At 47.1% G+C, this 71,047-nt stretch overlaps 6 protein-coding genes and 2 non-coding genes across 8 annotated transcripts; 3 read left to right on the forward strand and 5 right to left on the reverse strand.

Moving 5' to 3' along the window:
• The first annotated feature begins 11,820 nt into the window (after positions 1-11,820).
• On the forward strand, positions 11,821-13,665 carry LOC4330775 (7-deoxyloganetin glucosyltransferase). The gene is made up of 2 exons (XM_015767316.3): positions 11,821-12,415; positions 12,582-13,665. Exons 1-2 carry the CDS (start codon positions 11,899-11,901, stop codon positions 13,520-13,522), a joined length of 1,458 nt encoding a protein of 485 aa, XP_015622802.1. The 5' UTR covers positions 11,821-11,898; the 3' UTR covers positions 13,523-13,665.
• A 5,191-nt stretch (positions 13,666-18,856) lies between these two features.
• LOC112938073 (U1 spliceosomal RNA) lies at positions 18,857-19,017 on the reverse strand. The gene has a single exon (XR_003241123.2). It is a non-coding gene; the product is annotated as a U1 spliceosomal RNA (small nuclear RNA).
• Positions 19,018-20,187: 1,170 nt separating this feature from the next.
• Positions 20,188-21,458, reverse strand: LOC4330776 (EPIDERMAL PATTERNING FACTOR-like protein 1). Its single transcript, XM_015768751.3, has 2 exons — positions 20,895-21,458; positions 20,188-20,793 (listed from the first exon to the last, which is right to left on the reverse strand). The coding sequence occupies exons 1-2, from the start codon at positions 21,000-21,002 to the stop codon at positions 20,569-20,571; spliced, it is 333 nt and encodes a 110-aa protein (XP_015624237.1). The 5' UTR covers positions 21,003-21,458; the 3' UTR covers positions 20,188-20,568.
• Positions 21,459-29,975: 8,517 nt separating this feature from the next.
• LOC4330777 (protein EXORDIUM) lies at positions 29,976-31,108 on the reverse strand. The gene has a single exon (XM_015768452.3). It carries the CDS (start codon positions 30,997-30,999, stop codon positions 30,073-30,075), a length of 927 nt encoding a protein of 308 aa, XP_015623938.1. The 5' UTR covers positions 31,000-31,108; the 3' UTR covers positions 29,976-30,072.
• A 9,881-nt stretch (positions 31,109-40,989) lies between these two features.
• Positions 40,990-42,197, reverse strand: LOC4330779 (protein PHOSPHATE-INDUCED 1). The gene has a single exon (XM_015768605.3). The coding sequence runs from the start codon at positions 42,076-42,078 to the stop codon at positions 41,137-41,139; it is 942 nt and encodes a 313-aa protein (XP_015624091.1). The 5' UTR covers positions 42,079-42,197; the 3' UTR covers positions 40,990-41,136.
• A 4,182-nt stretch (positions 42,198-46,379) lies between these two features.
• Positions 46,380-47,612, reverse strand: LOC4330780 (protein PHOSPHATE-INDUCED 1). The gene has a single exon (XM_015767887.3). It carries the CDS (start codon positions 47,536-47,538, stop codon positions 46,552-46,554), a length of 987 nt encoding a protein of 328 aa, XP_015623373.1. The 5' UTR covers positions 47,539-47,612; the 3' UTR covers positions 46,380-46,551.
• Positions 47,613-57,305: 9,693 nt separating this feature from the next.
• Positions 57,306-58,435, forward strand: LOC4330781 (protein PHOSPHATE-INDUCED 1 homolog). Its single transcript, XM_015768455.3, has one exon. The coding sequence runs from the start codon at positions 57,369-57,371 to the stop codon at positions 58,302-58,304; it is 936 nt and encodes a 311-aa protein (XP_015623941.1). The 5' UTR covers positions 57,306-57,368; the 3' UTR covers positions 58,305-58,435.
• Positions 58,436-58,864: 429 nt separating this feature from the next.
• TRNAY-GUA (transfer RNA tyrosine (anticodon GUA)) lies at positions 58,865-58,950 on the forward strand. Its single transcript is given in 2 exon segments — positions 58,865-58,901; positions 58,915-58,950. It is a non-coding gene; the product is annotated as a tRNA-Tyr (tRNA).
• The last annotated feature ends 12,097 nt before the right edge of the window (positions 58,951-71,047 follow it).

Here is a 71,047-nt window from a genome sequence, read left to right on the forward strand (position 1 = left end):
GTCTAAAAAATCAAATCGAAACAAGCAAGACCACGAATGAGTTGTGTGATGAATAAAATCACGTATCGTTGCCGCTGGAAGGAGCTGCCGTTCAACATGAGAACAAGCCGATCTCGGCTGGTAGGGCCGGCAAGAAGGCCTTTTACCATTGCTGGCCGTGGACCATGGTCATGCCCTCTCAAACCTCGCTTCCATCGCCATGGCATGAGCCCGTGCATACCACTGCTAGATACTAGCTGGATTCAAGAGGTGCTTACCAGATCTAAGTGAGGAACCAACCTCGAGCACGGTGGCCACAAGCGTCGCCGACCGCGGTGAACCATCGGCAACCTAGCTCCATACAGTTGATGACGGCGACCCCAGCTCGACAACATCAATCACCATCGGACGAGCTCCCCGGCGGCCGGCGGGTGAGTCGTGGACTCATGGTTGCAAACTTGCGACGCTGCATCAACCGACTCATCTCGCAGCTCGTGTATGCTACCTGCTGGGCCCACAATTTCTTGGAGCGCGCGTGCCGCTTGGCGACTAATTAGTCGCCCGCTAACGCACTCTCTCTCCTCCAACGCATCATCAAACCTACGTGGAATCGCTATCGCCAGCAATCGGACGCCTATTGTACCTGCTCTTATGCCGGCGTAGTGGTGGCGACTGGCGTGGAGAAGGTTGACGGCCGGCGTCTTGGAATTGGGCTTATTTACGAGTAAAGTAAGCGTAAAGGCTAAAGAGCAGCACAAGAGTGATTTGCTCACTTTGATAAGCCGGCTAAACCAGATTGTAGAGAGTACCCACCGCATGTCAGGCCGTCATCTAGGAGACCAGGACAGGTGACGCCAAAGCGACGACCGGAGAGAGGACGGGGATGCAGGCCGCCACGGCCACGTATGGGATGATCACAGCAGTCCCGTTGATCTTTGAAGGCAAGGATAACCTGAGGCCCAGAAGCCTGAACTTCCAACATGATTTTGCGTGAATTCTGAAGGGAATAAGTTCACTTTGTGACCTAAAAGTGATCGAAATCTAATCCATGGCTCTAGATCACAAAACCAGATATCTCAACCCCCGAACTCTTAAAACCGGTGTAATTTGACTCCTTAAGCGGTTTTGGAGGGCGGTTTTGCTGACGTGGCGACTACGTGGCGGTATTGACTGGGTCTCCTTTACACGTGGCGTTGACGTGGCATTTAGGTGGCATTTATAACTTAAAAAATATGTGTGGGACTCATTTGTCATCGACACATAAAAGAAATTGTGGGACCCACATACATGTGGAGCCCACAATCATCCTCTCCCCTTCTTCCTCCTCCCTCTCTCTCTTCCTTCTCTCGCCGCGGTCGGGTTCATCCGGGGGCGGCGGCGGGCGGGAGGGCGTTGGAATTACCTTCTGCTCGTGGTTCTTCGCAAACACCTCCGGGTCGGTGGAGGGTTCGGCGGTATCTCAGCCGTAGTAGCCGGGGAACTCACCGGAGAGCAGGCGGAGGTAGATGACGCGGTCGGGACTGTACCACGGGTTGCCGGGGAACTCCATGACGGCATTGACTCCAACCGCGTAAGGGTCACCCTTGAGACCGGCGGCCGCATCAGTGCCGCGACGATGGCCATGAGCAGGAGGGTGAGGCGGAGATGGGGTCCTTACTGCTCGCTGCTCGACGTGGGTCCTCCCTCTCATCCATTTCTTTTTCATGGTGGTGGCGGCGGGGGAGTTGTGGTGCTTCTTGATATGTGCATATGCACATATGCGTGCCAATTTGTTTGCTTGTTGCTGAATTGAGCAGCTTGAGATCGTGATGGTTCTGTTCGACAGGGATGGAAAGTGACGAGGAGATATTGTATGTGCCGAAGATGGGTGTGCGCAGCGGGTTGGCATCGTCCGGGACACGAGGCTACCGCCCACCTCCGCCCCCGCTCCCGCCCGCCGCCGCTGCCGCTACCGCTCGAGCTACGCGGATTGAACCTTTGCGGCGACGAGGTGCGACTGCGTGCCCTGAGTACGATTCCGGCGACCATCGAGGGAGATGGGGCTATCCCGTCGCGTGGGGGCGCTACTAGACACCACGGCCAACGGCGGTGCGCGGCTTTTCGTCGTGACCCAGCTCCCTTGCTGCCGTCGCCTGTTGCCGCCCACAGCCGTCGCCGCTTCAGTGCCTGCCGCCGCTACTCCCGCATCTCCGCCGCTCGTAGGCCGCCGCACCACACCCGCGCCTTCGCCGCTCGCCGCGTGTGGGACGCCGTCAGCGAGGAGCAGGGTTGGAAATATTTCAGAAATTTCGGTCGGTCCCCTCCGAAACGATATTAATTCGGCCGAAATTTTTGAATTTTTGAATTTTTTTAATGAATTTGGGTAATATTTGTTCAAATTCAACTAAATTTTGTTCAAAATTTTGGACCGAAATTTCCGAAATTTTGGGATTTAAGTGACCCCCCATCAAAACCACTAAACCGATATAGTGAACCCTGGCGAGGAGACCGTGGAGCTCAGCCCGGCGCCGCCGCCGCCGCCGCTCCAGTGCATGCCGCCGTCACTCCTAAGTCTTCGCCGCTCGCCGCGGGAGAGAGAGAGGGAGCGGTGAGGAGGGAGAAGGAACTGGAGGGAGGGGAGAGAGAGAAGGGACACGTGGGTCCCACAATTTCTTTTGTGTCAATAACAAATAGGTCCCACGCATATTTTTTTTAAGTTCTAAATGCCACCTAAACGCCACGTGTAAAGGAGACCCGGTCAATACCGCCACGTAGGCGCCACGTCAGCAAAACCGCTCTCCAAAACCGCATAGGGAGTCAAATTGCACCGGTTTTAAGAGTTTGGGGGTCGAGATATCCGGTTTTGTGGTATAGGGTCACGGATTAGATTTCGATAACTTTTGAGGGTCACAAAGTGAACTTGTTCCATTCTGAAGACAGCCTCACAGCCCAGCCCAAACTACCTTCCAGTTACTTTCGCATGATCGCAGATCGCACCGCAAATCGTAGCGGACGAACCTGACGTGTGCAGTGAGCAGTTGAGTACAACCTCGCACAAGGGTGCACCGCTATTTGCGTTTTCCTACTCTCCTATTGGCATGGTGGCATGGGGTCGTTGGCTTTGACTTCACACATGCTTTCGCCAGTCAAAGGGCTGGCCACCCGCCGGCACCCTCTGCCCATGTTCGAGCTTCGATCGACCGACGAAATCCAAGGAACGACGTCATTGGCTTCCTCAGTTTGACAGTTTCTTTCTTCTCCACAAACTTGCCTCATCGACTAATATACTAATAGCACATGTATTTATTTTTTTTCATAACTTCGTCTTAATACTATAGCACTACGTACTCCTCCGTACGTATAGACGTATAGTGTTGACAAAACTATAAAACTAGTATTTCCGAAGGTTCTCTGACAATATATTTTATATCCTAAGAACTTTACATTTTTTATTACTCTCACTACTACAAAAGTGATTTTTCTATACGAGGCTCCTTGATTTTTGCAAACGGACCATAACTAGTGGCGTCTGCAAAAATCGAGGGTCATTTTTGCATGTGGCCCCTTAAGTGGCCTGTATGGAAAAATCGATTTTTCCATACGGGCCACTTAAGGAGGCGTATGCAAAAATAAAATTTGAAAAATTTGAAACTAGTGTATCTCACTCATATGCACTCCAAATTAGATGATTCTTTTTTCTAAATGTTTCTAAAATCATCCTCTATCATGTTATTGTGTTCTTACTGCTATTATTTTGGCCATTTTTTCTTGTGACTTTATTTTATCAATTAAAACTTTGAATTTCAAAACTTCAAATAATATTTTGAAGCAGTAATTGATTTCAGCTGAAAAAGTCATCAACAACAAAGTTGTATAACACATCAAGATATATAACTTCTATTTTGGTCATTTCTTCATCCGACAAAGATTTTTATAAGATTGATCACAAAATGTACATATCTCTTATAGTTTTATAAACTATATAAGATATATGTACATTTTGTGAACAATCTTACAAATAACTTTGTCGAATGAAAAAATGACCAAAATAAAAGTTATAGATCTTGATGATTTATACAACTTTGTTATTGATGACTTTTTCAGTTGAAATCAATTAGTATTTTAAAATGCTGTTTGAAGTTGTTATAATTTTAAATTCAAATTCAAATTATTCAAACAAAGTCATATAGAAAAATGACCAAAACAAAAGTTATAGATCTTGATAAGTTATACAACTTTGTTGTTCACAACTTTTCCATTTGAAATCATTTATTGATTCAAAATATTATTTGAATTTCTTATATTTTAAAATTCAAATTTTATATAGCTCAATCAAACTTGGATGGAGAAATGACCAAAAGAAAATTGGTAGATCTCAATGATCTCTACAACTTTGTTTTTGAGAACCTTTTCACATTAGTTCATTTAATACCACAAAATTAGATTTAATGTTCATTTTTATCTAGAAGTCTGATTTGCCTCCTCTCCCTCTCCACCACTTCAAAATTTCAGCAACCTTATCTCCAACCTTATCTTCTCTTATCTCCTCTCCACCATTACTTCTCCTCAACTCCCTCCCCCCCTCTCTCTCTCTCCCCCTCACACACAGCAAGACGGGCGGGCGTCGGCGACACCGAGGAGGCACGCGGTGGCGGCGGCCGAGGGCGGCGCGGCGCGAGGCGGCGGCGGCAAGGAGGCACGCGGGGGCGGCAGCCGAGGGCAGCACGGCGCGAGGCGGCGGCACGCGGCGGCGGCCGAGGGCGGCACGCAGTGGCACGCGGCGGCGGTCGGCGGGAGCGAGTGATGGGGAGACGGATCTAGTGCCGGCGACGATGGCGGGCGGCGTGAGTGATGGATCCGGTGCCGGCGACGACGGCGGGCGGCGTGGCGACGGATCCGACGCCGGCGGGCGGCGGGGGCGATGAATCCGGCACCGTGCGGCGGCGGGCTAGGGTTTGGGATATTTTGGATTTTTATTTTTTTTTGTTTGCTGAATTTATTTTCGCATGCGGCTGGTATAAGCAACCGCATGCATGCGGTTGGGCCGGCCGCATGCGAAAAGGGTGATTTTTGCAGACCTTCTCTCTCATGCGGAAGATGCCTTTTGCCCGTATGGAAAAAGCCTTTTTTACTAGTGTCTGTCCGTTTTAAAACACTAAATAAATGCTTATAGTCAAATTGGAATAAAAAGTGAATTGCATTTTGGGCCATCTTTTATTACTAAGTATCTTTTTAATTGTTATCTATCTTTTTTTTACTTTGAAATAATTATTTTTGCCAATTTTAGACTACTTTGGCGTTTTTGTCTAGCCATTATCCAAACCTCTACTCTGACAAAGATATGAGCTACACGTAAATAGGGAAAATCGTAGGCATAAGAATGCCAATGTGCTTGAGGTTATCAATGCGCTCGCAAAGAGGGTTTAAGTGGTTCAAAGTGTAAAAATATCAAAATAAGTAATTCAAAGCGGAAAGATTGGATATAGTGTGGTCTAAATTAAAACTTCGGTAATATAATGTGGCCCATAATGTAATTCACTCAACTTTTAAATTAGTAATAGATCCTTGACGTAATTTAGTAAGGGTATGTTTGTTAGAGCTCCAATTTCTAAATTTAGCTTCAGTAGTTGGGTCTGAAGTGGAGTTGTGCAGCTGCTTAAACCCAAGTCCACCTCCGTAGTTCATTTTGTGAAAGAGCTCCACCCAACTCGGCTCCCATTTTAGGTGGAGTAATTGGCTGAGCTCCAACTCCAAGAGAGGTGGAGCTGGAGCTAGAGCTGTACCAAACAGACCCTGAGTTCCAAAGCTTCCATTATCTAAAACCAATTAGTAATAGATTAAAATAATTGTATTTACATGTGAAAAATGGTATTAATTGATTTTTCATAAAAAAACATTTTCATGTAGCAATAATTTTAATCATATTCAATAATATATAGTTAGAAATATTAATGATAGAACATATGCATTAGGGATGTAATGCTGGAAGTGTTGAGTAAAAAGGAACATCGGTTGTATGGAAGAACTATGCCAAATGAATATAACAATATGATGTTTAACATACAGAGAAATAAAAAATATAATTTATTAAAGTTTTCAGTTAATAAGGGTTTGTTTGGTCGATGATTTATTTTATACTACGCTTGTTTTACTGAAAGTGTGCTAAGTTCCACAAAGTATAACCGTAAGAATGTTTGACTAAAAAATAAATGTACGATTTATGAGCCACTCGTGTTAGTAGAGGATGTCCAGTAAACAATCAAATATATGGTACTTTAACGAGCTGTGGCACAACTAATTAAGGCTTGGCATAGCCATTTTTAGCTGCGGACAAGAATACAAACAAAATTAGGTCCTACCTGTCACGTTCACAAAGGCGTTCCACCCTCCACCGTGTAGTACTGTAATTCCTTGATGTTGCATTGTTGCGTGCTCGATAACCATTAACCGAGGACGCGGGTAATGCCTGTGGCCTGACAGCGCTTCATCCCTTATCCGCGAGCTATATGCTTCTAGGGTGTCCGCCTAAGAACATCTTTAATCGCCTCTTCAAATCTTCATTTGACCAGTTTATATAGTAGATAGTTAAATTTATTTTTTTGCTCTACTAACACCTTCATTACACTCTCTAATCTGATAATGGGTCCTATATATCAACCTCTCCGTTACCTAATTCTTTTTCCCTTCTTCCTCACCCTTATCCCTCGTCATCTTCTCCTTTCTCTTCTCTATTCTAGCCGAATCCATGCAAAAGTAGAGATGGTGGAGGCCAGGGTACTCCTTCTATGTGCACCCTTTGCCATGGCCTCTGCCTTCCTTCACCATTGCACCACCATGGCCATGGTGGGTGACGAAGCCTAGGCCATCCACAGCGAGACGCGCTTTATTCTAGGGCTCCCACACGACAACGAGCAACGATGCTGGGGACGACAACAGATCAGACTCGTCGGCGGTATTGTAGAAGGGAGCGAGCGACTCGAGATTTGAATATTGCCGCATGTCCCGTTGATTCGGCTCGATGCGGTGGCAGGGAGCAATGTTGGGACTGCAGTGGCGGTGCCCGTGCTGCGGGTCCGACGCCTTTATTGGATGCGATGTCATCGCCCTTCCCCTACAGCGCCCGCAATAGGTCACTGAGCCAGCGGATGGTGGCGGCGGCGATAGTGGCGAGGTAGAGAAGGAGATGCGCGAGCGCGCGAGAGAGAGAGAGGGAGGTAGAAATAGTGTGAGGGGGCTCACCATTGGCAAGCGAGTGTGACTGACCAGATTTGTCGAGTGAGGGGAGAGATTCGGACAACCAGATAGCTTGGCCATACAGTTAGAGAGACAATTGGAACATGATTTTTGGTTAGAATTGTCAAATTTTGGCTTGAAAAGCTATTTGAAGAGGCTGAAGCTATCTCCGTATTTATCTATTCCTCTTTTAGAAAATAATAAAAATAATAAAAAATGATGTACCAGTCGTTCGGTGTCTCTCTTTTGTGGTTTATAATACCCGTCCATAAGATGAGAACTGTGATGCAGAAGTTGACATGGATCGAGAACGATCTGTACCGGTCATGCTACATGTACACGCTGTATTGTAGTCTATTTATTGGCAGGGAATGCGAGCTGCACAGTAGACTGTAGGCCATCTAGTTACGGTACTCGCAAGTTGCAGAAGGGCCAAATTTTAGCTGGAGTGTTTTTTCTTTAAAAAAGAAAATCTTTAGCTGGAGGACATACGTGCACCTTATGGAATCGTGGATGGCTGTAGATGGAGTGCGGGGAATCTGGATTCACCAGTTAAGCCCGGTTGATAATTATAGGGTTGGAGCATGACCGATGAGATTTGTGCCTGGCTGGCCAATGGATTGCAACTATTGCAGCAGCAGCAGCGATATTACTACTCGTCTTATTTAAAAAATTTATGTAAATATAAAAAACAAAAAGATGTGCTTAAAGTACTTTGGATATTAGATAATAAAGTAAGTCAAAAAAATAATAATAATAATTTTAAATTTTTTTAATAAGACGAGCGATCAAATAATACAAGTAAAAACTCAAAATCCTTATATTATAGGACGGAGGGAGTGTGTCACCCCCCCCCCCCCCCCCCCACACCACACACACACACATGATCCTGCCCAAAGGAGGGGAAATGGTCACCCGATGACTTCAATGGGTAGATGGCCCCTCTGTGAACAAATTGACAGTAAAAATAAACAGCTATTATTGTCGTAGCATCCGTAGTAGTCATCCATCTGGTCAATTGACCGGATGATCGACTTTCTGTACATCTAGTCCGGTGAATATCTTTTTCATGAAACTCAGATAACTTTACAATAGTATATAGGAGTATTTTGCAACTACTACCACGGTCCCAGAATATAATAATAAATATAATAATTTTTAAATGAATGTGATATATTCTAATATTACGAATTTAGATATATGCATGTCCAAATTTATAGGTGTGTCACATTTACTAAAAAATTATTATATTTTAAGATGGATGAAGTATCTTTCTTCATATGAATACATTGAGTGCGCGAAGAAAGTTTTCAAAACTGTGGAGTGTAGTCCTTGAATGCACAGTACGTATGAGGCCACCCTCTTGAATTGGGGTTCTGCCTGATCATTTGATGAGGACATCCTCCACTATTACCCGCTGGCAAAGACGTAAAAGTCGGACTACGACCGTGTGAGCCTCTGAATAATTCCACCTTGCTTAGATTGGGAGGAGGAAGCCACCTTAAAAGGGAGAGCCACCCTTCCCCTATTGAATTAGTCTTTTAGGGAGATTGGGCCTTTCCCTGAGTGGGTGTGCCAAAGAACTGTTGGGATCCAGGCAACCTAAAGTTATTGGGCCTCGGCCAACCCCACCTAGGCCGGATTATTATCATTTGGTATCAGAGCTGGGCCCTTGTTAAGGGGGTGCGAATGATGAGGACATCCTCCACTATTACTCGCAGGCAAAGACGCAAAAGTCGGGCGGCGACCGTGTGAGCCTCTGAATAATTCCACATTACTTAGCTTGGGAGGAGGAAGCCACCTTAAAAGAGAGAACCACCCTTCCCCTATTGGATTAGTCTTTTAGGGAGATTGGGCATTTTCCTTAGTGGGTGTGCCAAAGAACTGTTGGGGTCCAGGCAACCTTAAGTTATTGGGCCTCGGCCAACCCCATCTGGATCGGATTGTTATCATCATTGGACCCTGGCACCCTGTTCAACATTGAATTTTATTATTTTTAAACCTTTTTATTATAATTATTTTAAAAATATATCTATAGATTTTTTTTTTCATAACTGATCTATTAGCAACATAAAAAATAGTGAATATTGTACTTATACTCTACCACATTGCTCAATTGTCACCTAAGTAGAGTGAATATAAAAAACATCGACTCACCTGTCACCTATCTCTCCCATTCCTCTCGCATAACTTAGTGATCCTCCTGCTCAGCGTAGAGGTGATGGTAGGTCCAACATTTTAGCCTACAGAACTTAAGGACCGGGTCTGAGATGGGTTAGGATGAAAATTTATACATTCTGACTAAACAATATAAGATCTAAGAGTTGTAAAAGAACACATGGGACTTAACCCATTACCACCCTGCCTCAATGATGAGGTGTGACCAGCAACTGCCTTAACGTGCTTACTTTCATCGTCGGTCACCGCTTTTCTCTCCAAATCCTATCGCAAAGACGTGTAGATGCCACAAAATTTGGAATGAGATCGAGAGACTACGCATATTAGGACACTCTATGGATGACAAGCTTGAGGGAGGACAGCAACTTTGGATGAATGAAGAACTTGATGGAGACCTTTTCCACCATGCCATTGCTTTTCTCTTTCCCTCACCATCACAGACGCAGTCTTGCTAGCCACTTGCATCCCTTCTTTAGCCTTTGGACTGCCAGATCCGGTGGCAATGAGCTCGTCCAATCCAGTTTTTGTGACCGTGAGCGTTTCAAGACCAACATCGATGATGTTTGTGGGCACCACACATCTTCTTCTTGGACTCTCCGGGTGAAAAACTTATTTCGGATGCCTGGAACAATGATGATGATATTCAAGATATCGCAGAAGGCGTCGCATTAAAGTTTTTCTGTTGGTGCAATATCCTAGAGACGGTAACTCTATTAGATTGGGTTCGTTTGGCGATTTTAAGATCTGGACTAATGACTGATTTACAACTCAGTTTATCTACGACGCTTTCTTCCGATTTGGTTCGACGTCAGTTCACCTGTGGTGATAGACGTGAATTTCAATTGAGAAAGGATCAACACAGCTGGTTTCAGATATTCTAATTTGCATGGTTTTAGAAAAACAAAGACTACGTACAACATGTAAGCCATCGGTAGAAATAACATTTATACATACTCTCACCAACCATTGAAGGAGACCAATGTTTTTAGGATGGTTTCCTTACTAGTTTTGTTGTTATTAATCAAGATGTAATATTGTAATTCACGGTTATTTGTCGTAGAAGCTCTGTAATTGATGTAACTTCTCTGAAGTAAACAACGGAATGAATTCTATTGTCTTGTTCTAAAAAAAATCTATTGTCTTAAAGAAAATCAAACCATGAAACTAGTCAAATGGACAATGAGCAACGCATGACACAGTTGCTTGTCAATGTGCTGTGGCCGTCCTTTATGACTTTTGTTGTACTCCAATTTCGCGGATAAGTCCATTCGGTTACGTGTGATAGAGAAGTCTTTCTTTCTTTCTCTGTTCCTGTATCTCTGGAGTCTGCGACTTCGGGCTATAACCCTTGAGTTAATCGTCTTTAACGATTCAACCTGCACTGTCCAGGTCGGTATGGAAACTTTGACGGCAAACCACCATATGCATTTACCATGCTGCAGTGTACGTACAGATGTACAGATCTGCAACCAGTTTGGAAACACGTGCGTAACGACCTGAATGTATAGATTCAGATAACCGTGAATCACAAACAACATCACGATCAACTCTGTAGAGTGTACCATCAAAATTTTGCACCTAGATTAGTTTGGATTACGTCTCTTCGAGGTAATCTGAAAGGCCTCCGTCCCAACACTTAAGGGCACCCATAATGGTTATCTATAGACTCTCTATAAGAGATCCATGTCAGTATATTTTTCTAGTTGGAAGAGATTAAATGAAGAGAGAGAGCAAAGCTATTTACTAACCTGGAGATAGTCTATAGAGAAAAACGAGGCAATGTATTAGAGAGCTATAGATACCCATGTAGACATACTATTGAGATGGTTTACTATTAATCTAATCTATTGCTGAGATGTACATGTTTTAGATAGCACCTTACTTTACCATTGCGGATGCTCTTATGTAGCCGAGTGCCGACAGATCACGAAAGGATAGCAAAAGGCACCGGCAGGGCTGCAGCATGAATGCACCTAACTTCGCAGAGCCCATTCGGCATTTCTCCATTCTACACGAACGTGGTGCGCACGCAGAGCACATGCCCCGGCGCGGCGCGGCGCGCATCGGCGCATGCGCTGATGTGCCGCTCGCTGCGGCTGCGCAAGCGCAGGCGCAGGCGCAGGCGCAGGCGTACCTACACCACGCTGGCGCGTAAAATATCCTGCACGCTGCACGGCTGATTCCAGATTTCCAGTAGGTGGGCCATAGGCTGCTACGGTGCTACCGCCACAACGGATCGGCATCAAGTAATGCTAATAAACAAATTCAATACCTCCATCCAAGCCAAATCCCAAGACGTTAACCACTTAATTTGTTCATACCACCCATCTTTTTTTTTTGAAAGTGAGGGAAAGATGTTGACTTTTTCATACCACAAACACAAATATTGTTTGCTTTGCGGCATTTCCTGCAGCTGCACTATAAATACGAGTTGTCCAGCGCCCATATCACGTACAAACTCACCAATTCGACCACAGTCACCACAGATCTTCTTCCTTCCCGAGACGCCAGGAAACGCCGGGAGAAAGCATGGGTTCTCTGGGAGCAGCAGGTAAGCCGCACGCCGTGTGCATGCCGTACCCGGCGCAGGGGCACATCACCCCGATGCTGAACGTGGCGAAGCTGCTCCACGCCCGCGGCTTCGACGTCACGTTCGTGAACACCGAGTACAACCACGCCCGCCTCGTCCGCACCCGCGGCGAGGCCGCGGTGGCGGGCGCGCCGGGCTTCCGGTTCGCCACCATCCCCGACGGCCTGCCGCCGTCGGACGACGACGACGTCACGCAGGACATCCCGTCGCTGTGCCGCTCCACCAAGGAGACCTGCCTTGCCCCCTTCCGCCGCCTCCTCGCCCAGCTGAATGACCCCGCCACGGGCCACCCGCCCGTCACCTGCGTCGTCTCCGACGTCGTCATGGGTTTCTCCATGGCTGCCGCCAAGGAGCTCGGCCTCCCCTACGTCCAGCTCTGGACAGCCAGCTCCATCAGCTATCTCGGATACCGTCACTACCGCCTCCTCATGGAACGTGGCCTTGCCCCACTCAAAGGTGAGTACGAATTTCTCTGCGTACGTTAATGCGCACGTCAACCATTTCTGCTCGGTCATATCGGCACCTGTCACGTCTGCATGCATGCATCCACCTTCGCCGTTGAGTGCGTCACACAGTAACAAAAACAGCTTACACATCTTGTTGTTTGTCTCGGCATGAACAGATGTCGATCAGCTGACGAATGGATACCTTGACACGCCGGTGGAAGACGTGCCGGGGCTGAGGAACATGAGGATCAAGGACTTCCCGAGCTTCATACACACGACGAACCCGGAGGAGTACATGGTAGGCTACGTCATCGAGGAGACGGAGCGCTGCAAGGATGCCTCGGCCATCATCGTCAACTCCTTCGGCGACCTCGAGGGTGAGGCGGTGGCGGCCATGGAGGCGCTCGGCTTGCCCAAGGTGTACACGCTCGGGCCGCTGCCGCTGGTGGCGCGCAAGGACCCGCCCTCGCCGCGGCGCTCGTCCATCAGGCTCAGCCTGTGGAAGGAGCAGGAGGAGTGCCTTCAGTGGCTCGACGGCAAGGAGGCTGGCTCCGTCGTGTACGTCAACTTCGGCAGCATCACCGTCATGACCAACGAGCAGCTGGTGGAGTTCGCGTGGGGGCTGGCCAACAGCGGCAGGGAGTTCCTGTGGATCGTCCGGCGCGACCTCGTCAAGGGCGACACGGCCGTGCTGCCGCCGGAGTTCCTGGCCGAGACGGCGGAGCGCGGCCTCATGGCGTCCTGGTGCCCGCAGCAGGACGTGCTGAACCACCCCGCCGTGGGCGCGTTCCTGACGCACAGCGGCTGGAACTCGACGCTGGAGAGCTTGGCCGCCGGCGTGCCCGTCATCAGCTGGCCATTCTTCGCCGACCAGCAGACGAACTGCCGGTACCAGTGCAACGAGTGGGGCGTCGGCATGGAGATCGACAGCAACGTCAAGCGCGGCGCCGTCGCGTGCCTCATCGCTGAGCTCATGGAAGGTCAGAAGGGGAAGGAGATGAGGAGGAAGGCGGAGGAGTGGAGGGAGAAGGCGATCAGGGCGGCTAAGCCCGGCGGCTCGTCTCACCGCAACTTCGAAGAGCTGGTCCGCCACGTGCTCCTGGCCAAAGAGTCGTAGCTCCTCGCGTATGATTTCCTTTGCGCTAGTGTCGTTGTCATGAGTGATAAGCCATGAGGTGATCAGTGTTGTATTGTGTATTTGTGGCTACTGGCCTACTGCCTATATATACTGGATGGTGCAATATCACCCTGTTTGATTTACATTGTTCAGCCTATTATTGTAATGGATTATCTACTCATTATTTTGATAAATTTAGATATTTAGAAAATAGCTTCGTCAAACTAGTTGTTTAGAGAAACGTCCAGGGGTCTTCCGGCTAGCTACACAAGATGGTGGCTAGACGACCTAGGTTCGAAGCCTCACCCCTTCAAATTATTTGATATTAGGTCATTATCTAATATTCGCGTCTTTTTTCAAACAAGTTGTTTAAGTAATGAAATAGAAACAATACAGTAGAAGAACATTTTTTTTAGAAAATACGTTCTCCTGAAGCGTAGAGCAAATTATTTATTTCAATAATTTGCTGAAAAATCTAAATGAACCGGAAATGCATAGGAGTGGTCGATCGGCAGGAACCTAAAAATGTTGATTTTAAAATTTTGTGGACCATGATTTGCTCACAGTGGACCAGGATTTTTATCATGGGTATGCCCCAAAAATCTCAAAGCCATATAAAGAGTCTATTATGCACACAAATACAACAAAAATGACTTGAATTTATCAAGAGCATGGTATAAATAGCATCTCCATATATAGTTATCTTGCTAAAGAAAGGAAGAAAAGAAGTGCACACGTGCTTTCTGCTTCATATGTGATTGTTTCAGTTAATCTAGGTCGCAAAAACATGCCATCTTTGCGTTCGCGAAAAAAAAAAAGCCATCTTTGAACTTCTTGGTTTCAAATTTCAGTTCTCTATCTTATTTGCGGGGAAAGCAGGTAGGCAGGGGCTCACCTCTTACAGCTGCGTGCTGCACTAGACTCCGTTTCACCGGCTGCTGCAGCGCGCCGTCGTGCTCGTGGATTCACTGATCCCGCCGTTGTGCTCGCGGATTCGGTGATCCCATCGCCATGACACAAACAAAAACGACGAGACAAGAGAGATAAACTAACTCTACTCGTTATCTGTGCGTTTAGACTTCCTGCCTTCCTGGGCTTGTACTTTTGCTGCGACGAGGCATCATCAAATCATCTTTTTTTTTTTGAACGAATGGCATCATCAAATCATCGATCGATCATTTACGCTCATCGCTCACACCACTCGTTTAAAAAAAATGCGATTTTTTAGGTATGCCTGTGCCCACGCGGAACCCCCTTGTCCACCCCTGATTGCTTGTATGATATGGAAAAGAACGCTGATATGGTGGACATTCAGGGTTCAAAATGACGTACATAAAATTAAGTGTAAGGAGATTTTCTTGGGAAACAGTTATAGTACCTTTCTTCTTCTTCTAATTAGAGTTAGCACTGTAGCACTGTAGTAATATATCGGAAGAAAAAAAGTTAGTAGCTGAACACGGACCGGCCATGCTACTCTTAGGCCCTCTTCTTTTCTCCAACAAAAGTTGAATAAAGTTTTGATACTCATGACCGCTTCTCAAACTGCTAAACGGTACGTTTCATGCAAATTTTCTATATGAAAGTTGTTCTAAAATACTGATTAATCCATTTTCTAAGTTTGTAATAATTAAAACTTAATTAATCACACATTATTATCACCTCGTTTTACGTGAAACACTTAATTTTTATCTTTATCTTCAAGAGATTTAAACACCACCTTAATAGCTGAAGGGTATGCCTCTATATGTTTACACACCCAAAATCTATAACTAATATAAATATTTGGATTTTTCCGGTCGTCACATTACGCCTTCGTCCATCTCAGCCCGCTTTTGTCCGTTACCAGGCAAGCCTCCCCTCTGTTGCCCTTCACCCCTGCAAATCCTTTGTCCATCTCAATGTTCTTTTCCACTCAAGAAGCCAACCGAATCGGAAGCATGAACACATTAGATCCAAGATCTAAAAGTCCCTAAAAAATCCAATCGTCACCCAATAAATTTTTGTCCGTAATCCAACTAAGCAGCACCTTCTGTCCCTGCACGCGCACTGCGTTCATCGCGTATGCCAGTCAAAGCAAAAAAAAAAAAGAAAAATCAGAGATCGATACGGGCAAATCACAAAATCAAAGATCGATTAAAAACCCAATCACGACAAATATCATCCAGAGTCCGTATCAAATCTAACCCAAATTTCCTCCCAAACCCAATCATGTGAAAAAATCGGGTCGAAAGAGACAACTTTATGGTATAAGACCGATTGAATCCGAGGAGAAAAAAAAAGAGAAATCGAGTCGGAGAAGGAGAAAATCACATATACACTCGATCCGGTGGAGGGGAAAATTGTTGTCATCTTCAACTGGGGTGTTGGCCAGGGAGAAGGAGAGGAGAGCCCCCGATGAACTCTCACCCAGATCCGCGCCGCCGCCATCGAGCTTGCCGTCGGACGAGAGTGGTGGCACCGGCCAGGGGAGTAGGAGAGGACAGGCCCTGACGAGCTCTCGTGAGGAGGAGGGGCCGTGGTGGTGGATGTGGATGGAGAGGCGAGCGCCGACGCTGACCCCTGGACGCCGTCGACGGCTCGCGTCGCGAGTCGCGCGTCTGCTGATGGATCGATCCTGTCACTGCCGCTTGGGGAGCGAGGTCGCTGGAGAGGGGGACAAGCAGCAGCGGGGTCACCTCGTGGGACGGTCTTGGAGACTTGGTGAATGGTGGATTCGGCTGAGTGTTGGAGCTGGAGAGAGATGAGGATGGAGAGAGACCGAGGCTGTGTTTAGATCTAAAGTTTGATCCAAATTTCAGTCCTTTTCCATCACATCAACCTGTCATACACACACAATTTTTCAGTCACATCATCTCCAATTTCAACCAAAATCTAAACTTTGCGCTGAACTAAACACAGCCCGAGAAAAGGGGTGGAGTTGAGAAGAAAAATATATGGAGAGAGAACCGGAGGTAGGAGAAAATGGAAGGGATGGTGACCAACAGCTCATGCACAGCAGAACAGGTGCCTCATGCACAGCAGCACAGGTGCCTCCTGACTATTTTATCATTTTTAATTTATTGATATTCTTAACTTAAATATATGCTGAGATAAAAAAAATAATCAATTGTGAAAAAAATATAATTTTTAAAATAAAATAAACTGCAAAATAATTAATAACATGTCAATTAAACTTACATATCTTAACTAATTAAAAGATTCGTAATTTTTCGTTTGTCACAGGACAGACGAAGGCTGCCTTCGTCCGTCGACACTGCGCCTTCGTAGCCCCCAAATCTCAATCGCTTTTAGAATCGGATACAGGGAAACACTTCCCAAAATCGGCACAACCAAATCGGATGCACCAACCACTAGGAAAAAAAACAAGACTCAACCACTCTTTGCCCCAAAAAAATCAACCAGAATCATCACAAAGTCACAAAATAATCGTCCAAGAAGAACAACAATATACATCACAAAACTTCACTCACCTGCCGTCGGATCTGCCCTCAGCAATCGCCACCGCGGCCCACGGCCATTGCCACCGCCGCCGCCCTCGGCCATCGCCACCACCGTAGGATCCATCCGCGGCCGCCGCCGACGCCACCACCACCGCTGGAGGGAGAAGAGAGGTGGCGGAGGGAGCTGCCGCTGCTGGATCCGCACGCGGTCGCCGCCACTGCTGACAGATCCACCAGTGGACGCCGCTGGATCAGCCGCGGGAGGAAGGCGAGAGAGGGCGGAGGGAGCCGCCGCCGCTAGATTTGCCCGTGGCCGCGGCCGCCGCCACCACCACCACTGGCAAATCTGCCTTGAAAGGGAGGCTAGAGGAAAGGATGGAGCCGCCCCTACCGCCACCGCCACCGCCACCGCCACCGCTGCTATATCCACCGCGGGAGAGAGGCGAGAGGGAGAGGAGGAGGGGGCGAGGGAGACGAGACAGGGCGAAGGGAGCGGTCGCCGGCGAGGGAGGCGAGACGGGGAGGAGGAAGCCGGCGGCTCTGTCGCCGCCGCCGCTCGCGGGGAGGGAGGAAGGGCGCCGCCGCAGCTGCTCGTGTTTAGGGCTCCGGACCGTCCATTTGATCGGACGGCTCTGGCTTTTCCCGCATCGGGCCGCCGGACTATTGGGCCTCCAAATGGGCCGCGACTAAAATCAATGTTTTCTCTAATTTTAAGCATCTTTCTATTTTCAGAAATAGCATTAATACCATTTTAAGTTTTTATGACTGATTATTAATTTAGTTCCAACTAAATTGAATAAACTAAAAATTTGTCTAGATTTTTCTCATGATATGGATTTATTTTTTGACTAAAAATTAATTATTTATTTGTCATGATATAGATTTTAAATTTATACTAAAGTTAAATAATATTAATTTTTTTAATTCTATATGGACTATATTCTTCTTCCAATATTCCTATTTTTTTTATTGTTCTAATTAGTTTTCTATATGGACTCTAAACTCTTCTTTCAATATTTTTTTATTTTGAATTTTAATTCTTTTTCTCAATTGTATTCCTATATGTACTCTAGGCTCTTTTGGAGAATATTCTAGACTCCTCATCCAATATTATTTATTTTATAATTTATACTTTATAATCTATCCAGTTTAGGTTTTTTTTTTGGCAAAAGATTTGTTTTATGCAGATAATCCGATTGGACAACGTGATTTTTTTTAGAAAAATGAAAGAGTCCTTATCTACGATGAGTTCTGCTTATTTTTATATTTTAATCAATTAATATGAGAATTTCTAGATCATAAGAGAAAATGTGGATGCTCATTTTTCTATTACTTTACTAAGTTAATAACATTAGTTTTTCCCGTTGTAACGCACTATTGTATAATAATTTATTATGAGTTACTATATTTCTTTCTATCATTTGAGACTATTTCTAGCAAGCAAAATTACCAAATCACTTTGAAATAAATTCGGTTAAAAACAAACATTTTTAATTTTAATACACCATGCTTCGCACGGGCATTTTGCTAGTACAGTACAGATAGCTATAAGAAAGTTTCCAACTAAAAATTAAGATACACAGATACACCCACTGCAGATGACTGAGGGAACCGGTTTTGTGTTGAGAGGCTCAAGTGACGCATACCTAAGGGACATGATGTGGACTTTTCCCCACACAAAATACTGTTTCAGCACAGACCATCATCCAGCCCAAACAATTCTAACGGCATCGGTGGGGCTTTTTAACACGGAAGAACAGGCCCTTCAGCATAGGCCCATAACAAATAATAGAAGACCAGAACATTAAACAACTCAACGGACTAATGCTCTGAGAAATACGACCAGGAGTTGATCAAAATAGGCATTGACCAAAATTTAATTTGAAAGAATTAGCAGGGGCCGCGCGAACGCGTACCCCCTCTATCACAAATTATGACGTCCACTCTCCCACTTGGGGAGATGGTAAGCCAACGCGCCCACCAAGTGCAATGTGGGGCATTGGCCTAGGCCACGGGCCCTTCTTGATCGCCCGTTGACCCCGTCCAGGTAAGTATGTTGCAACGGAGCACCAGCCGCGGATTATATAGGAACAGCTCCCACCCCCATCACCTCGAATTGTCGAGGTGGTACTAAACGAAAGCATATCGTCGTGCAGGCTTGCAGCCGCCTGGTTAGGCCTACATTGTGTGGGCCTTGCTTTTTCGATGGGCTTTCTCTCCGGACTCCGTAGTGGCGTATGGACTGACGGGCTGAGCTACAGAATCCACCGTAGGCCCAACACTGGAGACCGCCTGACGAGTTGCTGAATTCATCTCAACAAAAATAGAAGGGACTGTCTAGGTTGCTGAATTTGATTTATCTGATTTATACAGAAATATGACATAAGCAATTTCTTCACGTAGCGTCATTACGTGCTAGGTTTGCGCCTGCCCTCTCTTCACACGCTTCTGTCGCTCGTGAGACAGAGAACGCAGCGTCATGGAATATTATCTCCCGGAAAGATAACATCCTTTCTTACGTACCAATCTGAACCAGATTACCAGAATAAAAATATAATATACTCCTATCTCCTTTTAAGATCTCTATATATACAGGGGCAAGGTGAGATATTTAAGATTGGCTTACTCTACTTATGTAATACTTTTAAGGGCAAAAGGAAGGATACGGGTGTTATACATCATCTCACGCTTCTACTGTTATGCGATAGACCAGGAACATATCGGTGATCCGCTAATTCTGAAGATACCGGTGATATTTCTATTTGAAAAAACTGTCAGGGCAACCCTGCGTCGTCGTCGCTACCGGCCACTGCACGGCGGGCGCGGGGGGACACCTAAGCCTGTGCGCCGCTACAGCGGAGGCCCGACAAGAACAACGCCTCTGCAGGTGCTTCCAAGCGCGGCGAGCCCCATACGTGAGAGAGAGGGGCCGCACCGCACCACCGGGGGGACACCTCAATTAATAAACACATGGCGAGAAACCGGAAATCGTACCGAGATACGGTCATCGATCAGGTTCAAAAACGTGATCCGCCACCGTGCGCCACACAAACGCACCTCACGCAAGATTACAACGAGACCACAGGGCAATCAATCAATCATCACGGCCGGTCCAGGGCTCCACGGCGAGCGCAGCCTGCTGCTTTTTCGGACGTGTTCGAGACCCGGTCAAGGGCGCTAATTCAGATCGCCGCTGTACGTGGGGGCGCAAAAACCTTGTGACGATGGGATTCAGAGCTTCATCAGATTCATCAGAGGGTGTCACATGCAGCCATGCAGGCTTGCCCTTTGCCTTTTTAACATGCCATGAGCAGAGCATTACTTCTACTACTAGTAGCTAGGAGTACTACACTCTACTCTACACTGAATTTACTGCTCCCAATCACTCTTACATGTGCTAGTTAAAGTGTTACTCAACACAACAAAAATATGGCGATGAAAAACTGTGGTTGCAGCCTTGAAGAGTGGAGAGGGAGCAGAGCAGATTAACTAACCAAAACCTGACCATGGAGGATGATGGCCTGATACTCATCTACTGGCATAGTAGTACATATTCAGATTACAGAGGCGGAGCGCCGTCGAGAATTGAGCTAAGTAGACTGACATCTAGGGGTCGAAGAGGCGGCCGGCGCAGCGGCATTTCCAACCCAGCGGTTTGTAGTTGGAGTACTGCGCGAACCCGGCGACATCAACTCGGTCGGCGGCGCTCGCCGGGCGGCTAACCCCCGGCAGCGCCGCCACCTGGACGGGCGTGCAGGGGTTGCACGCGTTGCACCGGTTGTGGCAGCTCGGCGGCGTCGACCCCAGCCGCGACTTGTCCTCCGCTAGGCTCTGCACACAGCAAGCGCAATGCGCTTCAGGCGCGAACAGAAGCTATGCAGCCTACCTAACGTTCGTACGCCTGAAACAAGCGCGGGTGATAGCTGCAATACCTGAGAAGAAGACAGCGTCGTGCTGCGGATGCCGGCTGCAGCTCCGAGAAGGAAGCTCACCAGAATCATGGCCACTAGGAATGCTCGGTGAGGTGATCTCACGGCCATGAGACCATCTCGTTACAGCCAGCTAGTCTGTATTGGGGAGAGGTTGCCGAGAAGAGTGAAGCCTCCTGAACAGTAAAAGAAAAGAGAAGCTTCTTTGTGAAGCAGTGAGATTGGACAGTAAGCTAGCTGCTAGCTTCCTCCATGCGTCACCCTAGATTAGTAGAGACGACGCAGCTAGCTAGCTGGTTCTCCTTGGAGCTAAGGTTGGAGATGCGCAGCGATGGCGGCAGAGGAACGTAAGAGAGGAGAGTGGTCAGTGGCCTAAACGAGTACTAGCAAATTTGCGAAGTGGGAGGAGGAATGAAACGACATGGGCAAATGTACAAATAGAGGGGGCGATGCTGCAGAGTGGAGGGGCGCAGCAAGGACAGGGCCGTGACCACGCCTCGCTGCTACATGTTTACCTATCACAGCATCACTCCTTGGCGTGTAACCGCAGAGACCCGCACACGGCTTGTAGCTAGTGAGAATCTACCAGCTCATATATCTCTCCTTCCTGGGAAAAGAATTGAGCCGGTTTCTCGGAGCGAAGGAGAATTCGGAGGAGGGGAATTGAATGGCGCCATAACAATCGCTCTCATTTTGGGAATATGGTCCGGTTTGACACTTTGACCAAGTGAGTGAGTGAGTAGCCTGTCACAATGAATGAGCTAGCATAGCATCCCGGATGAACACAATGCCACATCACGATAAGGAAAGGTCGAGGAGCTAGTGGGGTTAACATTACAGGACTGATAGGTACCGGACGAGCGGGTCGAATTTCACTGTATTTTCATCCCTGCTAATGCTAGCGGCTAGTACTTGCTACTCGATCCAATCTCAATATGGCCGCTAGGACAGATAGGAATCGAGTATACGGAGCTGGAGAACAGCTCATATCTGTTCTCTGAATTCTGATGCACACCTCTGTTCTCCTCTGATGCATATGCATGGTCCAAATTCTCCGTGGCAGCAAAACCGAAGTAGACAGACGTCGGCTTGAGGAGTGAGAATGGGAGATGCATTACATCTTAATCAACCATGGCCTGGTTTAGTTCCTAATTTTTTCTTCAAACTTTTAACTTTTTCATCACATCAAAACTTTCCTACACACATAAACTTTCAACTTTTCCGTCACATCGTTTCAATTTCAATTAAATTTTTAATTTTAGCGTGGACTAAACACACCCCGTATCCATATGTGATCACCGAACAGTTCTCAGCGATATAGCGATATATGGGAGGTCGCATCAAAATGCGGTTTTCACTTTTCAGCTGCCAATAGCCCCGGTCAATGGCGTGTACACGGTGTAGAGGGTCAGGAAACAGGAGTACCCAACTCACAAGCAGCGCCGAGCAGGAAGAAGAACAGCAAGCGGTCAAACGCCGGAGGAGTAGGGCGGCCGTGCCGTTGGTAGGTTGGCAGCAGGCGCCGGCAAGGTTGTTAGGATCGGGATACTAGTATCGTTTTAGTCAAAATAATATCGTATCGTAGTATTGAGATACTATAAGATTTTTCTTTTTTAAGTTTAATTAATATTTATATTAATTATATACAGCCATATAAAAAAATATAGTAATGATATATGTCATGCAAATAGAGACATTTATCAAGAGAAACCATGTTGATTTTGATATATTTAATTGATTTTCATATAAATTTGAGCATATTTAGTTACAATATTTTCAAACCATGTTATTTTAAATAATAATTTGTAGTATCGTAGGGATCGTAGAATCGGAATACCACCTAAGATTTCGTAGGATCGTGTAGTAATGAATAGTAGGGTCGAGATACTATGAAAATTAGAATACTAGATGGGATCGGTATCGTTTCGGCTTGGTAGGATCGTAGTATCATAAGATATTAGGATATGAATCGGGATACTGACAACCTTGGGTGCCGGTTGAGAACTGAAATGCTGCTGAAACGGAGGGAAACCACGGCCTACGAGGTCATGTACGTACACGCCGTACATAGTTGGATCCATCAAACGTTCCCATCGGCATTAACCGATCTCCAAGACCCCTGTGAAGAGGCGTACATAGCTATATAGGCGAAGTACTGAACCGGTCTCCAAGAGACCAAGACCCCCGGTAAGAGCGACGACCAGCGTCCACCGTGATTTCACAGTACACGCAGAGCAACATGCAAGTATGCCACTCAGCCACTGGTTGTGATTGCAGGAAGTGACCAAAGTCTTGCAGCGACAATACGTGATGATCTATCTAGTCCAATTGCATCTCGGAGCCGCACAACGTGGGTGGCTGCAAGCCGGCAACGATGGGCTGCTCGCACGCAGACTGTGAACACGGAGGGGCTATTAACTTCAGTCTCTGACATGGTGTTTACTATTCATTGTTCGATGGATTCGGTTTGTATTGTATCATGGGGGCAATGGATTCAATTCGCCATTACACCCTCTGTTCTTTGTGTCTGGATATCATCAGTAGCAAAAGGCTGCACCCTCGCTTGCTTGTTTGATGAAGAGATGGGACTTTTCCACTAGAACTGCTAAGAGTAGGCAAACAATACTCACAGAATGGTGATTATTGAACGAAGAAGGCAGAGACACTACTCGCCAATTGACATCCTACTGCAGGTCTGCAGCTAGTACTAATATGCTACGCCATGGCCAAAAATCTCTTAAGCCATATACAGCATGGGCTAACGGCGGCGCACCGGATCAACTTGTAACTGTTAGTGTTGTCTATTGGATCACCTAGGTTTAGATCTAGTCGGGTGGTTCTATTTGCGATAGATGAACAACAATGGATGAATAAACAAGAGGGAGTGAGAGGGTTTAGGGATGTGACCAGTCGTTGTTGAGGAAGAAGTGCAGCCGGCCATCGTCGTTGTCGTCGCGGGCTTGACGTGGACGGCGGCGACGATGTGCTCGGCGACGATGGCAGTGATGCGGTTGCAGCAGCGACGGTGTCGACGACGAGGCGTGGCGCGGCGGTGGACTTCCCGTCACTGACTGCGCCCCCCTCGAGATCGGTTTAGGGTTTATGGGGTGGAGTGGCGGCGGCGACGAACCTCGTGTCTTGTGTCGTCCCGTCCTCCACCCCTCTTTATATGCAACAGTGTGACGGGGGCCCACCAGCCATTGGGCTGGGCGCCCCCGATCAGGGCGCGGGTCAAGGCCCCCTTGAGCCCAACGGCTCAAGGGGAGGGAGATCTATCTAACAATCTCCCCCTTGATCTCACTATTTCTTTTAGCTTTTTCTATTCCATCACAGATTTACATATAGAGCATGTTTCATCGTCACGGTTAATTACCGATGGATTCCACAGCCACTATACACATCTCTATTCAGAAACAGATACTTTAACTTTTGGGCCCTATAATGCAGGATTCATAAGGCTTCCCTTAAACCCATGCATGCTACATGTTCCTTGAACATGTTGGGAGGTTGGCCTTTCATGAGCGGATCCGCGAGCATCCTTTCTGTTCTAATGTGCTTGAGATTGATTGTTTGATCCCAGACTTCGTCTTTCACAACATAGTACTTTATGTCAATGTGTTTGGCAGCACCACTTGACTGATTGTTGTGAGAGTACATTACTGCGGGTTCTCTATCGCAGTATAACTTTAGTGGTTTCTCAATACTGTCAACCACCTTTAAACCGGGTATGAACTTCTTTAGCCAGTTCACCTGCCCCGTTGCCTCATAGCATGCTATAAACTCGGCATATATAGTAGACCCTGCAGTGATGGTCTGTTTTGATCTTTTCCATGAAATAGCTCCTACTGCCAGGGTTAACACGTATCCCGATGTTAACTTTGTATTATCTTTTGCAAAGTCAGAATCTGAATACCCCACTATCTGGAGCGATTCTGATTTTCTGTAAGACAGCATGAGGCCTTTTGTTCTTTGCAAATAACACAAGACTTTCTATACCAATTTTCAGTGCACTGGGCCTGGATTACTTTGAAATCTGCCAAGTAACCCGGTAACAAATGCCAAGTCAGGTCGTGTGCACACTTGCGCGTACTGTAGGCTTCCTACAGCTGACGCATATGGCTTTGTTTTCATTTCATTGAGCTCATACTGATTTCTGGGACATTACGATGCCCCATACTTTTCGCCTTTGACTATAGGAGCAGGTGTAGCACTGCATCTGTTCATATTGAATTTCTTCAACACCTTTTCTATATATGCCTTTTGAGAAAGTCCCAATGCATACTTTATTCTATCTCGGTGAATCTCTATGCCCAAAACATATAAATACTCACCGAGGTCTTTCATGTCAAAGTTTGAGGACAAGAATTTCTTTGTTTCCTACAGTAGACTGACATCACTACAAGCCAGTAGAACGTCATCTACATACAGAATTAGGAAAATAAATATCCCATTCTTAAATTTGAATCAATACAGTTGTCCTCGATATTCTCTTGAAAACCCAAAATTTCTTTATTGTCCCATCAAACTTCAAGTACCATTGTCTCGAAGCTTGTTTTAATCCATAAATTGATCTCATTATACGGCATCCCATATTTTCGTTTCCTTTCATGACGAAACCTTTCGGTTGTGCCATGTATACTTTTTTCTTCAAATCACCATTTAGAAATTCTGTTTTTACATCCATCTGATGTAATTCCAAGTCATAATGTGCCACTAGTGCCGTTATAATCATGAAGGAATCTTTACAAAAGACTGGAGAAAAGTCTCATTGTAATCAGCCCATTCTCTTTGCGTGAAGCCTTTTACCACAAGTCGCGCTTTAAACCTTTCTATATTCCCTCTGGAGTCATATTTGGTTTTGTAGACCCATTTACAGCCTACTGTTTTAGCTCCTTTAGGAATTTTTTCTAAATCCCAGACATCATTTAATATCATTGATCTCATTTCATCTTTCATGGCTTCCAACCATTCAGATGAGCGAGCGCTTCTCATGGCCTCTTCGTATGAGGTGGCATCATCCTCCATATGCGACTCTTCTATATTATAAACATGATAGTCATCACGGATAACCGATCTTCGGACTCTTTCAGACCTTCTAGGGGCCTCCACATTTGGCACATTATCTGTTTGAGACTATTGCAGCTCCTCCTCTGGTGTGGCAATAATTTCTGTTGAATCCTGTAAAACAGGTTCCTCACTTTCATTCATTGTTGCCATAGGAGAGATAACAACAGGTGTTGGTACCGCAACGGCATGCATTGCTGGCACAACATCAGTAGGTAGAGAGAAGAAAGGTTCCTAAGTAGACGGAGCGGGTACAGACACCCGCCTCTCCTCAAGATCAATTTCTCGAACTACCGAGCTCCCCCTAATCATTTCATCTTCCAAGAAGACGGCGTGTTTCGTTTCTTTAAACTTTGCACAACTGTTTGGGTAGTAGAAACGATAACTCTTTGATCTTTCAGAATAGCCAATAAAATGGCAGCTTACTGTTTTGGGATCCAATTTTCCAAAATTTGGGTTAAATACTTTATCCTTTGCAAGACTCCCCCACACACGGAGGATCCATAGCTCATACGGTGTTTTGGGCACCGATGCATTCTATGCATTGTATGCATTGTTCTAAAACTAAGAACTCCAATGGAGGAAGAATTATATTCTTAACCAGTCTCTCAATTCTCCCCCTCGAAATATGGCCTAAACGACAGTGCCATAATTTCGATGAGACATCAAGAGTTCGCTTTCTTTTCTTTTGTCACCGAGGACACAACATTCACATTCTCAAAAAGAGATAACAAATAAAGCTGATTTTGCAACAGAGCAAGACCAACACATGCATTATTATACCATAGTTCACATTTGCCATTTCCAAAATAGCAATCATATCTATCAAAATCCAATTTGGATACTTCTTTGCAAAGAAGGGACATAAAAACATCTGGAAGTAAAAGTGTGAAGCCATTCGCGAGCTCTAGGCAAAGATCTCCAACAGCTTCAACTTTTGCTTCAACTCCATTGGCAACTCTAATGGATATTTCACTTCTTTGCGTAGTCCTCATTGAACGGAATCCCTTTAAACAATTACACACATGAATAGTTGCTCTAGAATCAATCCACCATGTGGATCTAGAATAACCAATCATAATGAGATTCATTTACAAATGTAATAATGTTCTCACCTTTCTTTGCCATGATCACTGCCAGGAAGTCAGGACGATCTTTCTTGGAATGTCTTGTCTTCTTGCAGTGGAGACACTGATCCTGTCTCAACTGTAAACTGTTGTTGCTAAGGCAGATGCTGAGGCTGTTTAGCTTTTGAGGAGGGTGACCTCTGGCTCTTTTCCTTGTTATCTTTAACAAGGTTAATGGAGCCACCATTGGTCTCTTTGAGTCTTTCCTCCTCTTGCACACAATTAGAGATGAGCTCTTCAAGATTCCATTTCTCTGGACTTATTTTGTAGTTGACAACAAGGTTGTCAAAGTTCTTTGGCAATGAGGACATAACTAGATGGACCAAAAAGTCATCTGAGATGCCCAAAACTTTTTTGCTTCAACTTAGAAGCCATGTTGCTCATCCTAAGAATGTAATCTTTTACACCACCTCCATGGTACCTCTCTGTCACAAGCTGCTTTATCAGTTGTGTCGCATGAAACTTTGAAGAACCAGTAAACTGGCTCTTTATACTTTCGAGGTAATTAGAGACGGTGTCATACTCTGGGATTGAGCCCAATATGGTTGGCTCAATCGTGTTCTTTACCGCAGCCAAACAGTTCTTGTTGGCTAAGGACCATTTCGCATGCTCAATGTCATACGACATGATGAGGGAAGCATTGTCCCTCTCTCTCTTTTGCCATTCAGCATCTGACTCATTTTCACATCTGAAAAAGTTCAGCAGGTTCTATAGGACATGGGGTAGTCAACACCCAGTCCACTTCTCCCAAGATAAAAGCAAGGTCGAGTTCTCTTTTCCATTCTTCGTAGTTATCTCCTTTCAGGGTCGGAATATCTTTAATGTAACCCATCAAGGAGTAGCCACCTGATATGATCATGTATTGTGAGAACAAAATTCACATTAAAATATTTTGTATTAAGTCTACATTACCGTTGGGCAAAAAATAGACATAACACATAGAACCATAACTATAACATTGCAATTATCAACGTTGGTCAGAAAAATTACAACATCATAGCACATAATTAATGTTCCTAAATTAAAATCTCCCGTTGGTTCGAAATTTAATTTTAGAAACACTAATTTTCATCAATTTCATCTATTTGCAGCGGAAGATCTATATACAATTCATATAAATTGTAACAAAACTCTGTTGTTTACTCTCTGTAAAAATTTTCCCGTTGGTTCAAATTTAAACAGAGGTAAAACATGCAAAAACAATTCAAAATTCTATTGTAATTTGCATGAAAATATACAAAGTACATGTTCAGAAGCATTTCTCACATTTATCTATTCTCTAAACAATTTTCACGTTGGTTCAAATTGCATAGAAATAAACACATTTAATAACTATAATTGTAAATGCTTCTGAAACAAGGACTAAAAATAGACTCCTTTTCTTTTTCTTTTGGCCCCGATGGACCAAAATTGGACTTTTGCCGGCCCTTTTGCGCGCGCGGGCTTCCCCCTCCCCCCAGGCCGCAACCTAGGCCTGGGTTGGGAAAGCCCCGCCACGCGCCTCCTTCTTGGGCCAAAACAGGCCCAACCATCGTTGGCCGTCCGATCGCTAGGGTTTCGATCGGACGGCCGGGCGCCTCTTTTGGGGAAACAAAAACCCCCACCCCCCCAAGCCACTGGCCGAAACCCTAGCCGTGCTCGCCGGCCGAAACCCTAGCTGCGGCGGCATGGCGCGGCGGCATGGCGGAGCGACGCGGCGGCCGGCGAGCACGGCGGCGCGGCGCCGGCCCTTCTTTTCTCTCGGAGCTCGAGCGGGCGACGACGAGCGGCGGCGCCGCTGCACATCCTCTTGCCGGTGCGCGCACTCGCCCGAGGGGGAGTGCGCCGCCGTCGAGCGGTCGTGCTGCGGCCCCGGAGCCGTCTGCCCTCTCCATCTCTTGCGCGCGGCGTCGAGGACGGCCGGCGGCATGGCATGACTCCCGCGCGCGTCTGCGGCAGCCGGCGGCGGCGGTAGGTGAGTCTCTTTTCTTTTTGACCCGTGCGGATCGTGTGCTGTTCTTTTCTCTTGATCTTTGGATTTCTTTCTTCTTTGTGGATGTCTATCCCCGAATCGATCTAAACCCTAGGGTCGCTCTGATACCATTGTTAGTGTTGTCTATTGGATCACCTAGGTTTAGATCTAGTCGGGTAGTTCTATTTGTGATAGATTAACAACAATGGATGAATAAACAAGAGGGAGTGAGAGGGTTTAGGGATGTGACCAGTCGTTGTTGAGGAGGAAGAAGTGCAGCCGGCCATCGTCGTTGTCGTCGCGGGCTTGACGTGGACGACGGCGACGATGTGCTCGGCGCTGATGGCGGTGATGCGGTTTGTAGCAGCGACGGTGTCGACGACGAGGCGTGGCGTGGCGGTGGACTTCCCGTCACTGGCTGCGCCCCCTCTAGATCGGTTTAGGGTTTATAGGGTGGAGTGGCGGCGGCGACGAACCTCGTGTCTTGTGCCGTCCCGTCCTCCATCCCTCTTTATATGGCACAGTGTGACGGGAGACCCACCAGCCATTGGGCTGGGTGCCCCCGATCAGGGCGCGGGTCAAGGCCCCCTTGAACCGTTGGGCTCAAGGGGAGGGATATCTATCTAACAGTAACATCTTATCCATTCGCGCCGTGTATTACTAAGTGATTGTTTACAAGTTCGAGCGGACGGGCACAACAAACTCAGGTACAATTGCGGCACGAATTTACCGTTTTCTTGAGATTTTCATGGTAGTTTATATCAAAAAACTAGACCTTCTTAGATGGGCTTGCTCCGGTTGATTTGCTGGTAGGATATGTTGGGCTGAAAAGATGACCTCTGTTTTCATGGGCTAGTGGCCCAGTACCTCACTGCGTTCGACATCCCTAGTATAGCCCAGAGTAGTAATTTGGCCCACAGCTATGGGCCGAATTTGTGCCGATTAGAACGAACAAAGTGATTCCATTACTTTCCCAACTCGTATGTACAACTTCCCAAGCGTACAGGTACAGAACACGTAACGTGTCCGGCACTATGGATTACACAAGCGTGTCGCAGGAGGACGTTGCGGGATTGTACAACGCCGGGAGCAGGTACTTCCTCCTGTTCGCGCCGTTGGCGTTGTAGCTGGCTCCGGTGGTGGCGTCGACGAGGAGTTTACCGGCGTTCCCCGGGTACGCGCCGCTGCCGTAGACTCCCGGGCACGCCGAGCACGCCTCCAGCGGCGCGTCCTGGGGCCCCTGGTAGAACCCATCGCCGTACGGGTTGGTCACCGTGCCGGCCACCATCGAGGCGAGGATCATCACCATCCCGTCCGCGCCGACGTCGTTGTTGGGCGCCACCAGCGGCGTGCCCTGTGGCCCGTACACCGGCTGCGCGAACGGCCACGCGCACTGCCCCGGGCACTGCTTCGCAGAGTTGCCGACCCAGATGTGGGTGGTGCCGGCGCTCGCGTCCGAGCCGTGCTTGCCGCACCGGCTGCTGCAGAAGCCTTCGACGGTGACGTCCTCGTCGGTGAAGACGAGCGCGACGCCTCCCCTCTTGGTGCCGACGCGCGCGGCGAGCTGGTCGATCTGAGCCAGGGTGAGAGACTTGCCGAGGGAGCACTGCTCGTCCGAGACCTGCTCATCGAGGAGCACGCGTGTGGAGGTCTGGCTGTTCGTGGCGGCGTTGGACAGGTAGAGCTGTTCGATGGTGCCCCACCACTGCCCGACCGACGGCGTGGCCGCGTTCGGCGCGCCGGTGAGCGAGACGACGAAGTCGGCGATGATCGACATCTGCGTCGGCGTGAATTTGCCGTACCAGAGGATGGACACCGGGATGTCGCCACTGAGCACGCTGCCGTGGTGGTACGTGAGCTGGTCACTCGCCGGAGGTATGTACAGCTCCATTAACCTCCTGCTCCCCATGGAGAGCTGCACGAGGCTCAGAGACACCGCCGCTATCATTAGCCTAAACGAAGCCATTGATCGCGATATCGCACGGCCAAAATGGAGCACTCGTGGGATCGAGCTAGCTAGAGCCACTTGATGATCGAGCTCGTCGTGTAATTGTGTTTGCTTCCCTTGTGGTGATGGAAAAGGCTGTCTCCCCGCTGCCTATTTGTAGGCCAATAATCCATGAGCCATGGGCCCGTGGTGATCTGCTTGACTTCGGCGATGGTTCGTTCGATCATATCCTGCGCCTACTTGCGGTTGCAACCGGGGGCAGAATGCATGGCGCGGCGGGCGGGGGACAGCATGAGCTGTGCTGTACCGCACACGCGCGCCACCGTGTGTCGCTCGCCGCGCCCCGCGCTGTCCAGTTGCTTCTGGGCACGGTTCCAGATACGATGCCGAGGCGCGCGAGTCAAAATGGCGGAGTACTATATGTTGGAATTAATGAATGTGCCTTAGCCCACTCGAAGATTAATTCTTTGGAAAATCACAAAAGCCAACCTCATGGGATGGCATGCATGTGTAGTTTAGTACCACCTTGCTTATTCTAGGAGAGGGGGACCTCCTTAAAAGGGAGGATGCCCTCCTAGCCACTTGAAGCATGTGTGGTGGAGAGAAGAGGGGAAACACACGCGCGCGCTCGCTCGCCTCGCCGGGCCGGCGGCGCGCGTGCACGACATACGCGTCGAATGGTCCGAAAAATTGGCTCCTCACCCTTGCGCAGATGCAGCCTCCTTTTGCAGTTTTGTTTTGGAAACGTTCCGAAAGATCCGGTGCGTGCAAACGGCGTGGAGTCCGGATAAGTTACGCGCGACTTATCCGGTTCGGTTACGCGCAGTAGAGCGCCGTCGCTCGTAGACTACTCCATCCCGCTCGCCGGCGTGCACCGGCGATCGGGAGAGCAGGTCTCCGGAACCTCTGCCTTCGACGTTCTGCACCGGGAGAAGGCGGCAATAAGGTTTTTGGGAAGCGCTTCGCGCGACTGCTCCCTGTTCGTTCGCGACGGCTCGCCTTCCTCTTCGCTCGCGTGTTTCGTGCCTTCGTAGACACTTGCGAAAAGTTTCGACCAAGCAGCCGGTCTTTCCGTCACCTCGGTACGTGTTCAATATGTTGCGCATATTTGATTTGTTCATGTTATACTGTGTAGTTTATATGTGTAGATCTAATGATGCGTTCATGCTAGTTTTCATCTGTAATGTCATGATTCATTTATGGAATAGATTAAATCATTATATATCTATAATCTCAACAATCCAAAAACCTTATTATAGGCACTGTGATTTTACTATGGCTGGTTTTGCCGATGCACTGAGGCCGGATAAATTAACCGGTGTGCATTTTAAGAGATGGCAAATCAGGGTCACTCTGTGGCTGACAGCTATGAAATGCTTCTGGGTGAGTACTGGCAAACCTGAAGGAGTTCTTACTGCTGAACAGCAGAAGCAATTCGAGGAAGCCACTACTCTCTTTGTGGGATGCATTCTTAGCGTTCTTGGCGATCGTCTGGTCGAGGTGTATATGCATATGACCGACGCTAAGGAGTTGTGGGATGCACTGAATACTAAATTCGGTGCTACTGATGCTAGCAATGATCTGTATATTATGGAGCAGTTTCATGACTACAAGATGGCTGACAACCGTTCTGTAGTCGAACAGGCTCATGAGATACAAACCATGGCTAGGGAACTCGAACTCCTTAAGTGTGTCTTACCCGACAAATTTGTGGCCGGGTGCATTATTGCAAAACTACCTCCATCTTGGAGAAGTTTCGGTACTGCACTCAAACACAAGAGACAGGAATACTCCGTTGAGGGGTTGATAGCGTCTCTTGATGTTGAGGAGAAAGCTCGGGAAAAAGATGCCGCGTCTAAGGGCGATGGTGGGCAGTCCAGTGCCAATGTTGTGCACAAGGCCCAGAACAAGAGCAAGGGGAAATACAAAGCTCAGCAGACCACCAACTTCAAGAAGCAGAAGAAGAACAACAACAATCCTAATCAGAATGAGAGGACTTGCTTTGTGTGTGGCCAAGTTGGTCATCTGGCTAGGAAGTGTCCACAGCGCAAGGGGATGAAGGCACCTGCAGGGCAGACTTCTAAGTCTGCTAATGTGACCATTGGCAACACTGGACATGGAAGCGGGTATGGTAATTTACCTACTGTTTTTTCAGTTAATCAATCTACTAATTGGTGGGTTGATACTGGGGCCAATGTACATGTTTGTGCTGACATTTCATTGTTTTCTTCTTATCAGGTCGCACGGGGTTCCACCGTCCTAATAGGGAATGGGTCACATGCTTCTGTTCATGGTGTTGGCACGGTAGATCTGAAGTTTACTTCGGGAAAGATCGTGCAGCTGAAGAACATGCAGCATGTCCCTTCTATCGACAGGAATCTTGTTAGTGGCTCCCGTCTGACTAGAGACGGATTTAAGTTGGTTTTTGAGTCTAATAAAGTAGTCGTGTCTAAACATGTATATTTTATTGGTAAAGGTTATGAGTGCGGAGGCCTGTTCCGTTTTTCCCTTTCTGATTTCTGCAATAAGTCTGTGAACCATATTTGTGGCAGTGTGGATGATGAGGCTAATGTTTGGCATTCACGTTTATGTCATATTAATTTTGGCTTGATGTCTCGGCTTTCCAGCATGTGTTTAATTCCTAAGTTTTCCATTGTCAAAGGTTCTAAGTGCCATAGTTGTGTGCAATCGAAGCAACCTCGCAAGCCTCACAAGGCTGCCGAGGAGAGAAACTTGGCACCACTAGAACTCCTACATTCAGATCTTTGTGAAATGAATGGGGTGTTGACGAAGGGTGGAAAACGATATTTCATGACATTGATTGATGATGCTACTAGATTTTGCTACGTGTACTTGTTGAAAACGAAAGACGAGGCTCTAGACTATTTTAAAATTTATAAGGCAGAAGTTGAAAATCAACTTGACAGAAAGATAAAAAGGCTTAGATCTGATCGTGGTGGAGAGTTTTTCTCGAACGAGTTTGACTTATTCTGTGAGGAACATGGCATCATACATGAGAGGACGCCTCCCTATTCTCCCGAGTCTAATGGGATTGCTGAAAGGAAGAACCGCACACTGACTGACTTGGTGAATGCCATGTTGGACACCGCGGGACTGCCTAAGGCATGGTGGGGGGAGGCATTGTTGACCTCAAATCATGTGTTAAACATAGTTCCTAACAGAAATAAGGACAAAACACCATATGAGATATGGATTGGTAAAAAACCACCACTTTCTTATTTGCGCACATGGGGGTGCTTGGCGAAAGTCAATGTACCAATAACGAAGAAGCGCAAACTTGGACCTAAGACTGTGGACTGTGTTTTTCTGGGATATGCTCATCATAGCATTGCCTATAGATTTTTAATAGTTAAATCCGAGGTACCGGACATGCATGTTGGTACAATTATGGAGTCTCGTGATTCTATCTTCTTTGAGAGCTTTTTCCCAATGAAGGATACACATAGTGGTTCGAACCAACCCTCTGAAATAATTCCCAGTCCAATCACACCACCAGAACAAACTGAACATACACATGAACTTGTCTCTGAGGAGGATGTCAGTGAAGCTCCTCGAAGGAGTAAGAGACAAAGGACGGCTAAGTCTTTTGATGATGATTTCACTGTGTACCTTGTGGATGACACTCCTAAGTCAATTTCAGAAGCATATGCATCTCCTGATGCAGACTACTGGAAGGAGGCTGTCCGTAGTGAAATGGATTCCATTATCGCTAACGGAACTTGGGAGGTGACAGAGCGACCCTATGGGTGTAAACCTGTGGGGTGCAAGTGGGTGTTCAAGAAGAAGCTTAGGCCTGACGGTACTATTGAAAAGTACAAGGCTCGGCTTGTTGCTAAGGGCTATACTCAGAAAGAAGGCGAATATTTCTTTGACACTTACTCACCTGTTGCTAGATTGACCACAATTCGTGTGCTACTTTCCCTAGCAGCCTCACATGGTCTTCTCGTTCATCAAATGGACGTTAAGACAGCTTTTCTTAATGGAGAGCTGGATGAGGAGATCTATATGGATCAACCTGATGGGTTTGTAGTTGAAGGTCAAGAAGGCAAAGTGTGCAAATTGTTGAAGTCTTTGTATGGTCTGAAACAAGCTCCTAAGCAATGGCATGAGAAATTTGACAAAACATTGACATCTGCAGGCTTTGCAGTCAATGAGGCAGATAAATGTGTGTACTATCGCCATGGTGGGGGTGAGGGAGTTATTTTGTGCTTGTATGTTGACGACATACTGATATTTGGGACAAACCTTGAGGTGATAAATGAGGTTAAATCATTCTTGTCTCAAAATTTTGATATGAAGGATTTGGGAGTAGCTGATGTTATCTTAAACATTAAGCTAATTAGAGGTGAGAATGGGATTACACTCTTGCAGTCCCATTATGTGGAGAAGATCTTGAATCGTTTTGGCTACATTGATAGTAAGCCTTCTCCAACACCTTATGATCCTAGCTTGTTGCTTCGCAAGAACAAGAGAATTGCTAGGAATCAACTGGAATACTCCCAAATCATTGGCTCGTTGATGTACCTGGCTAGTGCAACTAGGCCTGATATCTCCTTTGCTGTGAGCAAGTTGAGCCGATTTACCTCTAATCCGGGAGATGATCACTGGCGTGCGCTTGAGCGAGTAATGCGCTATCTGAAAGGTACTGTGGAATTGGGGCTTCACTATACTGGGTATCCTGCGGTACTGGAGGGTTATAGTGATTCTAACTAGATCTCTGATGTGGATGAGATCAAAGCCACTAGTGGATATGTTTTCACACTGGATGGTGGTGCTGTTTCATGGAGGTCTTGCAAACAGACCATTTTGACGAGGTCAACCATGGAAGCAGAGCTAACGGCACTGGATACTGCTACTGTTGAGGCAGAATGGCTGCGTGATCTATTAATGGATCTGCCTGTTGTTGAAAAACCGGTGCCGGCTATCCTTATGAACTGTGACAATCAAACGGTAATTGTCAAAGTGAATAGTTCTAAGGATAATATGAAATCGTCTAGACATGTGAAAAGACGATTGAAGTCTGTCAGGAAATTAAGAAACTCCGGAGTTATAACGTTGGATTACATCCAAACAGCGAGAAACCTGGCAGATCCCTTCACGAAGGGACTATCACGAAATGTGATAGACAATGCATCGAAGGAGATGGGTTTGAGACCCATGTGAGTTATACTATGGTGGTAACCCAGTCTATGTGATCGAAGATCCCGTGAATTAGATCCTGGGAAGAACAAACCATTAATAAACTAGAGGAGAGTACCAATATATATACCCTCTCCAAGTGAAGATGCATATACTCTCGTGAGCTGCAAGGCAGGTTGGCTATGCCTTAATGAGTTCTGTTGGCTTTAATTAGCAAAGATGTTGTCCTGCAGAGCATTCTTGAAAGAACTCACCTTTGTGAGCTTGACTGTTGGTCGCAGTCTATGAAGATTTGGGGTGAATCTTCTAGGAAGCTTACTAAAGACCTAGGAGTATGACTTATACGCTCTACCCGAGGGGTAGTCTACAGACGGTCTAGTACCAGATAAGACTTTGAGTGAAACTTGCTTGCACAAGACTTGCAATTCAAGGCGTAGTCCATTGTTCAAGTTGTGAGTAAGTGTAGCTTGGAGTTCTAGGTGGATGTTCAACCTTAATTGGTCTCCATCGAACCGCTGGTATATAAACAGTACATTGGAAAAGGCAAATCTCAGTGGGATTTTGAGATTTGGTGGGGGATTGTTGGAATTAATGAATGGGCCTTAGCCCACTCGAAGATTAATTCTTTGGAAAATCACAAAAGCCCACCTCATGGGATGGCATGCATGTGGAGTTTAGTACCACCTTGCTTATTCTAGGAGAGGGGGACCTCCTTAAAAGGAAGGATGCCCTCCTAGCCACTTGAAGCATGTGTGGTGGAGAGAAGAGGGGAAACACGCGCGCGCTCGCTCGCCTCGCCTGGCCGGGCCGGGCCGGCGGCGCGCGTGCACGACGTACGCGTCGAATGGTCCGAAAAATTGGCTCCTCACCCTTGCGCAGATGCAGCCTCCTTTTGCAGTTTTGTTTTGCTGCAAATTCGGATTCGAAAGATCCGGTGCGTGCAAACGGCGTGGAGTCCGGATAAGTTACGCGCGACTTATCCGGTTCGGTTACGCGCAGTAGAGATCGTGCGGGCGCCCTGATCAAGCGACCCTTCTCTATATAAACCGACCTGCCGTCTTCACGCAACATACGCAAAATCAATCTAGGGTTTGCCTCCTACTCTGTACTGCGCCGTCGCTCGTAGACTACTCCATCCCGCTCGCCGGTGTGCACCGGCGATCGGGAGAGCAGGTCTCCGGAACCTCTGCCTTCGACGTTCTGCACCGGGAGAAGGCGGCAATAAGGTTTTTGGGAAGCGCTTCGCGCGACTGCTCCCTGTTCGTTCGCGACGGCTCGCCTTCCTCTTCGCTCGCGTGTTTCGTGCCTTCGTAGACACTTGCGAAAAGTTTCGACCAAGCAGCCGGTCTTTCCGTCACCTCGGTACGTGTTCAATATGTTGCGCATATTTGATTTGTTCATGTTATACTGTGTAGTTTATATGTGTAGATCTAATGATGCGTTCATGCTAGTTTTCATCTGTAATGTCATGATTCATTTATGGAATAGATTAAATCATTATATGTCTATAATCTCAACACTATACTCGGATGGTGTCCGGAGTCCCCGTGCATTGGATGATGGTTTGACTGCGCGAATACACGCCGGCCTATCAATGAGCCACAGCTGTCCGTCGCATGTGGCAGCGGAAGGTTCCCAAGGTGAGGATGAGTTTGTGCATGAACGGATGAAACATCTGTGTACGAGATGTGGATGGATGACGAACTGACGAGCCTCCTTGTGTGGCTCGAAGAATTACACCGGCCAAAACGCAGCCCGATGCCGCTCGACGCGGCCGGAGGAGAGCACGTAATTTGTGCTCTCTGCAGCTGTGTGCAAATGCAAGTGTGCAACGCGCTCATTTTACAAGATTGGCCGGTGTTAGTTACAACATCGCCAATAGATTGGGGGATAACCATGTTTGTGCTGCATCGATTGCAGGCGACTTCATTGTGCCAATCTATGCATGTAACTCGTACCGTCCTACGGCTGGTCTTGCATTGCATGTGAGTGCCACATAGCCTAATTGACCAAACCTTCTTGTCCGACATGGAGATCACGACGAGATCTAGAGGGGTACGTGTCGAGTACGCGCGGGGCCACGAGTGCACTTACGTTCTCAGCGCTCCACGGAGTTGTGGTTCTGAGAATTTTTCTCCCACTTCTCCAGCGTATTCTTGTGGTGGTCGCGGTCGCTCTGTTCTTGCGCCTGCACGAAGATTTCGGTGTTGGGACGACGAGAGACAAGCCACGCTGGAAGCAAGGACACAAAAGTGAGAGTCGAACTCTGATTTGGACCCTAGGACATATAGGGTCAGTACTATCTTTCCAGGAACCCCCATATCCAACTCTTTTTTTTTTTTTGAAGCAAACCCCATAGCCAACTCTTGAGTCAGAGTACACCGTGATTCTCACATAGTGCACTACAGTTACATACAGATCCCATGCTATGCATGAACCTGAACGAAAAACAATTTATCCCATGGAGTCAACAGTTAGATCTGGCGTCAGGCGATCAGCTTCCAGGAAGGAAGCCTTTGGCATCGGATCGAAGGGCATGTAACTTCAGGTGAATAACCTGACTAAAATTCTACCTCATGTTCGATATCCTAAAACAAGGTGGAATTTTCCCCTTCGCAATTTACGACGGCCGCAAATGCTACGACGCAAGCACAGGCTGTCCACCGTGCGCTCCGAGGCGCCTCTCGCGCGTCCACCGAGAAGACGCGTCCGGGCTGTTTGACGGCCGGCCGGGCGGCCGGAGCACCGGCCACAACGCTAGTGGAGTAGTGGATCGGATGAGATGGCAATGCGTGCTGACCCCACAACGCGTGGACGTCTCGTCCCGTGCGCGCCTCGCAACAGCAACGCTCGTGCGGTCTCGGTCCCCCGCGCGGCGTCACGGCTGCCGCAAGGCCGGGGGAGGGCAAGGAAACCGCGAATTTGACTCGCCTGCCCCCCAGTCGCGGCGTTACCGCGCCGAGGTGCCCGCTATTTCGAGTGCACATGCACATGCCTACTAGTTTTGGATGCCGGTCTCTTATCTCTTAAAGAAAAAACCTGGTAATTCAAACTTTTGCTGAAGACTCACTGCTACAAAATATTAAATAGATGTCGGCACTGTAGGTGTCCGAAGTGCTAAAATCAACACCTATAGATCTTTTCCCACCTCTGCGGTCCGAAAACATAAAAAATAGCACCTATACTGTGGGTGTCAGTTTTTCAGTAAAAACCGACACCTTTAATTAATTAAAGGTGTCGGTTTTTAGGAAAAAACCGACACCTTTAATTAATTAAAGGTGTCGGTTTTTAGGAAAAAACCGACACCTTTTAAAAACCAAGCCGAGCTGAGCAGATAAAGTCGAGCTCTCGCCGTTCTTATCCACTTCCGCTGCGTCCCCTTCTCATCGTTCTCTTTCTTCTCCTCTTCTCCTCCCCATGGCTCTCTCGCACCCTCCCCTCGCCTCTCTCGCGCGTCGACGGTGGCCCAGCGATGGAGGCAGCGGCGGTGGCGGGAGGGAAGGCGGTGGCGGTGGTGGCGGGAGGGAAGGCGGCGACGGTCAGATCCAGCCCAGCAGATCTGGTGAGAGGGGAGGTAGATCCGACCGGGAGTGGCGGCCCGACAGGAGAGGAGGCGGGAGCGGCAGCAGCGGCGGGCGGTGACGGGAGGGAAGGCGGTAACGGTGGGCGGTGACGGGAGGGAAGGCGGCAGCGGCGCCTCCCCTCCACCAGATCCGGCCAGAGGGGAGGTAGCGGCGGCGGCGACGCCCTCTCCTCCGCCAGATCCAGCGGGAGGGGACGTGGAGGGCTCCCACGGCTGGCGGTGTCGTGCGATAGCGGTAGTGGCCAAGGTAGGCGGCGACTAGCAGGGGTGGATTGATTAACAATCGGTACTACAATGCACAATCGGATTATCCAATCCCCCAAACCACAAATATACCGGATGTATTAAGAATCGGTACTAAATTTCTTTAGTTACCAACAGGTACTAAAGATATTTTTAGTACTGGTTGGTGTTTGTTACTAATCGGTACTAAAGATATCTTCAAAGTTAGTTCAAAAGAAAACATCTCTATCCAAGTCAGTTGTGTGTAGTAAGTGCGATGGTAACGCACGTGAGGACTGAGGTGAGAGATCTTAAGTTGGAATCCCACATCCCACATATTTTTTACCTTAGTATGCATCTTTAGTACCGGTTCCATTAACTGGTACTAAAAATCAAGAATTTTAGTCTCGGTTTTCTTATCTCCGTTACTAAAGAGGGTTTAGAACTGATATTAAAGATGCTTTCTCTACTAGTGATAAATAATCTTGTAAAAAATTGACAAGATAGATTAACATATCATAAATCATTGCACACATTTGCAAGTTCAAATTCTATTTCTGTAAGTTGAGATAACAAATATACTAACTATTATTGTATGCATCCTAGTTGGACTTTTATTTGTTCATTTTTATATACAAGTAGTTTAATCTGTAGAACTTACATATAATCTTGTATGCATATGTCATGCATTAACCTATCTTGTTGTTTTTTCAACAATATTTTTTTTTTACTATCTGGGTGCAAATGCGATAAGTGATACGGCATCACCTCAAGGTACAAAAAATCATCTCTGGTTGCTCGGAATACACCACCTTGATTCTACCTGAAGCCTGAAGGGACTAGAGTGCAATTGTTAATGGAACAGAGCATGTGGGATCTTGGGACAAGTCGCATCTGGTGATCTGGGGATGGCATGAATTGGTACATGCTGAAAAATTGGGTAGCATTCTTCTGGATAGTTTGTTCCTCATAGACTGAAATCCAAACGAAGAGGGCAGAGAGACGTATGTTCACTTGAACGAAGCAGAAAAGTTCCATGCACATTTTGTGAATTTATTGGTTCCGGAAACTCACTTTCATTTCTCCGATCAGCATTATTGCCAACTGCTTACATGACTGCCACAAATGAAAGAATTACACACGATCCGTATATACATCAACAAAAAAATCGCCATCTGTTGCATTTTGCTCTACACCAGCGTGTTGCATGTACCAGTGGAGGGGTTGTAGAGCGCGGGAAGCAGGTATTTCCTCCCGTTCGCGCCATTGGCGTTATAGCTTGCCCCGGTCGCCTGATCCACCTTCAGCTCACCGGCGAATCCAGGGTACGCGCCGCTCCCGAAGACTCCCGGGCACGCCGTGGCGGCCTCCAGCGGCGCGTCCCTGCTGCCCTGGTAGTACCCGTCGCCGAACGGGTTGGTCACCGTGCCGGCGAGCATGCTGGCGAGGTTCATCACCATGCCGTCCGCCCCGATGTCGCCGTTGGGCGCCACGAGCGGCGCGCCCTGCGGGCCGTACATGGGCTGGTGGAACGGCCACGCGCACTCGCCGGGGCACTGCGTCGCCGGGTTGCCGACCCAGATGTAGGCGGTGCCGGACTTGGCGTCGGAGCCGTGCAGGCCGCACCGGCTCATGCCGAAGCCCTCCACGGTCACGTCCTGCGCCGTGAAAACGAGAGCAATGCCGCCCTTCTTGGGCTTGGCCTGCGCCGCTAGGGCGGCGACTTGCGCCAGGGTGAGCGACTTGCCCATGGAGCAGTTGATGTCGGACACTTGGCTCGCGACCAGAACCTGGGTTTTCTTGCTCTGGCCGTTGGAGTTGGTTTGCACCGCCTTGGATAAGTAGAGCTCGTCGATGCTGCTCCACCACTGCGCAACGGACGGCGCGGCGGCGTAGGGCGCCACCGAGAGCGACAGGAGGAAGTCGAAGAGTATCGACTTCTGCGCCGGCGTGAACTTGCCGTACCAGTAGATGGACACCGGGATGTTGCCCTGGAGCACGGCGCCGCTGTGGTAGGAGAGCATGTCAGCCGGGTCTGGCTTGTACAGCTCCATGCGCCGCCTTGCACCCATGGATACCTGAGCCGTGCTCACAAGCACAAGCAGTGCAAGCATAACTGCCTTTGCAGCCATTTTGGAACTAACTATGCTTTTCGATTGGACAACGAAGTGTAACCAGCTAAGGAAGTTGACGATGGAAAGGAGCTCAAGGAAGAAGTGTTGGATTTGCTTGTGTTCTGATGCTGAGTGGTGAGCAAAGTGAAGTCATGAGCCGCTTATTTATAGGGTTAGAGAAGCCATCACTGGAGTTGGACTGCTAACACGTTCCTGGATGCTTCCCTAAGCATGGTGTTCAGATCTCAAGGGACAGCTAGCCACTGCACGGTAACAAAGTCACGGAATCTTGAAAATTCAGGCTTTGCTGAGCTGTTGGAGTGACACTAGAAGATTAACAAAGTTCAGGTCAGCGGATAATGGCAGCCAGAGACGGCGCAAGAGCTGCGGTTAGCAGACAAAACCGCTGCACGAGCGTTCGGGGGGAAGGTTCTGTCCTCTTGTGGTCAGGGCAGGACGTGACCGACGGATCGCGTTGCTGCCTGACGGGCACAGCCTGTGTCGTTCGTGCGGCGGCAGCTTGAGAATAATCTTGTCAAAATCTAGCTCAACGAGCGGCGCCCCGGCGTGCGTTGCCGCGCCCGTGTGTTCAGCTGCATCACGACCGGGCCGGGTAACTACTGCAACAGCTGGGAAGCATCTTCAGAGACGAATCGGAGTGAGTACGTACCATCCTTCCTGTGATGCAGCCTTCACCATATGCTGCTGCTGCCGCTGCTATGTGCGGCATTTGTGAATTGTGAATGGTGTTGGATCCACTGAATTTTTGGGAAGTCAATGCCTATATTTTATCTTAATAATTTATCTATGCTTGAGCTCATCCGCGAACGACCGGCGAAACCACTGCTCGATCAGTGCTCACGGAGGAGAGTTTCGATTTGGAAGGCTAGCATGGGTCATGACTCATTAGGGGAAGTTCCTCACGGGATTTGGTTGGTGTTCATCCATATGCGCCCATTTTGCACACGTTGTACATGACGGATCGGGTTGGATGGGTCGATGTTGGCAGTCAAGTACGTGGTGTAGAAAGAAACACATAGCGAAGATTATTATAACTACTTGCAAACTTGAAATCTTTGCAAGTAAAGTGGCTGTTTCATTTTCATTTTCTTTGGGTAAGAAATGAGTACAGTGTACTCAAAATGTAAATACTCCGGAGTTCAGACTAGGTTTTGCAATAGGCGGTTGGCTCTTTGCCTCTTTCCATGGATTGCTGTGTTCAACAGTTCGTTTGTTACGACTGTTTGATGGATAGCAAAGTTTTCAATATTCTTGGCAAGTCACACAATTCTTTGAACTTATGAAGAAATAGAGAAGAGTCGAGGAAAGACACTGAAGGGGACGCAGGTATTAGGTGGTGCGCCATCAGTCAAAGAAGATGAAGAAATAGGAGTTTTCAAATCCAGACGCAATCGTTCACTCCGCTCCCATTACAACTGAGGAGGAATGTTAGAAGTACAAATATATTAGTTAGAGATAATAGTCAATTAGAAATATAGAGATGAGATATATCCTAGAGATATAATCCTACTGATAAAATAGAGTCTTATATTATACTTCAAGTCTAAATCTAATCTTAAAGATAAATCTAATCTTACTTGTATTATACTTCAAGTCTCTATCCTCTACATACTCCTATATATATACCCCATGAGAGGGTCGATATAATAAATTTAAAAACATCAAAATAAAACAATTAGATTTTTCCACAGTTACCAGTTTCATCTCCTGGCTATACAATGGTGTGACATCGTCAACTACCAGATTGTTGGTACTCGTGTTTGAAACCAATAAAGATGAAGATTAATTAAGAACCAAAAACAAGGAAACTATATGCAGACTATATGCGCCTGATCAGTTGAGTTTTAATTATTACAAATTCAAAAAATAAATTTATTTGATATTTTAGAGCAACTTATATATAGATTTTTTTACACGAAACACATTGTTTAGCCGTTTGGAAAACATTACTAACAGAAACCGAGGTAACATCTACATCTTAATACTTCGTACATATAAATATTCCAAGCACACACGTTAACTTAGAAAATGAATAACTGGATGGTTTTTGTTTAACGGAAGATATGTACAATGTACTCCTTCCATCATAATTATTTACATTGAGAATAAAATAGGTCAAACTTTTCAAAACGAATTTTATACTCCTTTTGGTCATAAATAGTTTAGAATAAGGCTGATCAAACTTTTAGAATTTAACCATTAACTCATATCAAACCATAAAATCTATCAAGCGCACGATCTTATCATAGCCCTTCCAAGATAAATCTATACATATCATTTTTTTTCCTTTTTACATTAAACATTTGAGAAACTTTGATGGTCAAAGCTTCAAAATTTGTTCTAAATGTTAAATATTTTTTTTACTGGAGTGCGTCTTAGGATTGTTTCAAACTAGAGTCTAATAAATCTACGTTATTCTAGTAGTACGCCTTTTGAAAAATTTATACATAACATGTTTTTACAAACTAACGGTTTGAGGGAAGTGATTGTTAATGTTGTAAAAGTTTGATAAAAAAAATACCTGTCGACGAGTGGTACTCGCGGACCAGAAGAATAGGGAATTGGGGTACGTTGGAATAGGGATCTACGTAGTACGACATCAAAACAGACAAAAGACGAGGATTATACTGGTTCAGGCCCCTTATCAGGTAATAGCCCTAGTTCAGTTTATATGGGATTGATGATGATGAAAACAGATTACAAAGAGAGTAACCGAATTGGCGATACCGATGAGATCGTAGTCGAGAGATTCGACAAGATCCCCCGGCGAGTTGGCTCCATGAACTCCGGCTTCGTAAACTTTGGTGGGTGTATTGGCGATGAGATGCAATGCCCTTAGCCTCCCCTAGGGGGTCCCTTTTATACCGTGGAATACCTTGACCCCCCAAGTAAGACTTGAAGATTATGTAAACCAACACGATATATTAGAGATCATATCCCTTCCGAGTAGGTCTTCGGCAAATCCTTAACCTCGTGGAGATATCTTTCATGATTTGAGGCAAATTCCTAATAACGTATACGGAAACCAACCGTACACGTAAGGTATACCTTATTAGTATTTCCCATAAGTCATAGGATAGAGGGTATGCTTTATCCGTAACCCTAACAATACCAAACCTTGACAAATATTTATGCCAGAGCTAAGTACTTTGCTACACTAACCATAGGTCTAGCACTATATAATCTGCCATTTCAATGTCTTTTATTTTTCAGTGTTAACTTACACTTTCCATTGGCGATATCTTCATTTCGTTGAAGGTCTGTCTGCCTGCATGGATTGGCATCAGGGTTAGTGTTTTTTTAAAAAGGTAAAATTTCGAGGTATCTACACGGCATGAAAGTAGATTCCTGGTTTCCAGGAATTCAAAATTTAAAAACAAATTCGACCAGAATTTGATAAAAAATTAACGAAAACTATCATACTGCCAGAGTCAAAATCTGGTGCTCAAATTATAAAGGTGGATCCGGTTTGGTATATGAATGGATTCCATGACATATACGCACTCGGATTCAAATCCTCTACCCTCAAAAGCATCGTGCTTTTATCACTGATAGATGGATTTATGGTTCATAACATAAACGAGACATTACAACATAGAGTTTTTCTACCAAGTTTCTGCTATTCTCAACAGCGGGGATCAACAACTTTAGGACCATAGATTTTAAGCTAACTTGTATAAGGTGTGGTTAACAAATTTAAAGCCACACTTAGCTAGCAAGAGACAACCTTACCACACTTTTTTTTTGCAATTGACATGTAGGGTCTTTTTTTTTTTTTTTTGCTATTGACATGTAGGGTTAATTTGACGAAGAAAAAAAAAATATGTTACAAGTGTGGCTATGAACAAAATACATAGTTAACATGGTCAACTTTTCTCACTTCAGATGTGCCAAATTGTGGCATATTATAGTTATCATCGATCCATACGCATGCATGCCCTTTGCAAACTGTACTGATAGCACAAAAGAACACAAGTGACTGAGTGACATCTGACAGAAGTATAGAAGGGACTGCTTAACCAACATGCGACTGAAAATCCTCCCAAAAAATTTTCAAATGTATTTATAGTACAATATTATAACTAGCATATAATTATAAATGTAACTTAGGTGTAAATTATATGTAAATATAAAAAAACAAGTTAGCTCAGTGGAAGGGATGAGTTAAAATCACGGATTTGAGTCCTGGTACGTGTAACAGTTTTTGTCTCTTATGCCATGCACGAATCTCAGCATAGCGTGAATCTCAAATACAACCAATGGTAAAAAAAAAGTGCAAGATTAAGCCATACAAAATCTGTTAGTAGATGGATAGCTATTTCGATTTTATTTACCGATCTTCTTAAAAAATCATATCTAGGGGTATTATTTTTTTTCAAAGAAGTACAAGTAGTATTTACTCTTGACCACTCTTTGCTCCGTATATACACCGGTTTATCATTACACCATATTTCCTCCGTCCTGAGTCCCTCACACCAAAGTTGAACAGGTTGACGTGGCAGGATCGAACAAAGCCGGAAGCAGGTATTTCCTCCCGTGTGCTCCATTGGCGTTGTAGCTCGCTCCCGTCGCGGGGTCCACCGCCAGGTTCCCGGCATAACCGGGGTACGCACCGCTGCCGTAGACCCCCGGACACGCCGTCGCGGCCTCCAGCGGCGCCTCCTTGGGGCCCTGGTAGAACCCGTCGCCGAACGGGTTGGTCACGACGCCGGCGACCATGCTGGCGATGTTCATCACCATGCCGTCCATCCCGACGTCGCCGCTGGGCGGCACCAGCGCCGGCGTCTGAGGCCCGTACACCGGCTGGTGGAACGGCCACGCGCACTGGCCGGGGCACTGCGTGGCGGAGTTGCCGACCCAGACGTAGGCCGTGCGGGCCTTGGCGTTCGACGCGTGCGTGCCGCACCGGCTCATGCAGAACCCCTCCACGGACACGTCCTGCGCGGTGAGAACCAGCGCGATCCCGCCCTTCTTGGGCTTGGCCCTCGCCGCCAGCGCCGGCAGCTGGGACAGCTTGAGGCTCTTCCCGAGCGAGCACTGGTCGTCGGTGAGTTGGCCGGCGAGCCTCACCTGCGTGGTGATCTTGCCGCCTCCGCCGCCGTTCTTGCCCTGCGCCGCCGCCTTGGACAGGTACAGCTGGTTGATGGTGTTCCACCACTGCGACACGGACGGGGTCGGCGCCGGCGAGGCGACGGTGAGCAAGAGGAGGAAGTCGGAGACGACGGCCTTCTGCGCCGGCGTGAAGCGGCCGTACCAGACGACCGACACGGGGATGTCGCCCCGCAACACGGTGCCGTTGTGGTACGTGAGTTGCTCGCTGGGCGGTGGCTTGTACAGCTCCATGAGCCTCCTGGCTCCCGCGGAGGGATGTGCCGAGCACAGCAGCAGTACTGAAACCAGCACGATTGCCGCGTGGCTCATGTGGTGGACGGTGCAAACCCTACGATCCGAGGCCATGATCTCGTAGTGCAATTGTTGTGCACGCTTGCTTGGTGCGAGAGCTGTGTATACAAGTACGTGTGTCTTTGTGTGGTTTCTGAATAGCTACGGGAGTGGATATTTATAGGTGTGATTCCTGCATGCCAATATGCCACGGTTGCAGTTTCGTGCACACTTCCTTCCAGTTTGGCCCTTGGGCTGTGAGGCGGCTGTGCCTCTGTTTTCTATCCCCCTTTTTGGAGACGCTGTGCCTTTATTTCAGTTTCTGGTGGTACTCCTATTTCAGTGGCCATGGGTTGACTCGGTGGGAGGCAGCTGGATTTTGTTTGGAGCGAGGGACGCGGATTGGTTTGTCGCTTCCACTCGCAACAGCCATCCACGGCGGCACGGCCACCAGCCACCACCTCTCCACGCACCATGCGGCAGCATGGACGAGACATTGTTAAATATGTGGTCCGAATTTTAGGCCCACAATATATTCGGATTAGTTTTCTAGTAGGACTTCATGTCTATCCTATTAGGTGTCTTTCTATTATCCCTTATATATACTCTTGTAAACCGTACAGGAAGGGGTGACGTTCCCATTGTTATTCCCCTATGTTTGTAATCATCTACTCTATAGTGATCATTGCCGGTCGGCGCCCGTGGTTTTTTCCCGTAAGGGTTTTCCACGTAAAATTCGTGTCTCCGTTGTGTATCTATTTTCATAACAAGTGATATCAGAGTATTGGAGATCGATCTACTGCAGTCCCGGCCACCGGCGATTTTTCCCAATCGAAGAAATCGATCTAATCGGTGGCACGCGTAGTCGTGTTCGTCGTCCCGTCGAAATTCTGTTCGGCGAAATCCAATCCAAAGCGGAGTCGACTTCGTCCTTCCTGCCGCGCGAGAATCAGAGCAGCAGCAGCGCACGCGTCAGGAGAGGAAAAGCAAGCAGAGAGAAAACCCTTCCATCTGCAGTGCACGTTCACCGAGGAAAAGTAGGGCAGAAGCCAGAAGCCATCGAGATAGGAGCAGAGCGCTCCATGTGAATTTTTATTCACATTGAAATTGCTACGCGCACACAAGCTTGTCTACCAGGAAGTTTCAGATCTACACTACGTGCACACGAGAAGTGTACCAGGTTTCGCGTTTTTGCTAGTTTACCCTAATTTCTTACTAGCAAATTTCAGGATTAATTCCCATGGCGAGTTTGAAGTATGATCTACCGCTCCTGGACCGAGACACAAGATTCTCAATTTGGCAAGTGAAGATGCGAGCCGTTCTTGCACAACAAGACCTCGATGATGCGCTTTCTGGATTTGACAAGAGGACACAGGATTGGTCCAACGATGAGAAGAAAAGGGATCGTAAGGCTATGTCATATATTCATCTTCATCTATCTAACAATATTTTGCAGGAGGTGCTTAAGGAGGAGACAGCCGCTGGGCTGTGGTTGAAGCTGGAACAGATATGCATGACTAAGGATCTGACCAGTAAGATGCACCTGAAGCAAAAATTATTTTTGCACAAGTTGCAAGATGATGGGTCTGTGATAGACCATCTCTCCGCTTTCAAGGAAATTGTTGCTGACCTTGAGTCTATGGAGGTAAAGTATGATGAAGAGGATTTAGGCCTTATTCTATTGTGTTCATTGCCTAGCTCATATGCAAACTTTAGGGATACTATACTTTATAGCCGTGATACTCTAACTTTGAAAGAAGTTTATGATGCTTTGCATGCCAAAGAAAAGATGAAGAAAATGGTACCCTCTGAAGGTTCAAATTCACAAGCAGAAGGCTTGGTTGTTCGGGATAGCCAACAGGAGAAGAACACAAACAACAAATCAAGAGATAAAAGCTCAAGTAGCTACCGTGGGAGATCAAAATCCAGAGGTAGGTATAAGTCATGCAAATACTGCAAGAGAGATGGACATGATATCTCTGAGTGTTGGAAGCTACAGGATAAAGACAAGAGAACCGGAAAATATATACCAAAAGGTAAGAAAGAAGAGGAAGGTAAAGCCGCAGTTGTTACTGATGAGAAGTCTGATGCAGAATTGCTTGTTACTTATGCTGGTTGTGCACAAACTAGTGACCAGTGGATTCTTGATACTGCATGCACCTATCACATGTGCCCGAATAGGGATTGGTTTGCCACTTATGAAGTTGTTCAAGGTGGTACTGTTTTGATGGGTGATGATACACCATACGAGGTTGCAGGTATTGGAACAGTTCAGATCAAGATGTTTGATGGCTGCATAAGAACATTGTCAGATGTGCGACATATTCCAAATTTGAAGAGAAGTCTCATCTCTTTATGTACTCTTGATCGCAAAGGGTACAAATATTCCGGTGGAGACGGAATTTTGAAGGTAACTAAAGGCTCTCTTGTTGTGATGAAAGCTGATATTAAATCTGCCAACCTGTACCATCTGCGAGGTACAACTATATTAGGTAATGTTGCAGCAGTTTTTGATTCATTATCTAATTCCGATGCTACTAATCTTTGGCATATGCGTCTTGGGCATATGAGTGAAATTGGTTTGGCAGAATTGAGCAAGCGAGGATTGCTAGATGGACAAAGCATCGGGAAGCGCAAATTTTGTGAGCATTGCATCTTTGGCAAGCATAAGAGGGTGAAGTTCAACACATCTACACATTGGTTTGGCAGAATTGAGCAAGCGAGGATTGCTAGATGGACAAAGCATCGGGAAGCTCAAATTTTGTGAGCATTGCATCTTTGGCAAGCATAAGAGGGTGAAGTTCAACACATCTACACATACTACTGAAGGTATTCTTGATTATGTGCATTCTGATTTATGGGGGCCTGCTCGTAAGACATCTTTTGGAGGTGCTCGTTACATGATGACTATCGTTGATGATTATTCGCGAAAAATTTGGCCTTATTTCTTGAAGCACAAATATCAAGCTTTTAATGTGTTTAAAGAGTGGAAAACTATGGTTGAAAGACAAACTGAAAGGAAGGTGAAAATCCTTCGTACTGACAATGGGATGGAGTTCTGTTCTAAGATATTTAAATCATATTGCAAGTCTGAAGGCATTGTGCGTCACTACACCGTTCCTCACACACCTCAACAAAACGTCGTAGCTGAGCGTATGAACAGGACAATTATATCAAAGGCCCGTTGTATGTTGTCTAATGCAGGTTTGCCTAAACAGTTTTGGGCGGAAGCCGTTTCCACTGCTTGTTATCTTATCAATCGATCACCCAGTTATGCCATTGATAAGAAGATTCCAATTGAGGTATGGTCTGGTTCCCCAGCAAATTATTCAGACTTAAAAGTATTTGGTTGTACTGCTTATGCTCATGTTGATAATGGTAAATTGGAGCCTAGAGCTATTAAGTGCATTTTTCTTGGTTATCCGTCTGGTGTGAAAGGCTATAAGTTATGGTGTCCTGAAACAAAAAGGTTGTGATTAGTAGAAATGTTGTCTTCCATGAATCAGTTATGTTACATGACAAACCTTCTACTAATGTTCCTGTTGAGAATCAGGAGAAAGCAAGTGTGCAGGTGGAGCACTTGATCAGTTCAGGGCATGCACCAGAAAAAGAAGATGTTGCTATTAACCAAGATGCACCTGTTATTGAAGATTCAGATTCTTCTATTGTTCAGCAGCCTCCAAAACATTCTATTGCAAAAGATAAGCCCAAAAGAAATATTAAACCTCCTCGAAGATATATTGAAGAAGTGAACATAGTTGCTTATGCTTTGAGTGTGGCAGAAGAAATTGAAGGTAATGCCGAACCTTCTACATATTCTGAGGCTATTGTTTCTGATGATTGCAATAGATGGATAACTGCTATGCATGATGAAATGGAATCACTTGAAAAGAATCATACTTGGGAATTGGTGAAGTTGCCAAAGGAGAAGAAACCTATCCGTTGCAAGTGGATCTTCAAAAGAAAGGAAGGTATGTCTCCAAGTGATGAGGCAAGATCCAAAGCAAGGCTAGTTGCTAAAGGTTATAGCCAGATTCCAGGTATTGATTTCAATGATGTCTTTTCCCCTGTTGTGAAGCATAGTTCAATTCACACTTTACTTAGTATTGTTGCAATGCATGATTATGAACTAGAGCAAATGGATGTTAAGACTGCATTTTTACATGGGGAGTTAGAAGAGGACATTTATATGGAGCAACCTGAAGGTTTTGTTGTTCCTGGAAAAGAGAACCTAGTCTGTAGGTTGAAGAAATCTCTTTATGGGTTGAAGCAGTCACCTAGACAGTGGTATAAGAGATTTGACTCTTTCATGCTTTCTCAGAAGTTTAGAAGATCCAATTATGATAGCTGTGTTTATCTCAAAGTTGTTGATGGTTCAGCTATATATTTGCTTCTTTATGTCGATGATACGTTGATTGCTGCAAAAGATAAATCAGAGATAGCAAAGTTGAAGGCACAATTGAGTAGTGAATTTGAGATGAAGGATTTGGGTGCAGCGAAGAAAATTCTCGGTATGAAAATTACTAGAGAAAGACATTCTGGTAAGTTATATCTTAGTCAGAAAGGTTATATTGAAAAAGTTCTTCATCGTTTCAATATGCATGATGCAAAACCAGTGAGTACTCCTTTAGCTGCACATTTCAGATTATCTTCAGATTTATGTCCACAGTCAGATTATGATATTGAGTACATGTCTAGAGTTACTTATTCAAGTGCAGTTGGTTCACTTATGTATGCCATGGTATGTTCTCGTCCTGACTTATCACATGCATTAAGTATTGTCAGTAGATACATGGCTAATCCTGGCAAAGAGCATTGGAAAGCTGTTCAATGGATTTTCAGATACCTACATGGTACATCTAGTGCTTGTTTGCAGTTTGGGAGATCTAGAGATGGACTTGTTGGTTATGTGGATTCAGATTTTGCTGGAGATTTGGATAAGAGAAGATCGCTCACAGGTTATGTTTTCACTATTGGAGGATGTGCTGTTAGTTGGAAGGCAAGTTTGCAAGCAACTGTTGCCTTATCTACTACTGAAGCAGAGTATATGGCTATTTCTGAAGCTTGTAAAGAAGCTATTTGGCTTAGAGGTTTGTACACTGAGCTTTGTGGAGTTACGTCTTGCATTAATATATTTTGTGATAGTCAAAGTGCAATATGCCTTACAAAGGATCAAATGTTCTATGAGAGAACAAAGCACATTGATGTGAGATATCACTTTATTCGAGGTGTGATTACTGAAGGTGATGTCAAGGTATGCAAGATAAGTACTCATGATAACCCAGCTGATATGATGACAAAGCCAGTTCCTGCTACTAAGTTTGAGCTTTGCTCAAGCTTGGTGGGTGTGACAGTATAGTCCTAGAGACTATTTGGCGCGCGGTGATTTTACCTACATGAGGTATTTCTTGGTGATTGATGTTTTTATGCTACAAGAGGAAATTCGTCTCAAGGTGGAGATTGTTAAATATGTGATCCGAATTTTGGGCCCACAATATATTCGGATTAGTTTCCTAGTAGGACTTCATGTCTATCATATTAGGTGTCTTTCTATTATCCCCTATATATACTCTTGTAAGCCGTACGGGAAGGGGTGACGTTCCTATTGTTATTCTCCTACGTTTATAATCATCTACTCTATAGTAATCATTGCTGGTCGGCGCCCGTGATTTTTTTCCGCAAGGGTTTTTCACGTAAAATTCGTGTCTCCGTTGTACATCTATTTTTATAATAGGCATCGCACGCCACGCGTCGGCACCTCGCAGGACTTCTGCACGTAGTGCAATCAGGTTAACTGACTGGTGTAGGTGTTCACTGATTTTTCTCTGAACCGGCGAAAGAACGCGTGTTCTAAAGTGATCTTAATCATGATGACTTGCTGACGTATCGTGACTTGTTTGCTGGAAATGAACGGCAAATGACTTGAGTTCCCAGGATTCATGCATGCTTTCTGGAGGGAAGAAACGTTATTTACTCGGAACAATCATCACCTGATTTTAACATCACCTGGCAGCAACAAAAAACGAGAGAAAAATAACTTGAAGCAGGCCGAATACGTCCCCTGTTTCCAGAGTGGACCAGCATGTATGGGATGTGTATATGTATGCACTATGCACGCCGTTAAATTTGGCACATTATCATCAGTGATACAAAGACAGTAGCATAAACAACAACTACTACGTTTCTTACCACTAGTCAGGTCCAAATTACAGTTGGCAAGATCAGGTCAGTGGTCATCCTGTGTGCAATGTGCCAGCAACTGCTTGTGTTGAGCAATTGAGACCTGGAGAATTCTACCGGATTCACATCCTTGTGCTTCATCACGCAAATGACAACTTATTCCTAAGAACTATTGACACTCTGACCATTTGCTAGCCATATGTTCGGCATCAAGTTAGTTTATTCCAAGCAGCAGCGGTAACACATGATCCAAAGCCCGTGGAATGCGGCATCTCCGTGCTTATCCGGTCCCTTGTCAAGAGAACAACCTATACAAGAATACAACACTAGCTAGTTAATACCGCTAGTGTTGATGCTGCTCACTTGCTCAGTGCTCACAATCAGCGGCAAATAAAACCGAATACTCCCTCCATTGCAAATTGATCTACGTATTTCATAGGTACAACAAGACCAAAAAAAACTAATAACTCTCTCATACTATATTTACTCTAGCAACAAACTCTATGCATGCACCATCCCTACTATTTTCTAGCCAATAGCAAATCAAGATATTGCATATGGTTTATAAATACTTGTGTGCATGGATGCATGCATCAATGTTCATTTACTTCAATGTACAAATAACGAATAGACATACTGAATGAATTTATAAATACTTGTATGCATGGATGCATGCATCAATATTCATTTACTCCAATGCACAAATAATGAATAGACTTAATGAATGAACACAAATATGTAGATCATTTAGGAATAATCTAAAAAAATATATGTAGATCAATTTGGAATGGAGGCAGTATTAATCAGCATTTTGCATACTCCATCAGTCAATCTAACAACCGTACGTGTGGAGATTCAAGTGCCCCATCCAAGATAAGATCACCAGGAGAATTAACGAGGGGGTAGAGGACGGGAGACACGCGCGAGACACAGAGCAGCCGGTTTGATGACGAGCCCGACGTCCTACGAGATGACAGCTCGAGCATCCAATCCCAGTCCTAGGACACTGTCGCAGAGTTAAACAGATGTGCCGTATGCGTACCCACTCCTCTCTAAAAAAACACAAGTCTCTATAATAAAGATTTATATTTTTATGAGAGAGCCTAAAGTTTAGTCCCTAGTTCCTAAACATGCCCTACTCGTATCATACTACTACTCCAATACGCGTATTATTAATTCGATCGTGTTGATGACTTGTTTACGTCTTCTACTAGTATACTACACGATATCCAGATAATACTACCAAGAAGCGAGTAGTCCAACTGACATTATATTAGTAGCTGGTATGGCCTGACTGCACAAGTGGTAGTAGTAAAACCTTCCCGGTTGCTGAACATTTCTCACTGGGTCCAGCGTCTCCAGCTCAGACACGATTCAAGCTGGAGCCGTAGCAAATGAGTAATATAAGAACAGTTGCTAGACTGTTTCCGAACTGCAAAATGATTATTCGTAATCATTGTGTTTGGTAAGCAAACAAAATCCAAGTGTCAAGATAAGGTCGAATCATCATCTAAAAAAGGGTAAAAGTCGAATTAAGAAATCGGTAGTACTCAGCAGAGTGGGAGTAGTGTTAACTAACCTCTGCTGCCATTGTGCTGTACGGAGTAATGGTTACAGCATCGTTGTCGATGTGATTACTGTATTGGCGTCAATGTAACAGTCTTGATACTGTTAACGTAAACTCTGCCACAGAAGGGATACGAGGCGTAATAGTAGCACGTAGTACTTGATTTGCACGAGCCTACCAGTCCCGGAGGACATGAAAGCTTGAAGCCGGATAACGTGAGAAAACCAGGACGGCCTGCAGGCAACCGGGGCTCGCGACCTCGCGTGAGCAGATCGCGGATGGAAGCAGGTTTCCCTTGCCACCGTTTTCAGGCTTACCGCAGGGTATGGTAATATAAATACCGCGGTAACTTCCTTAAATTCAAATAAATTTTAAAAATAATTTAAATTTTTAATAAATTTTACACGGTTTTCCGTGGTTACTGTTACCGTGCTTACTGTCGGGGCACGGTAACCCCGGACCTGGTGGTTTGGGAAACCATGGATAGAACACCATCATCAACATGCTTTCGCAACTGTAAAAGGGCGTCAGAAAAGATGGGTTAAATTCTGGTTTCACTTTTCAGAGCACGCACCAACAAACGCCAGCTGCCTTGCCATTTCGTCTCGGCTCCGGCGGAGCTGAGCTAGCTGGCCTGCACGGAAGTGGACCAACAAAAGCGCCGCTCCCGTGGTCCATCGTGACGCGCCTAGATATGATACCAGCGAAAGGGCAACGCGGGCAGGCACGAATGAATGCGCGATCCGTCCGTTCGCAATTCACCGCCGCTGCTGCTGCTGCCTGATCTGCCTGCACGTCCGACTGCCACACCGGGGCTAGGCTGGCTGGCGGCCGGCTGTCCGGCTAGCGGCTAGTGAGACTGGGAGTAGTAGCAGCGGGATACGACCTCACGAGTGCGGCGTGATGTGCGTTGATGGTAGTAGGGCCAGCGGATCGTGCTGCCGCGCATCCCGATGACGCGCATAGAGCGAGTAGTAGCCCGCTTCACCACCAGCTGGCGTGGGGTATGGATCTCTAGGTGAGCCGGATAACGTTGGATGGCGTACGATCGTTATGGCGAACGCAACGTGCGGAAGTGTGGAGGATGGCGCGGGTCAGCCGTGGGGGCCTGTACTTCAGCTGGGCTTTGGCTGGTACTAGTACGCCGATGGGCCGGCCAGCGTTTTCTCACGAGAATACGACGACCATACGAGCGCTTTCTCATCCGCAGCTTCTCGTGGCCGCCTCCTCCTCCTCACGACCTCACCTGCCTGCCTGCGGCCAGCCGGCCACCGTTTTGTCTCTCTTCCCCACCTCCCATTGAATTTTTTTTGTCCCTTGATTTCATCAACACTCACGTGACCAAATGAAACATCCCTCCATCTCTCCCTGCATTTTTCACTGTTATCGCCGTGTTCGTCCTCACATTGCTTGCTTTGCATAGCCAGCACCAGCCTGGCTTCTGTATAAGTTCTAACACGCTTTTATAAAAACGATAAACCTAATGCTGGTGACACCGGCCAGTGGTGACAGGTGAGTTGTGCGCCAACAGTACAACCAACCTACTCGTACGAGTAACTACTGCTGTGCGGTACATCAAAGCTGTAGTGATACACCCCAAGTCCCCAACGTTCAAAACTGGGATGGCGCTGGCCCACGCTACATGCCATCCCAACGTTCGTGTTCCCCTGCTCTCCGCACTCCACTCTGCAAGCTGCTTCAAGCCTCCTCGAGAAGCCAACCTGCTTTTACCCACTCCCGCAGTGCCCACTTTACCCATTCCGCCCGCAATCCCTAAACTGCCCATGCCTTTACGCAGGATTCACCATGCCATCGAGCCACTGATCTACAGTATCCGAGGCGCCAGCTTGAGGGGTAGAATGGTCAGATGCCCGCTCAGCAACAGCTGGGAGCAGGCAGGCCACGCAAAGCCAGCTGGCCAGTGACCGTTCGGGCAGCACGGCCAAGGACGCGTCCTTTATTTTGGCTCAGAAAGCTGCGGCTCTCTCGATCATACGTCACGCGGAAAATTAACCATCCCCCATCCACTTCTCACACTCCACTTCACTCTCCTCGGCCAACTATAAAGCCCGCACCCAGCTCGATCTGCTTCCCCACCCAACGTCCCCAAGAACTCATCTGGCCAAAAACCCACCAAAATCCTCTCGATCCATCGCCAATGGCGGCTTCCTCCGCAGCTTTTGCAGCGTGCCTGCTCGCGTGCGCGCTTCTCTTCCAGATGTGCGTCGCGTCGAGGAAGCTCACCGCGCTGGTGCAGGACCAGCCCATCACAATGACGTACCACAAGGGCGCGCTCCTCTCCGGCCGCATCGCCGTCAACCTCATCTGGTACGGCAACTTCTCCGCGCCGCAGCGCGCGGTGATCACCGACTTCGTCTCGTCGCTGTCCACCCCGCCGTCGCCGCAGCCGCAGCCGGAGCCGTCCGTCGCCAGCTGGTTCAAGACGGCGCAGAAGTACTACGCCAACTCGAAGGCGCGCTTCCCGGCGCTGTCCCTCGGCCAGCACGTGCTCGACCAGTCGTACTCCCTCGGCAAGCGGCTCGGGGAGAAGGACCTCGTCAGGCTCGCCGCCCGAGGCTCGCCGAGCCGCGCCATCAACGTGGTGCTCACGGCCGACGACGTCGCTGTCGACGGCTTCTGCATGAGCCGGTGCGGCACCCACGGCGCGTCGCCGCGGTCCCGCGCCGGGCGGTTCGCCTACGTGTGGGTGGGCAACCCGGCGACCCAGTGCCCCGGCCAGTGCGCGTGGCCGTACCACCAGCCGGTGTACGGCCCGCAGGCGGCGCCCCTCACGCCGCCCAACGGCGACGTCGGCGTCGACGGCATGGTGATATCCCTCGCCTCGATGATCGTCGGCACCGTCACCAACCCGTTCGGCAACGGCTTCTTCCAGGGCGACGCCGACGCGCCGCTGGAGGCCGCCACCGCGTGCGCCGGAGTGTACGGCAAGGGGGCGTACCCGGGTTACGCTGGGTCGCTGCTGGTGGACCCGGCCAGCGGGGCCAGCTACAACGCGAATGGGGCGCACGGGAGGAAATACCTGGTCCCGGCGCTCGTAGACCCCGACACGTCGGCCTGCTCCACCGTCGGGTAGATTTGTTGGAATGGAGTAGAGGACTGTTGTTTTGTTACCACGGTGGAGAGTGTTCCACGCGGCTAAAATTTGTACCTGGGGGTAGTGGTGAAATTCTTTCATTTGTTCAATGAAAAAAAATATTAGTTAAAGATAGTACTGTTCGAAACTGAATCAACATCCTCACCTCGAGATCGATCATCGTGCATCCAAAAATCCTGCAAGTTGTCCGATGTGCATAATGTTACCGTTGTGGAGATTGAATGATGTAGAGAAATCACACTTTGCACGGAATAGATTAAAGGAAGATAATGAAAGTGGCGCTGACAAGATGGAAGCGTTTCTACCTTCGCAAGGATTCTTGGCCGATGGATCAACCATGAAAGTAGTTGTATGGTGAAGGCTTTTCATTTCGCATGGAATTTGAAGAGATTTTAGTCGTCTGTATTATCAGATCGTTGTACAGCAAGCGGTTAATCCTTTCAGCCTATGGAGATGGATGTAATGTGGTTGTATGAATTATCTTTGTTTTGTTTGTTTTATGTTGGATATAACAGAAATCTGTAAAATACAAACGGAAACCGACCTTAGCTCAGTTGGTAGAGCGGAGGACTGTAGTATGTGCAGATAAATCCTTAGGTCGCTGGTTCGAATCCGGCAGGTCGGATTTTTTTAATAATACATTTCAAACAAATCGTCCACATTATTACGAAGTTTCCTCATTGTCTATTCTTCTCTAAAAAAACTGATTTCGTTTTTGCTATGGTTTTTTTTTAACAAGTCGTCCACATCATTACCAAGTTTCCTCATTGTCTATTCTCTATTTAGATTGCAGTTATGTTTTTTTTAACAAGTCGTCCGCATCATTACCAAGTTTCCTCATTGTCTATTCTCTAAAAACTGATTTCAGTTTTGCTTGTTCTTTTCTTTTTTGAACAAGTTTTGTTCTGTTTTGATGGGTCGTGACCCGTGAATCGTTTGACTTGTTTGGTTTAAAATCATACCAAAATAGCTTGGGTAAGTGCTAAATCTTGGGTAAGTTTTGGTACTAACAAATGTTTTATAGTATAGATTTGGTAAAAAATAGCTTCAATCCAAATTGCTAGTAACATGTAGTTTTATTCAAAACTACCAATTCTGTAGGGTAAGAATTGTACCAAACCAAAATGGAGTTTTTTTTTTTTCATTTTTTTTATTAAAAGTTTTACAAAAATAATTTTCCATTTTGAAAATTGACGGAATTAGTCGCCTACCACTCTCTGGGAGGGCGATTTTTAAAAATCGCCATCCCAGAGGGCGGCGAAAGTGACGTGGCAGACGGCCGTTCGCTCTCGGGCGACGGCCGTCAACGAAATTTGCAGGCGGCCCCCTTGCCGCCCTCCGCTAGGGCGATTTTGTACTGTGCAGGGGGCCGCCTGCAAATGGGCGGCGAGGAGGGCATGGAATTTTGCAGGCGGCCCCCTTGCCGCCCTGGGGGAGGGCGATTTTTGCCTCCCCCTATAAAGCCCAGTCCCCCCTCTATGAAATTTCATTATATTCACTAAAAATCCAAAAAAAAACGAAAGAGAGAGAGGGGAGGGCAGCAGAAGGGGAGCGGCGAAGCCCTGCTGGTTCGCTCACTTCATCACAGGTTTGCTCCCATACATCTTTTGCATTTGTACTAATATGTTATGTTTGAGTATATATGTTGCGTTTTAGTTTTAGTTCCATATATTTTAGCAGATCTGTAGCACACAGCATATATGTGTAGATCCAGAGTATAGAATATAATAGTATGAATTGAGACATAGACAGTAGTGTTAATTGTAAGATGTAGTTTAGTTTGATCTGGAGAATGTAACCTACTTTTAGAATTTTGGAGAACAATATTGTAGAGAATGTAACTTAGGGCGTAGTACAGAAATGCGAGGTTAACGTAGTTATTGTTTTCATCAGGCACAATGTCAAATAAGGTCACATTTCAGATAGTTCACGATGAAGGAAATATTAGATTTGGTTCAGATGGTATTGATCTGTCAGATTTTGTAATGACATCTAAGGGCATCGATAGGCCTGCGGAGAGAACATTTCAGTCAATTTATAGTTGGTTGTTGAGAGGATTTAGAATAGACCAAGAAGTCTACACAATGTCAGTATCAGTTGTAGTGAGTCGTGAAACAGAAGGTTATTTTTGGGAACTAATGCCGATGGACAGCACTGCTGCTTTGAGACGGTATGTGGAAATGGCTTTTGAACGGTCATGGCCCCTCGTTATATTTGTGTCGGTACAAGAGAAAGATATAAATGTTTCAATGCAAACCGAAGATGTAGAGGGTCCTAGCAATGCAGGGGATGTTGTTGGACCATCGATGCAAAATGAGGAAAATCAACCAAGTGAGGAGCAGGCCATGGGCATGGCGGATGAGGGGGAGAGAGTCGGTATAATTGTTGATGAAATGGAGAGGGAAGATTCGGATAATGAGCAAGCGGACGACGACACATCATCCGATGAGAAAGGTGATGTAATGGCCACTGATTGGGCAAATGAGGACTTCTCTGGACTTGTTATATCAGAGGGTGATCATGTACCCTGGGAGTATAAGGAGAACGAGGTAATTGAGGGTGCAAGGTATGCTTATAAGGATGAGATGAAGGAGGCGGTGAAGCATTGGGCAGTTTCCTTGCAGAGAGAGTTTAGGGTGGTCAAGTCAACAAATTATGTGTATGAAGTGAGGTGCATGAAGGAAGATTGTCCGTGGCGTGTCCATGCATATAAGGGTAAATGGAATGATTATTGGAAAGTTAGCATTGTGACCGAGCACAAGTGCTACTTACAAGGGGTGGAGAAGTATCACCGAAACATCACTTCAGCTTTTGTTGCAAGTGAGATGTACAGCAGTGTTGTTGGTAACATTGGCTTTGAACCAAAATCAATTATTAGGCACATCGAGAACAAATTCAAGTACACCATAAGCTATGCAAAGGCCTGGAGAGCCAAACAAAAGATGATTGAGATGAGGTATGGCACATTTGAAGCTTCTTATGATAATTTGCCTCGTTTGTTAGCCACCATTGCCCAGAGGAATAATAATACTTACTATGACGTACATACATTTACATCGGTTGATGATCGAACAAAGAGTGTGCTGCAACGAGCCTTTTTCTCATTGGGTGCTTGCATCAATGCTTTTGTGCATTGTCGACCTGTTCTATGCATAGATGGAACTTTTTTGACAGGTAAATACCGAGGTCAGATATTGACAGCAATTGGGTGTGATGGGAACAACCAGGTTCTACCTATGGCTTTTGCATTTGTAGAGAGTGAGAACACTGAAAGTTGGTACTGGTTCCTAGAGAGAGTGCACATTGCAGTGGTGCGTATGAGGCCCAACGTTTGCCTTATACATGATCGTCATGCGGGCATGTTGCGGGCTATTGACTACTTGAAGAACGGTTGGGATGAGAAGGGAGTTCCAGCTAAGTGGCCTGATGTTCGGAGTCGGTGGTGCATGCGTCACATGGGTGCAAATTTCTACAAGCAATTCAAGAACAAGCATCTTATGGAGCTCTTTAAGAGGCTCTGTGCACAGAACCAAGAGAAGAAATTTAATGAGTTATGGGACAAGTTGGATGAGTTGACAACGAAGCAAACAGACGAGCAATCTCGCAGACCACAAGTTGAAGGTGACGAGCCTCCCATACCTCTTGGTGCATTACATGATGACCCACCAACAATGAGAAGGAGGTCGGGGTCGTCCATCAGAAATTTCACTCAGTGGATTAAGAATGAGCCTAAGGAGAAGTGGTCTCTATTGTTCGACACCGATGGATCTCGGTATGGCATAATGACAACCAATTTGGCAGAGGTGTACAACTGGGTAATGTGAGGAGTTCGGGTACTTCCATTGGTTGCTATTGTTGAATTCATCCTTCACGGCACGCAAGCCTACTTTAGGGATCGATACAAGAAAATTGGTCCATCCATGGCAGATAACAACATAGTGTTTAGCAACGTAGTGACAAAGTACATGGAAGATAAAATCAAAAAGGCACGGAGACATAGAGTTGTTGCTCAAGGCACACAAGTGCATCGGTATGAAATAATGTGTGTTGATAGGAGCAGGCGAGGTATCTATCGCAAGCAAGCCGTGTAGAAATGTGTCTTGAAGGCGAATGGTGGATGTACCTGCAGTTGTATGAAGCCGAAGCTTCATCACCTTCCTTGCTCACACGTTCTTGCTTCTGCCGGTGATTGTGGCATATCTCCTAATGTGTACGTCTCAAATTATTTCAGGAAAGAAACAATCTTTCATACATGGAGTTAGGAGATATATGGGTTCGGGATCTCAGGATCTTACACAACGCTGAGTGCCCAAGTTTTTTATATTCCAGATCCATCTAAGTTAAGGGTGAAAAAGGGTCGACGCCAAATTAGACGCATCAGAAATGATATTGATGAGTCAGAAGCAGGTGGGAGGACTTTACGCTGCAGTAAGTGTGATCTGCGCGGCCATACTTACAAGAAATGTCCGAAGAATGCAGAAGTTCCAAGCGGCGCAGATGCTAGTCCATCTGGATAGGCAAGTGATGGTAGGCGACCACCTGGTGAAGGAACAACAAGCAGGCGCGCAAGGCCAAGGCGTCGTCGCGCAGCAGGCGATTCCATGGTGTAACAATGCTATCGATTTAGGAAATAAAATGCTATTGTGATGTGATGATTGTTCGGACTAAATACTTCTATCGTGTAATTTCAATTGAATGTTGTTGTAATGAGTACCTCCGACTATTGTTGTACTAGTAGTATTGCGAACTATTCGGTGTTGTATCATAATGTTATCGTGATGAGTGTTCGGACTAAGTACTCATATCGTGTAACTGCAGTTATTGTTGTAATCAGAAATATTCCGTATTGTGACACTTTTGTTTGTTTGTACTCTTGTTTAATATGTGTTAGTAATTCGCTTATGAACATTTATTACTTATGTTGAACTAATTATTTCTATGTTTCTGATCAATCTATTTGATGCAGGTATGGCGTACGACACACCGGCGCTGTTGAACCGTGGGATTGACAGGAACCACCGCTCGTTCCTGTCAGCAGTCGAGGGTGCACAGCTCGGCACCTTCCGTCCACGCACGTCGCGCGAGTGGTTGCGTGTCGACCCCCGTCACGTTCCTTGGTACGCGTATGTTCACATTTCAACTCAACTTTGCTTTGTGTTATACTTATGTTTAAAGTTTGCTCTATACAGGTTGCGTGCGGCAGGACTTCTACCACTTTGTAGGCTTGTTGAGGCGGCGGCAGATGACCGTGACCCAGCGAAGCGGTGGGATGCAGACCGGTCACTCCTTGCCGCTCTGGTAGACCGCTGGAGACCTGAGACGCACACGTTCCACCTTCCCTGTGGGGAGATGGCTCCGACACTGCAGGACGTGTCGTACCTGCTCGGGCTACCGCTGGCCGGAGCACCAGTTGGTCCCGTGGACGGTGTTTTTGGGTGGAAGGAGGATATCACTACGCGCTTCGAGCAGGTGATGCGCCTTCCACACCTAGGACTGGCCAACACCCTTCCTCCGTACTCTACCATTGGGCCTAGCAAGGCTTGGTTGCTCCAGTTCACTGTAAGTAAATAAGCTGTTATTATCATACATGCTTATTTGCGGTCAACAGAGTGTTTTGTACTAACATTTCATTCTTAATTGTAGGCGGACCTTCTGCACCCTGACGCTGATGATTACTCGGTCCGACGCTCCCTTGAGGCGTACCTGTTGTGGTTGTTCGGGTGGGTGATGTTCACTAGCACCCACGGGCACACTGTGGACTGCCGGCTGGTCCACTACGCACGATCCATCGCGGATGCTCAGCCACAGGACGTGCCGCAGTGGAGCTGGGGTTCTGCCGTGCTAGCAGCCACGTACCGTGACTATCTTCGCTGGTACCTTCCTCGCACTCATGCACGTGTGACCTTCACTCCAGACGCCCCAGAGCCGCACGTTGCCGCTGTCACGGACGCGTATCCCACGCACCGTGACCGAGACTACTTCGTGGGGGTACGTCGAATTTGTATTAGTTTTTACAATTATTTCATTTATCTTGCATAATATAGGACAATTACTGAATTTTTTATTTCCATCTTGCATAGGCCGATGCCGCACGGGATATCGGTGCCGATATCACCGCAGTCCAAGTGAGGTTGAACAGAGGTTTGCACTTGACTAACGTTGAGCAGAGGGTGACCTTCGACCGGATGCAGGAGAAGATGCGTGCGGTCATGCGCGTCTTCTCCTGTCGCAGCGCCGTGGACGTCATACCTCCAGCTGGTCCAGTACAACCACGGCCTCGCGCGTCTACCGTCGGAGCAGGACCTCGACCTACGGCACCTGTTTCACACGGTACTGCTCAGCCCAGAGGTTTCTTAAGTTTTGTTTCTGTTTTTGTACGAAAACATCACCCCGTGTAACTTGATGTTCCATCCTCGCAGGACCTCATTTGCCTTCGAGCGCCCCTAGCTTCGGAGCAGTGCGACCTACAGCACCGGTTTCGCACGGTACAGTTCAGCCTAGAGGTTAGTTCATTTTTGTTTCAGCTTTTGCACGAATATGTCACCATGTTTTAACTGCACATTTCCTCATCGCAGGACCTCGTCTGCCTTTGAGCGCGTTCGCAGCCACGACCGGCGCTTCCGCGAGCTCCGCAAGGGCATTCGCCAGCACTTCCGGCACATTCGCCACCTCTTCGGGCGCGTTCGCCAGCTCTTCCTCTCACGGAGCGTCAATCCCTCGCCCACACGGTACTTTAATTTTTATTAATACTATTAAATACCTGTATGAAACTGATGGTCCTTGTCCAACAGAATTTGCAGCCGGGATCTTCGGTACTGGGGCCTCTTCGTCTCACGCCGGTAGGACTGGTCCTACTAGCCAGTTCTACGATGATGACTTGCACGGTGCACACCACCACGACGTACTAGGCTCCTCTCAGCTTGGAGGAGCTCCAGAGGCGCACACTCAGTAGCAGCCAGAGGTCACACCTGTACAGGTAGGACGGGTTGGCTGTGCCATACCCCCGGACCGACTCACGTACTCCCAGGGGCACGTTAGGGCGCAGGGTAGGAGGGACTGGGGTAAGAGGCCTCGTCAGTAGTGTTCTACCTCTTCAGTGCTTATGTGACCGTATCTTTTGGCTTACAAACTTGTAAAACAGTACTACTTTTGCTATTACTACTGCATTACTACTTGTGTTTGTCTCGTCTACATAGTTCTTTTCATTCATATGGTGCTAGAACAACTTATGCTCACGACAACACACTTTCGGCGCTTCACGGTAGTGTCATATCCAGTAGCGCGCACAGTCCGCAACAGCACACATGAAAAGCGGCGGCTCGAGTAGTCACTATCAACTTTCGGCGCTGCCTGCTGACATAAAGTGAATCACGCCCGCGCGTGCTCGTCTTGTCACATCTAATGAATAATGTATCTTATTGAGTTCACATATATTGCACTGAAAACGACGCTATATAATTGATAATCTGAAGGCAACCTCTTCATATCTTCTTTCCCACTAGCACACAACTAACGAAAATGGAAGCGCCATTCCTTGAGCGTCTCAACTGGCGAAGCGATCCTTTTCCTGGTTGGTTTCCACCATGGTGTGACCGTCCTTTGTGCGATTGTGGGGATGGATGCATACTCAGGTCTTCCCTCATGATACAAACTCGGGGCAGGAGATTCTTCCAATGCACGAACTTTGATCAGGTATGCTTCATCTATTCGAAGTTCAAATGGATAAAAAACCTAACTTCTTCATACACAATTGTAACATCTTACGCAGACATATCGTCCAATGTGCAACTTCATCGACTGGGTAGACATGGAGAACCCACAAAACGACGGAACACGTGCATACCCACGTAGTGAAACAAGATCGGACTACCTAAGGCGGAAGGATGAGCATGAACGTCGAATTGCTGCTGAGGCTTTAGAATGGCAGGTAAATCCCCTAGAACTCCCCACGTGGCGTGAGCGTCCGGAGTGTCGTTGTGGTGACCGTTGTCAGGTCATAAGGTCCGTAAGGCACCGAACTCGAGGACAAAGGTGTTTCATGTGTCCAAACATTGTCGACGATGATTTCGTGGTAATTACAACTATTCTTTTCATCACTCCTCAGTATTATCATTAACTTAACTATCCCAAAATGGATGTACATAGGAGGATGTAAGGAAATGTCAATTCGTACAATGGATTGACACAGTCAGAGTTACTTCAAGTGGTGGGCCGATAACGCAACCTGAACCGACCATACAGTTCATTCATGCTTGGATGGAGTACGAACGTCGGGTGGAAATTGCAAGCTTAGACTGGAGGAACAATCCATTAGGGTTACCTAAATGGTCCGAGCGTCCAAAGTGTGGGTGCAGAGATCGCTGCCAGGTGGCTACATCCTTTGTTGAACAAACATTTGGAAGGAGATATTTTGTCTGCCCCAATGTAGACAACGATTTCGTTGTATGTCTAACCGTTTACAAAATCCGCTATGATTTGCACAAAATTACTACCCAAACTGAATAACATTACTATTTTTACAGGGCAATCCAAGGATGTGTGGATTTACTCGATGGATCGACAATGTCACTCCATCATATCAAGGCCAGAAGATAACAGAGTTAGAAACACAAGTAGAGTATCAACGATTGAAGGACCACGAGAATGCAATGCATTCTGACCGACCTAGAAGAGGCCGATAGGTTACCGCATGCTTGATTCGTCAGGATCGACAAATTTGTACCGTGTATCGATGGCACTTCTTATCTATCTTATCATTACAATGTTTAATTATGGTGGTGAATTTTTGTATGCATAAGACTAAGGGCCTATTTGGATTGCTACTAAAAACATGCCCTACCAATATTTTGGTAATTTGAATAGTACTTGTGTTTGATTTCGATTGAAGCCTATTCATTGGTAATACCTAATCTAGATTTGAGATTATGTAGAACATTCTTCACTACAATTTTATATTTTGGCAGCAAACCAAATATGATCAAATGCAATTTTACCTTACCAAAGATTTGGTAGTGCCAAAACTTGCTTATATTTTGGCACTAACAAAATATTTGTACGGTGACATTCCAAATAGGCCCTAAAAAATAATAAAATTGTATTTTACCAGTCTTGGAGATTTTAATCTTGTATAGTTTTCAATATAAAAAGATTTGATAACTATTGATATTTATAAAAAAATATATTTCTCAAATAAAGCACAGTATAAAATCGCCCTCCCCCAGGGCGGCAAAGGGGCCGCCTGCAAAATTCCAGGCCCCCCGCCGCCCATTTGCAGGCGGCCCCCCGCACAGTAGAAAATCGCCCTATTGGAGGGCGGCAAGGGGGCCGCCTGCAAATTTCCATGCCCCCTCGCCGCCCATTTGCAGGCGGCCCCCCGCACAGTACAAAATCGCCCTAGCGGAGGGCGGCAAGGGGGCCGCCTGCAAATTTCGTTGACGGCCGTCGCCCGAGAGCGAACAGCCGTCTGCCACGTCACTTTCGCCGCCCTCTGGGATGGCGATTTTTAAAAATCGCCCTCCCAGAGGGCGGTAGGCGACTACTTCTGTTAATTTTCAAAATAGAAAATTATTTTTGTAAAACTTTTAATAAAAAAATTAAAAATAAAAAAAATTCACCAAAATGGCCCTTGATACGTGAAACGGACGAACGCTCGTTACTCATCGCAGAACGCTGGCCCGAGGTCCGTGGCCCGTGGATGCTTCTTTATAGCTCCTTGCTTTTCCACATTCTCGGAGCAGCCCATTGTACATAGGAATAAGTTCACTTTGGATCCCTCTATTTGTCGCCCAGTCCGATTTTCAACCCTCGACTGCAAAACCGGATATGACCCGTCCTCCAACTTACGAAAACCGGGCAAACGAGGTCCCTCAGCGGTTTTGATAGCGGTTTTGGCTGACGTGACGCCTACGTGGCTAATTTGACTCGGTCTTCATCTAACGTGGCGCTGACGTGGCAATTCGATCCGGAAAAATAATAAAGCCCATGGGACCCACATGTCATTTTCACACATAAAATAATAAAAAAATAGTGGCACCCACATGGCCCCACATGTCATACTCACCCCCTCATCTTCTTCCTCCCTCACCATCTCCCCTCTCTCCATCTCTCTCCTCTCCTTTCTCCAGCCTCCAGGCGCCACGGCTCATGGGGTCACGGGGAGGTCCGGCGGTGGCGGCCGGCGACGCGACAGTCACCGCCGCCGGCGAGCTCCACCTATCGGCGCAGCCGTGCAGCCACGCGTGTTTCTGACCCCGCGCGCGCGTGGCTGTCTGATGGCATGGGCGGCACGGATGGATTCATGGATCTATCCGTAGCCCCCCCGCGACGCGACGGCGAGACTGCGACGGCCGGCGACGTCGCTCTCACGCTGGCGAGAGAGAATACATCTTCAACTGCCAACATTAATTTACATCGAGAGAGAAAATTAGCAGTAGCATCAAATAATATCATTTCAGTTTCGTCGCAATTAAGCTAGCTAGCCATGTGAGGAGTCAGTTCGATGCCTCGATCGATCATCGATGTCGAAGAGGGGTCAAGAACTCAAGATTAGGCGATCGATTCCATCTGACACATCGGCTGAATCATACGAGCTACCGTCAATTGAGTACTCGTACTAACGTACGCATGTAAATGCTACTGACTGCATGAGAGAAACTGTACAAGTCCTGTGCTTACACAATGTACTACGGCCTAGCCATGATCTAGATGATGCAGCACAAGACCTTTTAATTAATTAGTCGATCGACAAGCGATCCATGCATGCATGGGAGTAATTTACAGGCTTCGAGTTCATACACTGTTGCATTGCGACTTGCGAAAAACACAGTGCTACACTGAGAATTAATGATGGCCATCCGCAGCTAAGTGATGATCTGTGAGCAATTAGCAATTACAAGTTACTGACGAGAGGTGATAGTAGGTAAAGGCATTATTAGCAAGAACTGCATCAGAACAAAGTTCATTCCGGTGGTCAAAACTCAAAACCCCAGCGAGCTGAGGCGTGAGAGCGACGTCGCCGGCCGTCGCCGCCTCGCCGTCGTGTCGCAGGGGGGTTACGTGTTGGTGCGTGATTAGATCTATCAATCCATCCGTGCCGCCCACGCCGTCAGACAGCCACGCGCTTGCGGGGTCAGAAATGCGCGCGGCTGCACGGCTGCGCCAAGAGGTGGAGCTCGCCGCCGGCGGCGGCTGTTGCGTCGCCGGCCACCACCGTCGGACCTCCCCGTGACCCAGTGAGCCATGGCGCCTGGAGGCTGGAGAGAGGAGGGGAGAGAGATGGAGAGAGGGGAGATGGAAAGGGAGGAGGAAGAAGATGAGAGGGGGTGAGTATGACATGTGGGCCCACGTGGGTCCCACTTTTTTTTATATCGAATTGCCACGTAAGCGCCACGCCAGATGAAGACCGAGTCAAATTAGCCACGTAGACACCACGTCAGCCAAAACCACTATCAAAACCGCCGAGGGACCTCGTTTGCCCGGTTTTGGTAAGTTGGGGGACGGGTCATATCCGGTTTTGCGGTCAAGGGACGAAAATCGGACTGGGCGACAAATAGAGGGACCCAAAGTGAACTTATTCCTTGTACATAGATAGGAGATGGTTACTTGGTGGAAAAAGTACACCAAAGGTCCCTCAACTTGTCATCGAGTTACAAAATCATCCCCCAACCGCAAAACCAGATATAGAACATCCCTCAACTTACAAAACCGTTCAATTTAAGTCCTTCGGTGGTTTTGACCCCGGTTTTGTCCTACGTGGCGGCTGAGTCAGCGTGAGACCCACGTGGACCCCACATGTCATGGTGTACACGTCAGCACCCTACCTCTTTCCCCATTCTCTCCCTTCCTCCTCTCTCTATATTTTCTCAGGCCAGCGACGGGAGGCGCTGTGGGGAGGAGGCCACCGGGGGGAGGGGAGAGGAGGAGGTCCGGCGGCCGGCGTCGCGCCGGCGGAGGCAACGCCACCATCCATATCCTCGTGGCCGCTGCCATGGTACAACGCCGTCAGGCTCGTCCTAGAGGCAGTGCGCGAGCACGTAGAGACCGTAGAAGTCGGCGGTGCGCGGGCTGGCGATGGCGACGCGCCAAGCAGCCGTCCTCCTCCTTGCGCTGCCGTCCACAGAACCTTCCGACTTCGGCGAGCTGCGGTGCTGGACCGAGGCCGACGGCAAGGTGCACACATTCCGCGTCACCACCATCCCTTGTTGAGAAAATGGACATTTTGCCATGCTCAAAAAGCGGTTTCGCTAGAATGCCATTTTGAAAACGTCTTTCGTTAAAATGCCAATATGAAGCGTGCGACCACAGTCACTTTGCCATTTTTTCCATTTTCTCCATTTTTGATTTTATTTTTGCTGGAATGTGGCTTGATGAGATGAAATTGCCATGAGACACAGCGAGCCTGACGATGTGAAGCTCGCCGGCCAACTGGTTGTAGAAGAACTACTCCAGCTCAATCACGGCGAGCACCTCGGTGACGCCGACGAGCACGTGCTGCGGCACCAGCCACCACACATCCATCGGCACCGTCGCGTCCGGCCGGTCCACTAGGCCAGTGTCGCAAGCCACGCGGAGCCGTCTCGCCTCGACGAGCGCCGCCACGACCGTGGTGAGGCAGGCTGTTGCCATGCCAGCACCGACGTGCTGGAGCATCGTGATGCCGTCGCGGCCACCGCCAGCGAGGCGCCTGGCGAGCGGCACAACCATGTGGTCGTACACCGGCAGCA

The sequence above is a fragment of the Oryza sativa genome, chromosome 2 (assembly GCF_034140825.1).
Source record: "Oryza sativa Japonica Group chromosome 2, ASM3414082v1".
Classification (NCBI taxonomy): Eukaryota; Viridiplantae; Streptophyta; class Magnoliopsida; order Poales; family Poaceae; genus Oryza; species Oryza sativa.

What these genes read in the sequence shown, in the direction of transcription:
- LOC4330780 (XM_015767887.3), bottom strand. Translation starts at nt 47,538, where the DNA reads ATGGCCTCGGATCGTAGGGTTTGCACCGTCCACCACATGAGCCACGCG.
- LOC4330779 (XM_015768605.3), bottom strand. Translation starts at nt 42,078, where the DNA reads ATGGCTGCAAAGGCAGTTATGCTTGCACTGCTTGTGCTTGTGAGCACG.
- LOC4330776 (XM_015768751.3), bottom strand. Translation starts at nt 21,002, where the DNA reads ATGGCCGTGAGATCACCTCACCGAGCATTCCTAGTGGCCATGATTCTG. An exon ending in CGACGCTGTCTTCTTCTCAG is followed by an intron (nt 20,794 to 20,894) that starts GTATTGCAGCTA and finishes TGCTGTGTGCAG; the next exon opens with AGCCTAGCGGAGGACAAGTC.
- LOC4330777 (XM_015768452.3), bottom strand. Translation starts at nt 30,999, where the DNA reads ATGGCTTCGTTTAGGCTAATGATAGCGGCGGTGTCTCTGAGCCTCGTG.
- LOC4330781 (XM_015768455.3), top strand. Translation starts at nt 57,369, where the DNA reads ATGGCGGCTTCCTCCGCAGCTTTTGCAGCGTGCCTGCTCGCGTGCGCG.
- LOC4330775 (XM_015767316.3), top strand. Translation starts at nt 11,899, where the DNA reads ATGGGTTCTCTGGGAGCAGCAGGTAAGCCGCACGCCGTGTGCATGCCG. An exon ending in TGGCCTTGCCCCACTCAAAG is followed by an intron (nt 12,416 to 12,581) that starts GTGAGTACGAAT and finishes CGGCATGAACAG; the next exon opens with ATGTCGATCAGCTGACGAAT.